At 38.9% G+C, this 72,089-nt stretch overlaps 2 protein-coding genes across 3 annotated transcripts in view; one reads left to right on the forward strand and one right to left on the reverse strand.

Moving 5' to 3' along the window:
* LOC114301553 (glycosyltransferase BC10) overlaps positions 1-1,744 on the forward strand; it is a 7,830-nt gene extending 6,086 nt beyond the window's left edge. The window contains exon 2 of the mRNA XM_082868717.1: positions 887-1,744. Coding sequence (XP_082724843.1) covers positions 887-1,528 — 642 coding nt within the window. The 3' untranslated portion in view covers positions 1,529-1,744. The remainder of the gene's footprint in view (positions 1-886) is intronic.
* Positions 1,745-26,246: 24,502 nt separating this feature from the next.
* Positions 26,247-32,895, reverse strand: GRP23 (glutamine-rich protein 23). 2 transcript variants are annotated; one of them, XM_082868719.1, is made up of 2 exons: positions 31,065-32,895; positions 26,247-26,661 (listed from the first exon to the last, which is right to left on the reverse strand). In XM_082868719.1, the coding sequence occupies exon 1, from the start codon at positions 32,811-32,813 to the stop codon at positions 31,071-31,073; it is 1,743 nt and encodes a 580-aa protein (XP_082724845.1). In that variant the 5' UTR covers positions 32,814-32,895; the 3' UTR covers positions 26,247-26,661; positions 31,065-31,070. The 2 variants fall into 2 exon arrangements, with proteins under 2 accessions (XP_082724845.1, XP_082724844.1); XM_082868718.1 differs by lacking the exon at positions 26,247-26,661 and adding an exon at positions 29,775-30,295.
* Between the last annotated feature and the right edge of the window lie 39,194 nt (positions 32,896-72,089).

Below are 72,089 nucleotides of genomic sequence, written 5' to 3' on the forward strand. Positions count from 1 at the left end.
TGGTCAAAAGTGTATTCTAAATTGCATGCTGTAACATTAGACAGTGGAAGACCCATCAACTAAAAACTATTCAACCACGTTGATTAGTTCATGAAACAATTTTTTTTGTTAAAAGAGATGGACAATGTTCTCCTATAGAACTAAAGCCACTATCATCTGTAGCTGTAGTACTACTCTCCAATATCCCTGAATAATCCCTTCAATGCTTCAGCTTTATCATACTTGTCGTGTTGTAGATGAATTTTGTACTTACATGATAAGAGTATTTATGCCAAATTGCTGAATTTACCAGTCTGCTTTTTTCTAAGCTATTTTTTCTTACTTTTTTTTTTTCTTTTTTTTTTTCCTCTCTCTCTAAAAACTATAGAAGAAATAACATGCTATTGTAACCTTTTGGGATCATATGCTATGAATTTGGGGCAGTGGAACTAGGCATGGCCCAATGTATATATATAGTTTTTATGTAGTATGTGTAATGTACACTAGCTTGCACCACTGACCTGCACCTTTTATTAAGTACTTAATTACAAAATGGTCAATGGGAAGAACTTTTTCATTTTATTTAATGCTACATCTTTCATTAGTTAAAAGGTGAAGCAATCTTATTTACATTATTTTGTTTTCTACAGTGACTTAAGCACGACTATAAAACTCCGCACCATTATAGACGCATGCTGTTCTCTAAATTCCTGATGCATTTTTCTTTGGTTTTTTTTTTTTTTTTGAATTCATTGCACAGTTCAATATATAGGGACTCCCATCAATTCCTTGTATCCAGCACAATTGCTTGTTTTGCCTCCTGATTTCTTTTTTACTTTGTAAATCATCTAATATTAGTTAGCTTTCATTATCTTTCGTCTTAAATCATTTGTTTTTACCATTTCAGAGCGTTGAATGGGGGTCAGCATCACTAGCGAATGCAGAGAGGCGGCTTCTGGCCAACGCTTTGCTTGATTTCTCAAACGAGCGGTTCATTCTTCTGTCCGAGAGCTGCATCCCTGTTTACAACTTCCCTACTGTCTACAAATACCTCATTGAATCAACCCACAGCTTTGTAGAGTCATACGACGATCCCTCCCGCTACGGCCGTGGCAGATACAGTCGTCGGATGCGACCCGATATTCGGCTTGTTGATTGGCGAAAAGGGTCCCAATGGTTTGAAGTCAACCGTACTCTCGCTATTATGATAGTCTCTGATACCAAGTACTACACCATCTTCAGAAAGTATTGTAGGCCTTCTTGTTACCCAGATGAGCATTACATTCCAACTTTCCTCAACATGTTCTACGGATCATTTAATGCAAATCGGACTGTGACTTGGGTTGATTGGTCACTCGGAGGTCCACACCCAGCGACTTATGGAGAAGTAAATATTACGGAAGGTTTCATACAGTCTATTAGGAATAATGGGACTCAATGTTCTTATAATTCAGAGCAAACATCTATTTGTTACCTATTTGCTAGAAAGTTTGCTCCGAGTGCGTTGGAGCCGTTACTCGCTCTCACGTCTACCGTATTGAAATTTTGAGACTTGAGATTCCGCAGAGTTTTGAGTTTTTATTTTTTATTTTTAAATTATTTTCTGTCTCTAATACATAGGTTTTGGTAGGCCATTTTTTCATATTTTTGTAAGTTTATGGTAGTTTTGGTTACTAGTTTGTCAACAAGAATGTTCAGTACTAATTTGCTTATGTTGACAGGAAATTTTGGGAGAGAGAGAAAGCTAACAAATTTTCAAAAGAAAGTTCTCTTCTAAGAGTGCATCTTCAATTTTCTTCCTTTTCTCTCTCTCTTGGAGTATATGTTTTTGCAGCAGTATATTTTAAATGGTTTCAAGGAAGGTCTTGATGATTAGAAAGGGGATCTTTAGCTTGTAGAAGATAAGCCCTATGATTCATGTATTTGCAGTCTTAAGGGATATATGTGTATCAAGGCTGTTTGTATATCATTCAGAGGGCAAAAGCCCATAAATACATATGCTACCCAATCAGAGCCATAGTTATTGAGAGTTGCAGGTGTTTGGAAGATCCTTGGACACAGGAGGCGGCAAAAGTTAAGGGGAAAATCTATCCTAGACACCATGTACAATCCATGGTAGACACCTCTATACCATAATAAAAGTTATGAGACTTTGTGATGATTTTAAGATCTCTTCACTCCCGCCGGCCATTGCCAGCAGCAATAACTTCTCCTTTTATCTCTCGCCGGTTGTGACTCCTCCCCTTAACTCCCGATGCATTCCATTCCGTCTTTGCCATCCTCTACCCCATCTCCTTCCTTGTCACCCGCTGCCCTCTTCCTTTCCTTCGTCGCTGCCCCTCCTCTCTCTCACAGGCCCCTCCCATTCCCTTGGTTGCTAAGGTAAGGCATCAGAGGAGGGGTTGGGGCTAGGTTGGAATCAAACGTTGAGTGGTGTTGGGGCTAGGTTGGTCGGAGATAAGGAACTAGTCGGAGCTGCAAGCCGAACTTGGGGTTTTGTTCCTTTTAGAAATTTAACTCAAGGGTAAAATGGTATTTAAAAAAAGGATAAACTACTAATAGGTCTTAATAGTTAGACTTAATTTTCATCAAGCCCTATTGAAAATAAGTCTTGATAAAATTATCGTTAAAAATAATTTTTTTATGACAATTTTTTACATACGTCGCTAAAAATTGATAACTAGTGATTTTTTTTGTCATGATTTTTATAAATTATCACTAAAATTTATAATTAGTGACTTTTTTTTATGACAATTTCTTTTTATACGACCTATTAGATAATAAATTCACTTATTAGGACCTATACGTAAATACCCCTTCAAAAAATTGAAAGATGGGATGTTCAACGATTATTTTGGGGCAAACTAGAGTATTTTATAATTTAGTGAGTTTTATAAATATGTTTGCATTTTCTTGTTTTTGAACTAACTTTTAAACCAGTACAAAATAGAGCCTTAGTTATTGAGAGTTAACAGCGTTTGGAATATGATTAAACACAAAAAGAGGCAAAAGCAAAGAGAGAATGTGATATTAGTCTTGAATTATTGTGATGTAATTACAAAATGGTATACATATAAAAATATCATAGTTATCAGCTTTAGTGGTGTCATTATGAAGATTATGATTTATTTTATTTTTTTTATATAAGATTTTGTGATGTGTTTTGTTACAATCTTTTGTGATATTGATTACGAAATTATATTCAAGGATGCACTAATAGCTCTCATACAATTTTTTTGGACTCCTCCCACCAAATTTTAAATTTCGTAAAGATTTTTTGGACACCCAACTTGATATAAAAAATAATCGTACTTTCAAACCTTGACGATCACCCACTAGGTGTAGTGATCAATTGCTCCAGTTGCCACATTCAATTCTAGCTAGTCCCTACCACAATAGCCAACCCTTCATTACCTTCTGAAGGCACCATTAGGCCTTTTTCATCTTCTAGCAGAGAGAGAGAGACAGAGAGAGAGACAGATATTGGTGATCACACCGTGATAGTGGAGATTGTCAAGATGTAGGGGGAGGAGGTTGTGGGGATGGGGGTCGTGGGGGGAGGAGGGCTTTGATGGTGGGGATCGCCAAAGGAGTGTGTGCATAAATAGTGGCGAAGTCAGGAAATTAAATCAGAAGGGTATTTTTTTATTACAACTTTAATTTTTTTTTTTCATAACTAATAATAAAAAGATAATAATAATTTTTGAATTAATATTAACTACAAAAAACTTAAATAAATTATTACAAAAGTATTTCACATAAAATTTTACAGTTAACTTCGACTAAAATCGAAAAAAAAAATTATTGCGTGTAACTAGTGTATCATGTACAATGTAAAAACAATCATATATTTAAGTCTTAAAATAAATTATATAACGGTGAGATAAATCAAATTTTTACAAAATTTGAGTAAAAATTTCATATAATAGTGATATCACGTCATTATTGACATATGATATCACCAACTAATAGTAAAGTAACATATGAAGGGTGAACTCTACATGCAAATATAACTAATACTCTTAATAATTTTTACATATATATAGTGAGATTAATTATATTTGCATATCAATAATGATGGATATTACCTTTATATTGAGATTTTTTCATCAAATTTTCATACATAAAAATATAATTTGTTATAGTCACTTCATTTTCAATAAAACAATCACTAGTGTTTTCATAAATTTAAAAATACCCTTGACATTTTATTCTAAATATCATTTTTTGTTTAAAATTTTATTTATATACATATGTAAAAAAATTAAAAATTCAAGGGGGACACGTAACCCCCCTAGGCCCTATGTGGCTCCGCCACTGTGCATAAGGGGTTGGGAAAGGGCTAGAGAGAGTCAAAGACGGGTAAGAGGTGACAGCTGGAGCTGAGGAAGGGTGGTCGAAATTGGCAATGGTGGTTGGAGTTGATGGTAGTGGATGGTTGGGGTAAGGTTAGGAACCATAATACAATTGATATTTTATTATAGGATAAAATTGTAATTAATTAATTAAAATTTTCTTTTTTTTGATGAATAATAGCAGATCCAAAGAAATTCTTGAGTTAGCGATGCCCATCTTCAATATGTAATTTTTACTAGGAGTAACAAAATAAGTACCTACAAAAAAATATTCCTTCATTTCCCTCTCCTTTCCCCTCTCTCCGATCTTTCTTTAGATCTAGTCCTCACCAATCTGATCATCACTGCCTTACCTTCTCCATCTTTGAGTTCAAAACTTTAAGATCTAACTTCTGATTTTCTCACAATTCGAAGACCGATGTTAGACAACGCGTTTATTTTACATTAGGCGATCATCTCAATATCAATATTCTATCTTGACCAGCAGAGGTAGAATTTTCAAATTCCAAGTTGAAGGCTGCAGAGTAGTGGAGTTTTGGATAAGTTTGGTGACGACATTTTTTTTCTATTTGGTTTTCTTATTTTTTAGTTTGTTGATATAATAATTTTTCCTATAAGAGGTTTGTTTTTCCTTTTTTGTGGGGATATTTTCTCCTCCTCTATGAAGGCTTGGACCCTTCTTTCAAAGTTGTTTTTTTCTTGTTGAGATCCCGTGATAAAGCAAAACCAGATTAATCCAATCTTTTATCAGTTTTACAATAAAGATTTTCTTCCTAAACTAGAGACACACACACACACCAAAAAAAGAAAAATAAAAATGCTTTGAAGCTCTAATTTTTTAGCTCTAACGAGTTAGCAGTAGGCTTCACCCACAGTAATGTGATGTTTTGGTCTTGATTTGTTTTATTTTATTTTTTTTGTTCATTACCATGCCATTAGTGCTCCATTAGAGCACCAAAATTAGTGATCTAAATCATTGTTGAAAAAAAAAAATTAATACCTACAAAAAAATATTCAATTTTTTTTTCATAAAAATGGATAGTGTAAACCACACTCATTTGAAGTGATTCATACCATATAAATTTAAATTTACACTAAAATATTAATTACTTAATTTTTTAGAAAGTACATATGATGATCTGTAGGTGCCAGACATACAATTAGGAATAAATAATAAATTTTATAGTTATTAGTAATTACAATTATAATTTTTTTGATAAATTTGTAATAAATTTATCTGGTTACTATTGAATGATATTTTCTATAATCAATCCAACTAAGATAAATTATAAATACACCTCTTTTGACGTCTAAGTACATTAAAATTTTATTAAATATATTAAATATTTTATTTATATAATTTTAAAATTATATTTTATATGTCTCAATTTAATTTTATATTTTAAGAGTTGTATTGTTATACTTAGTGATCGTATATAATGCTATGATTTGATTTATAATGTTTTATTTGATTTATTATTTTTGTATTTGTGTATAAAGGGAAGACAGATGTAAAGGCACAAGTATCCATCTTCTCAAAATTGAGAACCGTATAAATAAATATAAAAATCTTAATAACAAGCCGTTCACTTTTCCTTGGTTTCCTTGCAATTTTGCTGGCATGAAGTCTCCATTTTTAGGGGAAAAAAATTAAGAAAATTGAGTGAAACGGTTATATCGTTTTATTGATATTATCATTTGATAAGTTTTTATTATTTATCCTGCTATATATATGTTATCAAGTAGTTATTCTAGAGTTTACTAGGTTTATTGTTAGTTGGTAATACTCCACATCATCGGTATTATCGTAACACTGAAATTTTAGATGAAAAATCCATGGTAATGAATTTTTATTTTAAATTTAAAAACAGTTAAGAGAAGTTTTTAAAGGAAAAAAAAAATTTATAGTGGTGTAATAAATCAAATTATAGTTTCTTCTTTTGAAATATGTAATAATACACAAATTTTGATTCATCAACAATGTTTCGGACCTCCAGTACGGACGACTCCCAGCAACCCCCCCCCAGTGCCACGTGTCGGCCTGGGGTTGGCTGGAAAAAAAAATAATAATTTTTTTTGCCAAATCACGGACGACCCCCAGCTGGGGTCTAAGTCATTTTTGTTGATTCATTTAAAATAGTAGTTCTCATATTCAAAAGGTGTATTGGCTCGAATGAGGATCCTCTCCTTGCAGCTCCCATCCTTGCGCCCGTCCTTGCAGGCCTTCGGGTCTAGTTTTAGGCCCAATTTTGATAATCCGAACCGTTCATATTTTATGATTTATTCAGTATATCATACCTGTAAAAAATCAAGTTGATCGGATATCAGAAAACATGTGTTCGGAAAACTGTTTATTAAATTCTTTAAAAAATAGTTTTTAGTTCAATTTTTCGAACACATGCTTTCTGATATCCGATCAACTTGATTTTTTACAGGTATGATATACTGAATAAATTATAAAATATGAACGGTTCGGATTATCAAAATTTGGCCTAAAAGTAAACCCGAAGGCCTGCAAGGACGGACGCAAGTACGAGGCTGCAAAGAGAGAACCTTAGCTTGTATTGGCTGTGCCAAAAAGTGTGGATCTCATTATAATTACAAAGTGTGTAATATTCACACACTGCTTGAATATAAAAATAAAATCAAACATATACGGTTCCTAATCAATTAAGACACCCATACTTGATAGTGTAATCATTATAAATCTTTGGTTTTGAATTTTAGTTATATATATGTTACAACTATATCGAATAAAATGAAAATATTTATTCCATTTACAAAATATAGAAGATCAAAATCCTGTAATTTTAAAAGAAAAGCAAAATGTTCAAATTATGAGTTTGCTCTTCCCCACACCCTCCATACCAATGGAGTTTGGATTTTTACACATGATGGAGCATTTTGTAGCACCTAATATAGACGTCAAAAGAGTAATACTATATAAATTAATAAAGCTTTATAATAAATTTACTCATTATACAATATTTATTATATTATTAAAGTGGGTCATATTTTAGATTTTAAAATTTTTCTTATTATTATTAAATAATACATAATTAATAAAGAAAATTTTATATAATTTATTAATTTGTATAACATTTTTTTTTCTAATCTTTCTTTGAAAATTTCTTGATTTAGGTGTGAAAAATTAGAGGTTAAAGAAGTATGTGGGTCCAAAAACCAAGTAGTAAATTAAGTCTATATAACTATATAAAAAAAAATAGATTGTTTATTTTTTAAAATATATTGACCGTTAAATGAAAGTGCTATAAATATTGAATTAATTTAATTTTTTTTATAAATAATATATACACAAGATCTAATAAAATGAATAATTCAAATTATTAAAATTAAAATCGTAATGAATCCGATCCTGAACATTACCTTCTAGTTCAAATTTGGACTGGATGTACACGGACCCTTCAAAAAATGTGTAACTGTACGAGCAAAAAATAATCTTCTCGTATAATCCTGTTGATCAAGTCTGCACTCCTCCAAACGTCGTCACTTTACTCCCTGAAAACACAAACGTATGCTAGCCGGCTGGTGTGTGCCGAATACCTCTCCGATGCCTAAGTCAGCAAAATTGACAAATAGACAAAAGCTTTGTGTATTCGAGAATCAAGGTTGGGTTACCTCTTCATAGGTGATGTTATGAGCTTTTATATGTTCCGCGTGGCACAATCCTAGTAGGACTCTTATTCCTCCATGCAGAGTCCTCCTAGAAATCACACTCCTGAAAGATAATGCTTATCCCTTAACACCCCCCCTCACTGCTTAAACCAAGTGAGATGGTCCTAGCTCGGTGTCATATCAAAACGACCGAGCTAGCATTGTCATGGTACAATGACAATGTAACCGAGCTAACAATACTCATGTTACTTTTATCCCGGCGCGTTATGTGTAACATGTATCTCGGCTTTGCCTGTAGACCGCGCTAACCATAGCGTACTTGGACCGAGCTACTCAACAGCAAGGTCCTGAATAGGAGCCAAAAATACTTCGACTCAAGATGGTTTAACCGGGCTAACTATCACTACGCCGACCGTGGTGACTGAGCTAACCATCAAGCTCTTTCAGACCGAGCTATCTGCTAGGCCCTCTGGACCGGACTAATTACAAGGCCCTTTTACTCAGTCCTTCTTACTGTGGTCCACAGAATGGCCCATCATCCAGCTCGGCCCAATTTACATATAAATTACCCTCTCAATTGCTCTTTAATTCCATCTGCGCAGCATGATAGGGATTACCTATTACCAGCCGAGCTAAAATGCTTTAGCCTTCCAACCGAGCTAAAAAACTTTAGCCCTCCAACCGAGCTAAATTCACACCGTGCTACCAATCTGTCCGGTCAAAACGTCTCTTCAGTCTCTAGCTGAATCGATTTCCATTCCAAGGACACGTGGCAGACTCTGATCAGCCCAATGCAGTTGTCACGCCGTCTTCGTACTTCGCATTTTTTGAACAATCCTGCCTTTTTGTCCTTCCCTTCACTCAAAACAAACCCTCCGTTTTGAATCTATCACTTCACTATTCATTATTTCCTCTCTCTTTGAGCTTCTTCTCCCCTGTTCTCTTGCAACTTTGGAGCTCATATTTTTTGCTAAGATTGCTCCAATCTTCAGTCCCCCCATCTTGAACTGGTAAGTAACTCAAATCTGTTTCATGTTTGCTGATATCGTCCATGTTTATATAGCATGCTTAGTTGTATGTTTTTTCAAAACATATGCCATGTTTGCTTCCATTTTTCTGTGAAAAGCCATATAATAGAACCACTTGTACTCACGAATAATCTGAAGAACGATGTATTTGATCCAAAATGACACATCAACCGAACTAGGATACTGTTTGTATTAGATGCAAGCCTAGCCACAACCAACAACCGTAGTAAAACTTATGCCTTACTTGCAGTTTCCATAAGTTAGGGACCTTTTGTTTCTTTTAACTGAGCTATTGCACCGTACTAGTTTTGCGCAATACCTCGCTAGAAAGCCTCAACCACCGACCGAGCTAAATCTTGAGGCTAAACCAGTTCCCTTAGTTCAAACCGAACTAAGAATGTTGCCCCAATGGCTCAACCAGGCTAAAGCCCCTTGCTTAAACCGAGCTAAGACTGGATAGCATCCCATGTAACCGAGCTAGGAATTTATTTATCTTGCCTATATTTCTTGTAGCACGGTCCCACGATCTGTGCTTAACACCTTTATTTTTTACTTTACAGACTCTGACTAGGTTGCCCGGGCACTCCTTTTGAACGTTCGACTGAGATATCCAACATCTTCTCAGCGCCGAGCTAACACTTAGGCTAATTTATTCATAATTTAATAACAAATGGGTAAATATAGGTTTTTAGTAAACTCACCAGGGGCCATGGCTGAGTTCCGAAGGGACTACCATATCCCTGATGATGTCCATATTATCTTGGCCGACCTAGATACCATACCCTGGGGAAACCCTGGCTTCGTTCCTTTCACCTTCCTTTCTATTGTAGAAACCGGCCTAAGATTTCCCGTACAACCCCTTCTTTGTGAATTCCTCAGACAAACAAACCTTTGCCCTACCCAACTTTCCACCAATTCTTACAGCATAATAAACGGCATTGCCGAGCTAAACCGCCGGGCTGGCCTTAATCTCGGTCTAGTCGAGTTCTTCCACCAATACTTCATAGAATCGGTTGAAGATGGCTGGGTTTACTATCTAAGAGTAAGACGCCGTCGTGAAAAGATAATAAAAAATACCCTGGATAAAGATGTGAATGATGATGATTTCTTCTGGGTATCTGGGAACTTTGAGGACCATCAAGCCCAGATCCCGGGCGACAGAATAAATTGGAATAAGGGTGAAGCCGGTAGGATTACCTCGGCTCAATTCTATGCTTTTCTTTACTTCGATTTTCTTATCTTGAACCGTACTAACTTTAGTCTCCTTCCCTCATGCAGATTTGAACTTCCTTAAGTCTCAGTATAGCTACCCAAACTTAAACGTACTTCATGCCGCACTCCGATATCCAAACAGAGGCTGGGCCGAGCTACTGAATTTTGAACCGACCTACCGATATAGTAGCAGCAGGAAGACCAGAGTGATCGATTTCCTCCTTAAACGTTCGCCAGAACCTGATCCTTCTCTTCCACAAATCAACTTGATCCTATTGACTGCGGAGCAAGAGATGGCCAAGAAAAGAGCAATGAGGGCCCTTTTAACCGAAACAAACTAGGCCGAGGTACCGCCAGCAAGCCAACCTCAAGAGACTGTGGTAGCCTTACCAACTGCTCAGCCTTCTTCATCTCGGCCAAACAAGCGTGCCCGGACTTCCACGACCGAGCTGCGCCTCCTTGATGAAGAATACACCGTTCTCCCACAATCCACTCTACCAAGCCCACAACCGGAGCGCTCAGACCGAGCTAGCTCCTCCAAGTGGGTGCCAAAGGTTACCTACAAGAACCACGCTATCACTGACTCCGATTCAGTGGTCGCGGAAAAAGACCATATGCTGGCCTTTAATCTGGCCAAGAGCGTCTGCCTTTCAGCCGATATGGATCACCACGATCATCTTACCGAGCTGAAGGCCATTCGTTTGGCTTCCAAATCAATGGTTTTGGTGAGTTCTTCTTTTCCTTCTCCAAATTTCGACATCTTTTTGCTCAGTTTATCTCAAAATTTGTTTCTCTCTTTTTGCAGGCCTTGCAGAAGAACCACGTTGCACACAAGCGCGTGCTGGAGCTTCGAAAGACCACGAGGGAGGCCATGGCAGAGGCCAATGCTAAAACGGCCGAGCTACAGGCCGAAGTAGCTCGGCTTGCCGGCCTGGTCAATTCAGCTGAGGCAGATAAGAAAAAGGCTACAGCCGTGGTAAAAGACAAATATCTGTGCGAGCTGGCCAAGCTTGAAGGCAAGAAGAATGTAGAGATAGTTGAGCTAGAGAAGAAGGTTGAGGACACGGTAGACCGCGGTTTCAAGGAGGGGGAGGCCACGTACATCAAACAATGTGAAGCTGCAAAAGATCTCTTTTTCAAGTGTGGCTGGACGGCAGCTGTGGCACAGCTCAGTCATGGCCCAGAGACCGAGGTCTTCAACCCTCCTCCGTATTTCATACCAAGCTCTATGGCGGAGTACGCTGCTGCCATTCAGCAAAAATTTTTGAAAGAGAAGGACGAAGATGCTATTCCAGAAGACAACACCCAACCCGGTCGCTAGTCTATCTCCCCAACTCCAGTGGTCTCCCTCGCACCCTTGCCTACTGTGTCTGACAAGGTGCCTCCAATCGAGCTAAACCAAGAGGTGCTTGCAAAACCGAGCTACTCTAGGTGAAGACCGAGTTGTTCTAGATGCCGATCTAGACGACCTCTTAGCTTGATTTATGCACTTTGCTTTTCTTTTAGGTGCTAACTTTAGAAGTTTTTGTAACCGGGCTACGACCCTACCCATTGTACTTTGGCTTTGGATTATCAATGAAATCATCTTTGGTTTTCTTCAACTGTTATTTCGGTTAACTTCCATGCATGTACTTTACTCTGTAATCTGAATGAAGTAAATTCTCTGGCCGAGATATTTATCCTGGTCTAAACTTTGCAATCTAACTAGCCATACCTGCCAACCTCTTCAGCCTAGATCCTTATCTCGGTTGAAGAACAATAAGTGTTGGTTTTTCCAGCCAACCTCTTCAGCCTAGATCCTTATGTCGATTGAAGAACAATAAGTGTTGGTTTTTTCAGCCAACCTCTTCAGCCTAGATCCTTATCTCGGCTGAAGAACAATAAGTGTTAAGTGTTGGTTTTTTCAGCCAACCTCTTCAGCCTAGATCCTTATCTCGGCTGAAGAACAATAAGTGTTGATTTTTCCAGCCAACCTCTTCAGCCGAGATCCTTATCTCGGTTGAAGAACAATAAGTGTTGGTTTTTCCAGCCAACCTCTTCAGCCTAGATCCTAATCTTAGCTGAAGAGAGCTCAAAGTTGGTTTTTCCTGCCAACTCTGATCGAAGTGTTTGGTTATTCCTACCAAACGTCCTGCAGCCTAGATCCTTATCTTGGCCTCAGGAGGGATGTTGGTTTTTCCAGCCAATCTCAAGTTGGTTATTCCTGCCAACCTAGAGTAAAGTGTTTGGTTATTCCGACCAAACGTCCTGCAGCCTGGATCCTTATCCTGGGCTTAGGAGGGGTGTTCGTTTTTCCAGCCAACCTCTATGTTGGTTATTCCTGATAACCTAGAGTAAAGTGTTTGGTTATTCCGACCAAACGTCCTGCAGCATAGATCCTTATCCTAGGCTTAGGAGGGGTGTTGGTTATTCCAGCCAACTTCTTCAGCACTGATCCTAATCTTAGCTGAAGAGAGTGAAAAGTTGGTTATTCCAGCCAACTATGCTTTCAGTGCGCCTAACTCACTAAAACAATCTTTTACAGAAGGAAACAACTATACGGAAAAGAAATTACTTGTTTTATTGAGAAAGAAAAAATTACAAATACTTGAAAGAAAAGCTAAAAATAAAATAGTTTGAGATTGGCAGTGTTCCATGGCCTGGGAATGGCTTTGTTGTCTTCGTCTTCCAAGTGGTATGCCCATTTTCTTGCTAACCCAACCACTTTGTAAGGTCCTTCTCAAGTGGGCCCTAACTTGCCATCTCCGGGTACCAGGGTGTTTCCCATTACTTTGCGCAGTACCCAATCTCCGATTTTGAATTGTCTTGGATGTACTGTTTTGTTATATTTCCTGGATAACTTCTGTTGGTATGAAACGATGTGAACTAGTGCTTTTTCTCTTCTTTCTTTTGCAAGATCGAGCTCCAATGCTATGGCTTCTCTATTTAAGTCTGGGTCAAAATTTTCGCTTCTGATGGTGGGAGGCCAATTTCCAGTAGGATTACTGTTTCCATGTCGTAGGCTAAAGAGAATGGTGTTTCTCCAGTTGATCGTCCAGGTGTGGTACGGTAAGCCCATAAAACATGAAGATGCTCCTCAGCCCACTTTCATTTTTCTTTTTCTAACCTTTTCTTCAATCCATCCAAGACAAACTTTGTTTGATGCTTCTGCCTGGCCATTTGCTTGGGGATATGCCGCTGTAAAGTTGTAGAATTCTATCTTGTACTCCTCACAAAAGCCTCTAAAAATTTTGCTGTCGAACTGGGTGCCGTTGTCTGATATCAGCGCCGTGGGCATGCCGAACCGAGTGATGATATTCTGCCAGACGAACTTCTTCACATCTTTCTTCTTTATTGATGCTAGTGCTTTTGCTTCCACCCACTTTGTGAAGTAGTCTGTTGCTACCAGGAAGAACTTTCTGTTGTCGGGTGCTGTTGGAAGTGGTCCTACTATGTCCAAGCCCTACATTGCGAGGGGCCATGGACTAGTTAAAGGTAGAAGCTCTCTAGCTGGTTGATGTATTTGGTGTGCGAACTTCTGACATTTTTCGCACTTCTTGACATACTTCTCTGAATCTGCTTGTATGTAAGGCCACTAATATCCCTGCGAAATTGCTCTGTAAGCCAATGATCTCCCCTCTTGGTGGCTTCCGCAGACGCCTTTGTGAATCTCGAATAAGAATGCTTCGACCTTGCTGGGATGGACACATTTTTGGTAAGGTCCTGTGAAGGATTTTTTGCACAAGGCCATTAATGGGGAGAGCCAAAATTGTTGTGGCTTTGCTCTTATCTTGTTGGCCTCTTTCTTCTCTTCGGGTAAAATGCTGTCTTTTAGGAACACTATGATGGGGTCCATCCATGAAGGGCCTAGTTCGGCGCAACATACTTCTTCTACTTCAGGTACTTCAATGCTTGGTCTGGGTAGAAAGTCGATCAGTAGTGGATGTGGGATGGATGTATCTGCCATCGAGGCGAAGCCTGCTAGTTCGTCTGCTCTGCTGTTTTCTTCTCTGCCAATTTGCTCTATCCGCACTACTTCGAACTTCATGATGTCTTTTCTGACTAACTCTTGGCAATTAGCCATTCTTTCATCCTTTGCTTCGTAGTCGCCTGAAATTTGGTTTACCACCAACTGTGAGTCACTGTAAACCATTAGCTCGGTGGCCTTCATGTAAAGTGCTGATTTTAGTCCTGTTAGAAGCGCTTCATACTCTGCTTCGTTGTTTGATGCTGGGAAGCCAAGGCTGACTACCTGTTCTACTACTAGGCCATCCGGTGAGATGAGAACTATGCCGAGTCCTGCCCCGTATCTGTTAGATGCTCCATCCACAAAGAGCTTCCATATCTCTCTAATGAATAATTTCAAGCAGGTAGAGGGATTGGGTGATGCCTTGGGGTCGTGAGTGTTGCTAATGTGTTCTTCAAAGTCCACATTTACTGTTTGCCCCTCGCTGTCTGATTGTACCAAGTCTTTATTTGTTGATGGGTCTTTGCTTGGTGTAGCATGGTTTGCCTCTTCCAGCTCGTCATTACTCTGGTCTGTCCTGGGATGTGGCTGGGTATCTTGTATCAGGGGTTGCGCTATCCCGACGCTACTTTCCATCCTTATTTCGGTTGTACCCGTTAAGTCGACTGGGCAGATGTGATGACTCCCTGGTGTGAATTCTACGACAAAGTTTGCCAAAGCTTGGGCTTTTATCGCGGTTCTAGGCTGAAACTTGATGTCGAATTATCCCAACTCTACTGCCCACTTCAAGATTTGCCCAGAAAAGTTTACTCTCTCAAACAAAGTTTTTAATGGAAAAGCTGTGAGAACAATTATGGTGTGGGCGTCAAAGTAGTGTGACAACTTCCTCGAGGCCATTATCAAGGCTAAGACCAGTTTTTCCAATGGTAAGTACCTGGTTTCGGCGCCCAGCAATGTCTTGCTGACATAAAAGATGAACAGACGTTGGATTCCTTCCGCTCGCACCAACACTGCGCTAATTGCGTGCTGTGAAACTGCCAGGTACAAAAATAGTTCTTCTCCAGGTATTAGGGTCACTAGCAGCGGTGGAGAAGACATGTATTCTTTCAAACTTTCTAGGGCGCGGTCGCATTCTTCATCCTACTCAAACTTGGCCTTTAAAGCTTGAAAAAATGGTCAACATCTGTCTGACGACCGACTTATGAACCGGTTTAGTGCGGCTGCCATGCCGGTGAGATGTTGTACTTCTTTTACTGAGTTGGGCCTCTCTAGATCTTGAATTGTTTTGATCTGAGAAGGGTCTGCCTCTATACCTCGGTTGGTCACCAGGAAGCCTAGGAATTTGTCTGATCCTACGCCGAACGCACGCTTAAATGTATTAAGGCGCAACTTAGGCTTCTTTAGGATCTGAAACATCTCACCTAGGTCCCTGAGATGGTCATTCTTATCCTTGCTTTTGACTACCATATCATCGATGTAAGCCTCAATTGTTTTTCCTAACAATGGTTCGAACATCTTGGTGATCATCCGCTGGAATGTTGCCCTGCGTTTTTTAGGCCAAAGGGCATGACCTTGTAGCAATACAGTCCTCTTAGCGTTGTAAAAGATGTGACCTCCTGGTCTGGTTCATACATAGCGATCTAATGGTAGCCTTTGTACGCATCAAGAAAGCTAAGTCGGTTGTGTCCTGCCGTTAGGTCTACCAGTTGGTCTATCCGTGGTAAGGGAAAGTTGTCTTTTGGGCACGCCTTGTTGACTGTTTTGTAGTCCACGCAGACACGCCATTTTCCATTCTTCTTTGGCACCACTACCATATTGGATATCCACTTGGGATAGTGCACTTCTCTGATTGCTCCTGCCTCTAGAAGGTTTCCCACTTCTTCCGCCACTATCTCGGCGTGGTGGAGTGCTGATCTGCGAGTGAGCTGTATAATTGGTCTTGCAATTGGGTGGACATTCAATTGGTGACAGATGAAGTTTGGGTCAATGCCAGGCATGTCATACGTCGTCCAGGCAAACACTTCGATGTTAGAGGTCAAGAATTTCATGACCTCTATTCTCTCGGTGCTGGACATAGATGAGCCAAGCAAAAAAAACTTTTTCGGGTCCTTTTCATCTATTCTTACCTGTACCAAGTCTTCCACTGCCTTCTGTTCAGCGACTTTGCCAACATCCGCAAATAATTCATTGTTCTCAGGTTCTTCCACCATCTGAACAAACCCTTTGGCAACTCAGCTGCTATTTACTGTGACGAAGCACTGTTTGGACATAATTTGGTCTCCAAAGACCTCTTCAATTACTCCGGCTTCATTGGGAAACCGCATCACTTGATGGTACCGATCGCATGGGATGCAGCCATGTCCTTCCTAAGATTATGTTGTAAGTGGACGGGACTTTCAATACCCAGAATTCCACTTGTTTCGTCATGCTTCCTGCTCTGACTGGGAGGATTATCTTGCCAACTAGCCACTCTGGCATTAAGTTGAATCCGATTAGGGGAGATACGGCAGGTGCCAAGTCTTTGTCCTCCAGTTTCAACTATTTGAAGGTTTCGTAATACATTATCTCACATGAGCTCCCTTGGTCAATCCAACTTCGCTTGACGTCGTAATCCTTGATTCGGAGAGTGACAACCAGTGCATCGTTGTAAGGGCAATATAACCTTGCCAAGTCTCTGTCTGAAAAAGACATGACGTTCGTAGCCTCTGTTTTCTCCTTTTTAATGGTAGGCTGGGCACTTAATACCCCCCTTAAGTGCTTAACCTTCTTGATTATTCCCTTGAGCTCACATACTCGCTCAGGTTCGTATACCCCATGTATTACGTTTATCACGCCTTGAGGTGGGGCGTCGATTGGCGTTCTGTCAGGATGATCGTGGTTTTGGGGGGCTGGCTATGTCCCTCCTTCTATGTACTGGTCTAAGTGCCTAGTTGCCATTAACTCCTCCAGGTGCTGTCTCAACGACGTGCAATTTTCAGTGTGGTGCCCTTTTTCCTTATGGAAGGTGCACCGAGATCTTTCGTCATAGTCATTTTGTGCCTCTCCCAATTTAGCTGGCCATCTGACGAAAGGCTCATCACGTATCTCACTAAGAATCCGATTGATCGGTTTTTTGAACACCGTGGTAATGGCAGTGCGGACTCTCAACCACCTTTTATCTTAGTCCTCTCCGTTGTCCCGCTTGCCTCACCTATTTCTGCTTGGACGTTCTACCGCGTTGACTTTTGCCAAAGTCTTTTTATCTGGTATTGCGGTTGTACCAGATTTTGTTTTAGCACGAGCGCCATCCTCCTCTACCTGAATGTGCTGGTGTACCCTCTCCATTAAGGCTTCCATTGTGAGGGGGGGCGTCATTGTAATTGAGTCCCTCAGCCTGTTTCCGACTACAAGACCCCTTTTGTATTGCGCAATGGCGAGATTTGTGGAACAATCTCCTATCTGGTTAAAGGTCTCCCAATAACGACTGTTGTAGGATCTCAACGTCTCCTTGTCGCCTATGTCAATGGAGAGTAGCTGATTGATCTCTACTGGTGTCTTGGTGTTCGTTCTGAACCTTGTCACGAACACCTCCGCTAATTGCGCCTAGGAGGCTATGCTACCTTCTGGTAGCCTTTCGAACCAGGTTAAACCTAGGTCGCCAAGGCTAGATGGGAATAGGATGCACATCAAAGCCTCGTTCCGCAAGTATACTGCCATGACATGGCGAAAGTGGCTTAGGTGCATGTAAGGGTCTGTCTTCCCCTCGTACGTCGTAAATTTAGGCTGGATGAAGCCTGAAGGAAATGGTGCGTTCTCAATCGCCGGAATGAACGGCATTCCTACCTCGACGCTTCCATGCGTCCGAGGAGCCAACCGCTGAAGGGCTGAAACTCTGTGCGGGTCGCGTGCCTGGCATCCTCCTTCCGTCGTGCCCTTTCTTCAAGCACAGTCCGTAAGTCGGACGATCTAGGCAACTCCGTTTGCCTGGATGATGTCTGGTGCGTATGTGAGGGCCAATAGGTGCTTCCCTCAGTATAAGACCTCAATGATCTCGTTCTCTCAGACCTAGAGCAACGAGTTCTGGAAGTCCTTGATTGAGTGTCGCCTGTCCTGAGGCTCCTACTCTTTGCTTGTGATGGCGTGGTATGCCTACCACGATCTTTTGAGTGGCGAGAGGGCGTGTTGCTTTTGTGCCCCTCTCCTGTCGCCACCCCCTTCCCTTTTATCTGGCGCTTCATTAATTCCATGTTCACCGCCATCTTCCTGATTAACTCATCCTGTTCCTTTACCCGATCCTCCAAAACTTGAGGGTCGATCCTCCACCTCTACCTATCAGGACTTGATGAGCGACGGGGGCTGTTACCCCGCCTCCCTCTTGCATCTCTCCGGGGGTTCTGTCGCTAGGGCTCTAAATTTGCCATGGGAGGGATGGAAGAAAACCTTTGCGCCTCCCACCTCTCTCTGGGGTCTGTCCGTCAATGGCAGACGTAGCAAATCTTCATTGTGTGCCATTGCATCTAATCTAGCGAGAAAAACTTTGATCAAGAGGTTTGTTCTTTCTGTGATTCCCACAGACGGCGCCAATTGTATGAGGAAGAAATAATCTTCTCATATAATCCTATTGATCAAGTCTGCGCTCCTCCAAACGTCGTCGCTTTACTTCTTGAAAACACAAACGTGAGCCGGCGGGTGTGTGCCGGATACCTCTCCGATGCCTAAGTTAGCAAAATTGACAAATAGACAAAAGCTCTGTGTATTCAAAAATCAAAGTTGTGTTACTTCTCCATAGGTGATGTTATGAGCTTTTATAGGTTCCGCGTGGCACAACTCTAGTAGGACTCTTATTCCTCCATACAGAGTCTTCCTAGAAACCACACTCTTGAAAGATAATGCTTATCTCTCAACACCGCCCTCACTGCTTAAACCAAGTGAGATGGTCCTAGCTCGGTGTCATATCCAAACGACTGAGCTAGCATTGTCATGGCACAATGACAATGTAACCGAGCTAACAATACTCATGTTACTTTTATCCCGGCGTGTTATGTGTAACATGTATCTCGGCTTTGCCTGTAGACCGCGCTAACCATAGCGTACTTGGACCGAGCTACTCAACAGCAAGGTCCTGAATAAGAGCCAAAAATACTTCGGCTCAAGATGGTTTGACCGGGCTAACTATCACTGCGCCGACCGTGGTGACCGAGCTAACCACCAAGCTCTTTCGAACCGGGCTATCTGCAAGGCTCCTCTGGACCGGACTAATTATAAGGCCCTTTTACTCAGTCCTTCTTACTGTGGTCCATAGAATGAACCATCACCCAGCTCAACCCAATTTACATATAAATTACCCTCTCAGTAACCATAACCTTTCCCTTCGAAAGCGTGACCTGCTTCAGGTATCATGGCTATAATTGCATAGGGCTTTGTAGAGTAGTAGAAGAGATGGTAAAAGAAAGTTGGATTATTGAATTATTTTCCTTATTTTTGGCTTAATTACACAATGTCACTTCAAATTTTGAGAAAATATAACTAATTTTATGTACCAAAAAAAGAAAGAGAAAATATAACTAATTTTATAATTTTAATATAATTATATCAATTTTTCTTTTAATAAAATTAAAGGGATTAAAATTAATGATATGAAAACATAAAAAATAGATAAAGTAAAAGAGATGACATAAATATAACATAAATGTACATTTCAAAATAAAAATGTGCGAAAGGTGTATGAAATGTAATTATATTTTATTCATATTTTATATATATTTTTCCTTTTTAAAATATTTTCCTAAATTCATGAACTAAACACAACTTAAGAAAAACAATTTGTTTGTTTCCACTTTTCAAAAAACACTTTTCAGAAAATTTTACTATCTTATTTTTCGTGTTTTTTTGTTTTTATTGATTTTTTTTTTATATTTTAAGCAATTTTACTTTTTAGACACACTTAGCATAAATACACCTAAAAAGTAAAAAAATTGTACAAAAAATCTTTTAAAAATTCACTAAATACCAAAAAATATAAAAAAAAATACAAGAATTCAGTACATTTTTTATATTTTTATGTATTTATTAATTTTTTAAAATATTTTTTCACAAATTTTTTACTTTTTAGATACATCTAAGTAAGGTGTATCTAAAAAAGTAAAAAAAAATGTTTAAGATTTAAAAAATATTCACTAAAAACAAAAAAAAAAAAAACACGAAAACCAAAAAAGTCAGTTTTCAAAAAAATTAATTCAAAAAACTCAAACCAAACACGCTGAATATAATTATGTTAAAATTATAGAATTTACTATGTCTTCTTCAAACTTTTGGAGAGGTGAATGTCATTTACCATTAGGTTATATTTGGTTCAATGGAATGAAATAGTCAATTCTTAAGTTCCCTTATAGAATGATCACTCCCTTATAATAGTGTATGATGATTCTATTTGTAATATATTTTTTAGAGTAAATAACAGTTTGACCATCTGCAGTTTATCGAAGCTTCCTTGTAATTTCATTTGTAACATTTGAACCCCTTAGACTTCATAGCACATTATAATTTGTGACGGAATCATTTGTTTTAACAGAATGTATTGCATAACCATAAAACTAAAATTTTCCACCCTTAACCATACTGGATAATTCCTTAACTTCTTCTTCTTCCCAATTTTTTTGAAAGCCTGAGACATTAGTTCTCTTTCTAAAATGCTTCCCCCTCTCTCTAACTTATCTCCCTCATTTCTCTATCTTTCCCTTGCTTTTTTGTTTCATTATTCTTTTAAAATCTATATCTATCATTTCATAACTCAAATAAAGTTAACCTAGAAATTATCCTTCATCATTCATCCTTCATCTTCTCTTGATCACTATAGACACACATACATTATATACATAGGCATACCCAATTAACTAAGCCAAGACCCAAATTGTAGTTGTGGCTATCACTGTGGGTGTCGTGAGAGGGGAAGGTGGTGGGTGTCGGTTGAGTGGAGTATAGAGACGGGGGCTATGGTGGGGTTCTAGTAGAGTAGACAGTCTAGAAGGAGATGTTATAAGCTTGGTAGGTGTTTGCAGCAGTGGGCTGTTGGGTTTTCATCAAGGTGCTGGGTATGCTTACAGAAATAAGAAGAAGATAGAGAGGAGAGAAGTGGGTCGCTTGTCGTGTGTAACTGTGGGTAGCTATGGAAAAAGAAGAGTGGGAAAATATTTTATTTTCATAAATTTCATAACTGGAAAATATCATTTAGATACTCAAAATATGGACTTAGGAAAACTTGAGTTTGGAGTTCTTTATTGGTTTTTCTCTTTAGTGTGGGTTTTTTTAATTTTTTATTGCTATGGTCCGATTAATTGGGTTGCATCAGGTGAGATGAATGAGTGTTTGGAGCAGCTACAGACTGTTTGTTTGGGTCTAAATTCTAGAGAGAGGGAGAGAGAAATATGTGTTTGATGATGGTATGAGAGGTGTGCGGTTTGCCATGAGATAAGAAAGAAATGAGAGAAGAAGAAGAAGAGGAAAAGAATACATAAAAATTAAAGAAAAATTAGAGAGAATGCATTGGTTTGTAATGGCATTAAGAAGGAAATTAGATAAAAAAATAAGGGTAATTTAGACTTTTTACAACTTCTATTACATCCATTCGAAATTTCACTCTGGTATGAAATTCAGGGGTTAAAATATTACAAATGAAACTAAAGGGAGACTCCGTATTTTTTTGATAAACTATAGGGGGTTAAATTGTAATTTACCCTATTTTTTACTTTTTTTAGCCAAACAAACATAAAAATGAATATTTCAATAGAATGACAATTTCGTTCCACTTCATTTTAATGAACTAAACACTTTCTTAGTTCTTTTATTAGCAAGGTGAGTAGTAAGCTGTTTAAACTTAAATTAAAAAACTTAGCAAGCTTCAATCATAACAGCTCAGAATCACATTCAGCAATAGTCACCTTTCTGCTCATAATAAATCCTGGTTGGATAAACCTTTTGTTGATTCTGAGGTCACCAAGGCACTTTTCCAAATGGGCAAATTCAAAGCTCCTAGCCCCGATGGTTTTTTGCTGGATTTTATCAAAAATTTTGGAATATTGTGGGTAGCAAGGTGACTGCAGCAGTTCTTAATTTTTTAAATTCGGGATTTCTCTAAAGGGAATTTAATCAAACATTTTTATGTCTCATCCCAAAAAAGGAACAACCTTTAACAGTCAATAATTATCGCCCCATTAGTCTTTGTAATGTGAATGTGATCTACAAGATTGGGGCTAAGATTTTGGCTAAGAATAATGCTTGGGACCCCCTTTTGGGGGTCACCCCCTCACCTCCTTTGCCACGTGGTGGGTGGTGATTGGAGGAGTAGGAAAAAAAAAAAAAAAAGAGAAAATATAACCAATGAGAGAGAGAGGGGGTCAAAGGGGGTAGGAGGAAAATGAGGGATGAATCATTGTTGTTTAGCTGATAGACTGTGTGAGGTGTTGCCTGAATTAATTTCTTTACCTCAAAATACTTTTGTGAAAGGTGGCCTCATTGCTGATAATGTGTTTTTAGCCCATGAAATAATTGAATTTATTAGGAAGCGGAAAAGTGGCAAAAAGGTTTTTTGGGCCTAAAGCTGGACATGAACAAGGTGTATGATTGGGTTAATTGGGAATTTTTGGAACACATTCTTAGAAAATTGGGTTTTTTTGGATAAATGGGTCCTCTTTTAGGACGGAACAGGATTTTATTATCGGAGAGGTTAAAAGAAAAATAATTTTTTTCACCATATGCACAAAACACACATGTATGTATATATGATATATGAATTATATATACATAAAAAAAAATTAATATCATAGAAGCAATTTCTAATAAGATGAATAAGTTTTTTTGGATGTAAAATAGAAAGAGAATTCAAGATGAAAGAAAAATGATATATATATATATATATTTTTATATATTGAGGGGCCATTTTATATATAAAATGACATACATATTTTTAAAGTTCTATGACAAACAATAATGTTCACAAAAATAGGGGGGCTATGGGCCTCCATAGTCTTCTCCTAATTCCATCCCTAGTCCTCTTGATAAACCAATATGTGCGAACGGTTTCTTTTTGGGATTTTTTTTTTAGGGTTCTTGGTATTAAGACTTTATAGTATAAAAGACATCTAATATTTTCATAATGTCTAAGATCCCTCAACATTGATCCAGAAAAATTTCAGTCCAGAGAAATTCCAGTCTAGAGAAATTTTCGCCCAGAGAAATTTTTCCCAGAGAAATTTTATTCAGAGAAATTCTGGACTGCATAGAGCAAATCTCACATTTCTCTGGACTTTCCAGAGAAATTCACTTCAACCTAGAGAAATTTCCCTCTCTAACTCAGAGAAATTCACTGAAAACCAGAGAAATTCTCATCTCCAATCCAAAGAAATTCACTTAACCCAAAGAAATTCTCATTCTCCAACCCAAACCAGAGAAATTCTTCCTCTCCAATCCAGAGAAATTCCAATTTCTGTGATTGGGATGCCAGAGATGGAGGCAAATTTCTCTGCTTTAACATCATGGGCAACTTTGTATACATCAAGAAGATAAATACAGAAGGGGAAAAATGCAATGAAGCCTATTACAGATTCAAAAACCCTAATCTGATCCCAAACAAACAAAATCGCGATGAAACATATCGAAAACATACCAAAAAACTGATAATAAACCTGAGAGTATGCAGAATTCATAAAAAAAACAGACTGAACAAGAACAGAATCTAGATCAAACTGACCACAGAGAAGTACCTTATCGGGATGAAGATAGACTTTGTCTTTGAAGAGAAGAACATCACCAGACTCATCAAGAACCCCGTCGCATGATCCAACAAAACCTCCTTTCCAATCCTCGCCGTCGAGTGAATATCGACAGAGAAGACATCAGAGACCCAGGAATAGAGCGCGAGGGAAATGGGTTTTCGGTTCTGGATCCAGAGCTTGTGGGCGACCCGGTGGGCTTGGAGAGCGAGGAAGCCTTTGTAGTTGAGGAGGCAATGAGAGAAGGAGAGGCAGGCTGGGTTGCGGATCTGGGCGGCGCTGAAGTCTGAGACGGTGGTGGAGCGGAGGGAGGAGTCTGAGGAGAAGGTGTTGAGGAAGAGGTCGTAGAGGAGGGTGGAGGAGCAGAGCTTGTTGCCAAGGTGGACATTTCTCCATAACGTCAAGTAACTAATTTGAATGCCTTGGATCTCGAAGACTAGTGGGTGAGAGGAGAAGAGAGAGAGAGAGGAGAGACAAAGAGTCAAATTTCTCTGATATATGTTTAGGGACCTTAGACATCAAAAAATAATTTTGTGGATCTCTTCCATTACGAAAAGTGGGAGAGAGACCCTAGACTAATTTTCCCTTTCTTTTTCTGTTCTGGTAAATGGCCAACAGTCTCATTTTTTCCAACCCAAAGCTGGATTGCGGCAAGGTGACCCTCTATCCCTATGTTTATTTATTCTGGTCATGCAATTTGCTCATCTAGGTGATAATGCTATATGTCGAGGACTTTCAATCACTTGGAATTCACCTCCAGTGTCATCTTCTTTTTGCTGATGACATATTTATTTTTATGAATTTTTGCCCTGAAGAAGTTTGGTGTCTCCATTGGTTCTTAAACTCCTTTTGTGAGCAATCAGGGTTGAGAATAAACCATCACAAGTTTGAATTGTTTGTCAGTCCTATTACTTCTTCCCAATTACATTTGTTGGACCATTTTTTCAGATCCGTTGTGTAAGTAAACCGGGGGTGTACTTGGGGACAACATTAGACTTTACTTGTTCTAAAAAGGTTGAGGTATTCCTTGCTTTGATTGAGAAAATTCAAAGTAAATTCTAGAGTTAGAAGTGCAAATTAGTTAACAAGGCTGGCCATAGTAGTATGGTTAGACATGTCTTACAAACCATTCCCATCTACTCGTTTTCTTTTTTTAAGATTCCTCGTTATGTATTAGACAAACTATCTTCCATCTTCGGAATTTTTTTTGGAATCTTCCAACGGTAGAGGGTTTTGCTGGAAAAGCTGGGATAAGCTTTGTTTGCCACTTGCTTGGGGAGAGGTCTTGGTTTTAGGGATTTGGGCTGCCTTAACCAAGCCATGCTTGCTAAACAAGCTTGGAGATTATTGTCTCATCCGGAATCTCTTCTTTCTAGGGTTCTTCTAGGCAAATATGTAGTAAGGTGGGGTTTGGAAAGTGAATCCGAGTTCAAATGCTTCTTGGGGATGGCCAAGTATTCTTTAGGGTAGAGATTTACTTTTGAGTAATGCTAGAGACTCCAAATATTCTACCAAAAGTTTTACCAAATGTCTCACATGGATGTGGGACCCACACAATGTGGGTCCCATGTGGGTCCCACACCCATGTGAGACATTTGGTAAAATTTTTGGTAGAATTTTTGGGGTCTCTAGCATTTTTGTTTACTTTTTTCTGGTCTTAAATGAGTGGTTGGGAATGGGGAAAAAATTAATCCATTTGAAGATCAGTGGATTCCAGTTGTGAACAATCCACTAATTGGGCAAGGAATGGATCGAAATTTCTCTTCTTTCACTGTTTCGCAGTTTATTGATAAACAGAATTAAAGCTGGCGGTTGAATTTGTTAGGCTTGTTCCTTCCTCATTCCTGTATCCAACATATCCAACATCTTCATATTCCTGTCATGTCTTTACCCGACCAACAAATTTGGTGTCATACCAAGTCTGGTGATTATTCTATTAAATCGGGTTATTGGAAAGCATTGGAACATTCACTTGTCCAAAAAAGATTAGTTGTGGATCATGATAATCCAATTTGGGTATGGTTGTGGAAACTTAAAGTTCCCTTCAAATGGTCAATGTTTGTATGGCAGTGTCTACACAGTATTCTTCCAGTTAAATATTCCTTGAAATGTCGGAAAGTGATTAGCGATGCATTATGTCCACGATGTCTTGAGGACAAGGAAACAATAGAACATCTTTTTTTCCAATGTCTTGAATTGCAAAGAATTTGGGGGGGGCAGCAATTTGGGACTGGATTTCTCAATTGGAGAACCATTGCCTTTTCCTGCCTGGTTGGATAGTTGGAGACAACAATCCCTGGAGATAATTTATCAACTTATGGCAGTATTATGGGTCATATGGAAACAATGTAATAGTGTTGCTTTTAAAGGAACAATAGTGTCTTGTGTTCAAGCCATTGATTTAGTAAATGATTTGGTGGTATTAGTACATAAAAGAAAAAGCATTCAAGATATGGCTGATGGGTTCATCATTGGAATCTTCAATATTGGAAAAAAAATCTAACCCAGGAATAGACCATCACTCTTGTCTTTTAGCAAAATCTGACTTTACTGATGGTTGTATGCTTCATCATTGACGGTTCATGGAGGAAGGAAGATGGTAGTGCTGGTATCGCTTGGATATGCTACCGGGAGGACGGTGGACCGATGGCACAACACACTCAACAAATGCATCTTGACTCTCCATTTACAACGAAAATTGTGGCATGTAATCAAGCAATCCAATGGGCAAAAGAGTGTAATCTTCAGCAAATCCGCATCTGGACGGATTACAAGCTTTTAGTAGATGTTCTATGTAATAGGGTTAGTCCTGCTTGCTTGGTCTATTAGTACTGTTATAGCTGAAATAAAGATGGCTAACAGGTCTTTTGATTATCTGTGTATTTGTAAGGTCTAGCGACAGGATGTGACACACATGACCTAAACAGATCTGTAAACAATTTTCCTACTTAATATATTATATCATGGTTTGTTTGGTTCTCAAAAAAAATATTTGTTGAAGTTTGATTATTTTTATCTTTTGAGCCAATCTTGAACAAAGTTTACTTAATCTAAGCTGGAAAACTTTTTTTTTTTCATAGTACATGTAAGTTTATCAAGCTTAGTTGCGAAAATTAGCGAGTTTCAAAATATATTTAAGATTGACTTCCTAATATAATGAGCCAATATGAAAGGTATTTTGGTTCATTTTACAATGGTATTCAAATCTATCATGGTACACTTTCTCAAAAGAACAGAATCATGAGTAAAGCAAGTTTCTCCCATTAAACCTACATTATACATCAACCATAAAATCAGATGATCGTCCATTAACTTCCAAATTTTTAAAAATAGTAACATTACCAGCTTTTTGTTCTATCATTCAAAGAAAACAAAAACTTTTTTTTTTTTTTTTTTGTGTGTGGCAAAAACACAGAAATAACATGTTTGGTACATATATTTCCAAAACGAATATCAAAACAAAAACAAAAAAGCAGAAAAACATGTTCAACGAATTGTTGAAGGGAGGTGAGGGTGGCTGGAGGAGGGAAAAGGAGAAAGAGAAAGAAAACTAGTCACTCTGGTTCCAGTCAAACAGAAAAGCCATGCCAGGATGGGAAAAAATGAAAAAAATTGGAAATTTTGGATTCATTTCAGGGTGAACTACAACATAAAGAAATCGAATTAAATTTCAGGTGGAGCCACAAATAGTATGAATTGCATGTAAATTTTGCGTGACTGAGAGAAACGATGACAAAGCTGAGCATGACATGAAATTAACAATGCTTATGACTCCTAAAACATCATCCCTAAATTTACTCTTAATGGAGAGACTCACTCCAAAACCCTGAATCCCAGGTTGTGTTAATTAGCTGGTGATCTTGTCAAAACTTCAATTGGTGGTAAGCAATTGTTGGAGGTCTAGCGAGTCACTAGTAGTGGTAGAAGGAAAGGACAACTTATGTTTTTCAATCTTCAGGCCTTGCATGTGTGATTTGGGGCTACCATTATGTTTAAAAAGGGATTTATCCTCAACTCTTCCTCCGAAAAAGGGCGATTAATGTGGTTGCTTGATCCTTCATTGTTGGCTAGCCAAAAATGCTCCGAGGAAGAAAGGGAAAAGAATTGCAGCAAATTGGTCTGCAACAGGGATGTCTGACGTGGCACAAGACTCTTGGGAAGAATTGAACATCTGTTAGGATCCCATGAATGTCGAGTTAATTAAATCATCTACTGGAGTGCCATCATGGTTAGACACATGATTTCGAGCAGTGTTTTAAGGAAGTTGTTGAGGTAAATGAGAATGTTAATGAAATGCTTAACAATTTCCTGTCAGCATACAAGGAGATGGAGGCAACACCATACGTGGATGTAAGCTTTCATGCACACATGGACCCCGACGAACCACAGTTTGACCTGAGTGGGATGGAGTCAACTTTTAGTTTTGCTGAGGAGTATGAAGAGGACGGGGTGAGCGATATCAAAAGGTATGCATCAGGACACACCATCTCCCTTACCTAACACAAGCTCTGTTGAGGAGCATTCTTCTACTATTGGAGCATCTTTCTCATCTATTTCTGATCACAACAAAGGAATGAAATCTACTCAAAGGAGGTATCGTTCCAGACCAAGGCAAGTCTACATATGTAGGAAATCCCTTTTGATCAATCGAGATATATGTAATTGGTTTAAAGGTGGCAAAATTTTCAGTTCTTTCATAAACAAGGGATGCCCTTCCTTGGTAATAGTTAAAGTTCAGCAAAATGCTCCAGATTTTCAGGCAACAAGCAATAATGATTGTGATATGGAGGTTAATTTGTGCCCTACTGTTCAACCTTCTCTACCCCCTCCTCAGATACAAGTGATGGTTCGCTACGCGAGGTCAGTCAAGTCAAAAACCCCGAGGACAGTTTGGTTTTGGACATGAGCAATGAACATATCCAAGGGTCCACGCTACCACGGGACAAATCTGATCATGTGTATTGTAATGGAGTTAATGATGTGGGTTCTAAGAGGGCAGTGAAATACAATGGTCGCGGCATTCGGATGAAGGGATGACTTGTAAGTCATAATACTTTAGAAGCTGTTAATGGCACTCAGCCATTTGAGAACCATGCACAAAGGAAATGCAAGCGAGGACATGCCATTGACGATAATTACAGTGAGCCTAGTCTTTACAGAGCTAACTCTGGTCCTTTGCTCTGTTTTTGTTTTAGCTTTGTCTTTGCAGGTAAGCTCATTTGTTGAATTCCCCAAGCTTATGTTTTGACCGTCGGCAGAATCTGAAGCTTGCAGCGCCATATATTATGTAGGCGAGGTGGTCTTCATCAAAGTTCAATGGTTTTTTGATGCAACACAAGCATTGATACCTGGAATTCCTTTATTCCCTTTGCTGGTTATGTTATATCTTTATTTCCTTTGCTCAGTTTATATTTTCTATATCTATGGGTCTTGTTCCTAATAGTTAGATACTATGTTCTGTTAGGCGAGTGTAAGGCTCTCCAGGTATGTCTGCTCTTTTAGCTAAACTCTCTGTTGTACTACTTTTTATTGGAACCAAGTTCTTAATTTTGCCAAATAAAAAATTTAGATGATGTAAACTGTTAGACGTCAGTTGTTGATCGACCAACCAAAACCCAATTCCTAGCCGGAACAGTGTGGGGGTTAAGTTCATGGATGATAATTTAGGGGTGCAACCATGGTTGTGAAATTGGTGGAGGGTCTCACAGATCGAACGCGAATCCTATGATTTTTCATTTTATAATATAAAAAAATAAGGCAAAAAATACTTAAACGGATAATGTATATTAAAAAAAGATGGAAAAAACACCAATAATGATCATGTAAGTGAAATCCGACAAAAGAAAATCGCCTCTGCAAATCCGACAAAAGCTTTGGAAAATTATATAAATTTCAAATTTCTGAAAAGAGAGTTACCATTTTTTCTTAAAATTCCTCAACACTAAGAAAACATAATTTGGTACACTTTCATAATTTGAAAGTCCAAACAGAGGAAAAAGTCCAACGGTTAACTTTGTGAAATCTCCCTAGAGGAAATCAGTGTTCTGGAACTATTCTCACAACCACCACTACCAGCACCATGCACAGTTCCCAACTCCTAAATCAAAATGGCCATCATAAATATTTACATAGTTGTAACAGTAAAGACCAAATGGACCTCTGAAACTCAGAAAATATTTGAAAAATACCTATATCCTTCAAAAACCCAAATAAATTCTAAATGATATCGAAAATGAAATTCTAATTGAAAATAATATATGCTCTTTGGCAAATATTGCCATTTCCGAGAAAACCCTTTTGTAACAACCCAAGGACCCACCTAACATGTACTCAAGAAAGTTCAAATCATTCAAGAAATCTTGGAACATAGTATCAACTGGGATGATCCTTAATCTGCTATGACAAAAGAACATCAGGTATCCTTACATAATGGCAATTTCCCCCATGACTCAGCAAGAACGAACTTAGATATTTTTTTAATGTTCTTATTCCACACTACATTTGATGTTTTTATAAGAAAAAAATAACGCCTACAAAAAATAAGTAAACACTCCATGTTTTTATATGATAAAATAAAAGCCACACTTATAACCAACAACAGAATAGCAAACACCATTATAGGCACACAACATTTCAAATTTTCATCCATCAGCATTACATGCAAAAGCAAAACAACACAGCATCTCAAAACACTACACACGATTGTACTTCAAATAGCACGATAAATCTACCCCAGTGCTATCTTCCCTATGCCTGTTAGCCTATTTGTTTTGTACCAAAAATGCCTCACTTGTAGCACCAGAAACAAATTGTGCAATGTGCACATATACATACAACCAAAAGCAATATGGTCCTAATAATAATTTATCAATTAAAACATCTTCAATAAATATGGAGAGGTCCCAACAACAATAATTTAATCACCAGATTAGACAGGTGAAAAACATAAGCAAGAGACTCAGTGGCCACAACCAGACTTCAATAACATTAATTGACTCCCTGCCAAAAAAAACTACCTCAATATCACAGCTCAAGTGCAACTAAACACCTCATACTTGTGGCACAATGAGACACTCAGTATATATGAATAATTTAGAGTTTATCTTGCCCAAATCAAAGATCACAGACATAAGAGTAGGCACTTCAAATTGTGATATTGTACCTCAAATCATGGTCCTACAGGTCCTGGCATTCGAGGGGGTCCTGATGGCCCTGATGGTCGATAATAACCCTGCCCCCTCATTGCTAAAAGTCTGTCAATCTCCTCACCTCGGCCTACTTTCCCAAATTCTTCACTTAAAAACTCCTTCAGTACAGGAGTAACACCAACATTATACCTCAACATCTGACCCAGTAAATCAACACTCATGTCAAAATTACTTTCCTTGCAAAGCCCCCTAATCACAATATCATAGCTCATGGCATCAGGTTTTGGATCTCTTTCGCCCATTTTTGTCAGAATCGGCGCACACTCCAAGACTTTACCTTTCTCAATCAATGCGCCAAACCATCTGTTGGCATATTCTGGAATCACTCTTAAGCCAGCCTCTACCATCTTGGAATACTTCTGCAATGCATCATCAACCCTACCCACCTTAAAAAAAGCATCAATTAAGGTCTTGTAAGTATTAACATCCGGGGATAGCGACTTTGATGACAATTCCACATGCATTTTCTCTGCATCCTCCATCATCTCATGCTCGCAGTACCTCGTGATAATGTTATTGTAACCCGCCACATCCATGGCGAAAGGCTTTGACCCGGCTTTCTTACCCGCTTTCTTGAACACATCAAATGCCTCAGAAATTTTCCCCAACTTGAAACACTCATTAACCATTATATTGAAAGTATCCGAATTTACCCCTTGGAAAGTAGGCGGAGTGTGAGTATCCAACATGTTATCAAACAACGCCCAAGCCTCCGTTTTCTTCCCATGCTTAAGCAACACTTCCAATAGCACATTGCAAGTTGCTGGAATCATCTTGAATTGCCGATCAAGCAACGATTTATACGATTCCATCGCTTCCTTATCCCTTCCTCGATTGAAAAACCAATCCATAAAAGTCGCATTGACAACCCCATCATAAACCAAGCACCGTTCTTTGAGCTCATCGAAAAGCTCATTAGCCTTATCCAAATTGTCGAGGTTGAGAAAACCCAAAATCAAATTATTGTAAACGATCGAGTCAGCGCCGTGGCCCTTATTGAGCATTTCGCGGAGGAGATCGACAGCTTCACCAATACGACCGGCATCGATTAACCCTTTTGTGAGATGACGATAGGTTACATGAGAAGGGCTAAAAGGGGCATTAGCGAGAATGTGACGATAAACATCGAGAGCGACATCGACGCGACCGGAATCGCAATGTGTGTTGATCAATACATTGTAGGAGACAACATTGGGGACGATATTGGCTTGATTGTAGAAGAATTGGAAGAGAGCGACGGCGTCGTCGTAGCGCTTGGAGCGGTACATGGCGGCCATGATGGCGTTGCAGGTGAAGACGGTGGGGCGAGTGTTGGAGAACACGGACTGGCGGGCGACGACGGAGGCGTGGTGGAGATCGCCGGCGCGGATGAGGGATTGAACGCGGTTGTGGAGGTTGAGGCGGGGGCCGACGAGGGCGGAGGTGGAGTCGGGGAGGCGGGGGGCGTTGGGGTCGGGAGGAGGGCGGGGCGCGTTGGGGTCGCGGCGGAGGGCGTGGAGTGGGGGTTCGATGCGGAGGCGGCGTTTACGACGGCGGCGCTCGGCGGCGGCTTCTTCGGCGGAAGAGAAGGCGAACGATCGGATTGGGAGGAGGAAATTAGGGTTTTGAGGGTGGTTGATGTGGTGGTGGAGAGCGGTGGTTGTGGTGGTGGAGAGTGAAGATGAGCGGCGGAGTGATCGGAGAATGAGGCGATAGAGAGTCATTGGGTTTGATTGGTTGTGGAGAGAGAGAGAGGGATAAGAAACCCTAGGTTTGTAGAGAAAGAGGGAAAGAGAAATGAAATGAGAGAGAAGGGCGAACCAGAGAACCTAAAACCCTTTCTGATGAGAGAGTGAGTTGTGTGAGGTTTAGAGGGAGAGATTGTCTGTGGTCGACATTTATATCATACTGGGCACTTACTTTTCCTTGTTAATCAATCACCGTTGGCAGTGTAGTCGATCATGGATCCATTTGAAGCGGTCTGACTGAAGAACGAGGAACCCGATGAGCTGTAACATGAGAATCCTCATGTGAGTAAGTTATGGCAGGATCCTGTGGTGGTTTGATAAGAATTTTTTTTTTTGGAATCTTTTTTAACGATTCAAATAAAATTTGTTGGGTAAATTATTTATATAAGAAATTAAATTAATTAAATATTTTTAATTTCGTGACAAGAGCATATTTGTTTTTTCTTAAATAAATAGTTAGTATGATTTTAATAATTTTTTAAAATAATTAAAATTAAAGCATATGGTTATGAATTTTTAATTAACTTAATTTTTTATAAGAATGATATAGTTGACGAATGTTACGAAATAAACGAAAGAGGAGGAAGCAACGACATTAGCTATGGTGCTAATGATAATGAGAGTAGAGATAAATGGATAGTAGCTATGGTGAAGGTGGAAGGGTAATATTGTGGATATAACAAAGAGGTGATTGCGGTGGTGGTTATGGTAATAATGTCAATGGTTGTAGAGGTGAAGGGTTGTAGTTGTTCCTGTAGTGGTGGTCGTAATGTCAATGACGATTGTAATGGTAGTTTAGTGGTGGACGTAAAATGATGATAGTACTTATGACAACAATGACAATAATAATAAAATTAATAATGGTGGTAGTGGTGGTGGTGGTGGCGGCGGCGGCGGCAGCGACGATAGCAACAGTAGCGGTGGCATGGGGTGGTTGTGTTGGTAGTGGTGGTAACGATAGCGATAATTGTTATAGTAGTAGTGGTGGCATGTTGGTAGAGGTGGTTGTAGTGAATTTATAATAGTGTAGGGAACAACCTAAAAAAAATTATAATATTAAAATAATTATTTTTTAAGTATATTTTTAAGTTTTTTTTATTTTATATTTTTTAAGAACAATTCAAATAATATTGTGAGAAAGAATCATGAAAAAAATTAAATATCTATTTTTAATTTTAATAATTTTTGGTTTCCTCCTTATTATCTATAAATTATTTTTTATTTGCTTAATCAAATTTAAAACTATATTCGTACATAATTTCTTTACGTATCCTATCTTTTTTTTTCCTTCAATTTTAATATTTTTTGGAGTCCTCTTATTATCTACAATTAAATCGTTAATCAATAAATATATCTGTGGGGACATATTTTTTTGAATGACAACACGTGGCCGAGGTATCACCGAAGTGCCAGCCGAGGTGCCACGTGTCCTGGTCATGACGCCGAGATCATCTCGGCTAGGCCGAGGTTATCCGCGAAGATACCGGAATCCGAGATAAGCGGATAAGGGACAAGAGTCCTAGATGGGAGAAGACTTCAGTTTAGATAAAAATAAGACTCTTAGAGAGTTTTATCCTAATCCTACTGGGAGTCCATTAGAGCTAGGCTTCTATTGGGACTAGGATTGTGTTGGCTATAAAAGGGAAGGCACCCTCATGGATCTAAAGCATGCTTTTTTATGCTCTGAACAGTGAGTTATGCATTTTTGCTATCTTTGAGAGATAACTGACTTGATCGTCGGAGTGCCTCCGGGTGGACGAACAACCGCCGGAATCTCTTCTTTTTGTGACAGGTCGTTCGGGCTTAATCTATTCTGCCAGTATTCTCCAACTGAGTGCTTGATTGGCAGTGTAGTCGGAAATTGGCACACACAATTTGGCGCCATCTGTGGGAAAGAAAGAAGAATAGATGGCCAACGACAAACAGAAAGAGAAGGTTGAGGACGACACCCTTACTGAGAGTGGGAAACCTGTAGACCTTGACGTCGAAGGAGACAACTGCAACAGAGAGACACACGATGAAATTCACGAAAGAAAGGACGTCGGCTAGGAGGGCGACGTACCGAAGAAATCAAACTGAAATAAGTACTATAACGAGGATAACCTCCAGGTATGGAATTCTACAGAGGGATGAAGAGATGAAGGGGATGGCGAACAAATTGGCAGACATGCAATCGGTCATCAATTTCATGATGCAAAACAATGTCATGTAGCCACCGTTCTCGCTACAGGACACGCCGATTCCAGCGGCCAATGCCCAGAAGGGAGGGCAGAAAACAATCCCTATAGCCCCCCCAGCACACTAGGAGCGAAAAACACTCTCACCGGCCTTCAAGGGAGGTCGGGCGAGGAGAGTCGAGAAGGGAAGAATCTCGAAGGACACATCGCACCAAGGAAGCGGACCCCAAAGAACATTGGCATGTTCAAAGGCAGGAGCTGTGCTTCGACGCAACTAATGGAGAAAGGTCGAAAAGGGCTCACAATGAAGCTGAGAGTAGTGCACCAAAAAGACTAAAATCAGGAGATAGCCGAGCTCCTAGGCAGACCAAAAAGGACTTGAGAGATTACCTTAAGAGGAAGCAACAAAATGCCAAGGTAACTTCCACTGTTAAGCCGAGAACACCATTCTCGGTGGAGTTAGACAAATTTGAGGCCCCAAAAAGATTCAGTACGCCGAGGTTCCAGATCTACGACGGGAAGTCGGACCCCAACTTTCACGTTGGTTTGTACCTAAACTCGATGGCGTTATACACTGGGAACAAGCCGTTGCTTTGCAAGGCGTTCCCCTTATCTTTCAGAGAAATTGCATCGGACTGGTTTCACAAGTTGCCGAAAGGAATTGTGAAAACCTGGGAAGGCCTGGCCGAGATGTTTATGGCCAAGTTTGTGACAAACAAACTACAGCCATTAAGGGTAAACACCCTGATGGCTCTGAAAATTGACAATGACGAAAGCCTGAGAACCTATGCCTAAAGGTATTATGAGGTATTCAACCAAATACCCGAGTGAAACTAAGAGGTGGCGGTCGTGTCTTTCAAGAACGGCCTAAAAGATGATTGTCCACTACGAAAGTCATTGGCAAAGACATTGCCAAAAAGCATGGAAGAGCTCATTGCCAGAATTGAGAAATATGCCAGAGCCGAGGAAGACACGCCAGGGACTAAGGAGACAAAGCAAGAAAAAGGAAATGGCTCGCCGAAGCGAGGCCGAGGTAACAATGGATCCAACAAACAAGAGATAGGACTGAGGGCTACACAGGTAGCACAACTGTATTCCGAATTCCAATTCACAAAGTCCTGGATAAAATCTGAGCCCAGCCCTATTTCAGAGCACCAGCAAGGGTACCAGGTGAGTTCATGGGAAGAAGCCTTGGTAAGCATTGTGCTTACCACAATGAAAATAGGCATCTGACTCAGGGTTGCAGAGCCCTGAAAGCACACCTGGAAGACCTGGCAAGGCAAGGCCATTTAAGGGACCTTGTAGATGAAGCCAGGACAAGGGAAGAGCAGGCAAGACTGCCTTAGGCACCAGCAGCTCCACCTCTCCCAGCACAGCAATCGCAGGCAGGCGGACCTCGAGTAATTAATGTAATTCACTCGAAGGTCAACGAAAACGAAATACGAGGGGAGACCCAGAAGGTCAAGCACTTGCAGCATGTGTACCAGGTTCGGAAGAAAAGACCTCAAGATGAGGAGTGCCAGGGACCAGTGGTGTCTTTTACTGAAACCGACCTTGAGATGGTGCAGCATCCACATAACGATGCCTTGGTAGTATCCCTCTAGGTTGGGGAGCGCCAAGTGAAGCGCATCCTAATTGACCAAGGCAGCTCTTGTGACATCATGTATGTCAGGTGTTACAAGGAGCTTAGCCTTCACCCAGACAATATGGAGCAGTTCAACAGCCCAATAGTCGGGTTCAATTGAACGCCGATGTGGCCACTAGGAGCAGCAAGCTTAGAGGTGCAAGCTGGCACCAAAAAGATAAAAATAGAATTCACCATAATCGACACACCCTCCCCCCTACAATGTTATCTTGGGAAGGCCATGGCTGCATGCAATGGGGGTTGTTCCCTCAACGTTGCATTAGCTATTGCGGTTCCCAACAGAGCATGGGATAGAGGAGGTCAGAGAGGATCAATTGTAGGCAAAGAACTGCTCCACGGCAGTAATGAAATCTACCTGCAGCATACGAGAACCAGAGACAGTAGAGATCGAAGACAAAGACGTAGAAGTCCTAGATGACGCCGACAAGGAGCCAACCGAGAAAAGTGAGAAGCCCTAAAGAAAATCCTTGTCCAGTAAGGAGATGAGGAACGCTTCTTCCTTTTCGGCTCGGGCTTAGCCGAGGAAGAGGAAAAAGAATTGAAGGCTTTCTTGAGAGTAAACATTGAGGTATTTGCCTAGACGCCTTACGAGATGTATGGCATTGACCCTGAGGTCACTTGCCATAAACTGAACGTAGACAGGTCGGCCAAACCTGTAATCCAACGAGTAAGAAGACCGACGTTGATGCATGTTGAGGTAGTGGAAGAGGAAGTAGATAGACTTTTGGAGGCCAAAGCCATTCGAGAGGTAAATTACCTGACATGGCTATCAAATACCGTGGTGGTGAAGAAAAAGAATGGTGTGCGTGGACTTTACCAACCTAAACAAGGCCTATCCCAAAGATAGTTTCCCATTACCCAAGATTGACTAATTGATGGATGCCACTTCAGGATATGGAAGGATAAGCTTCCTGGATGCCTACAGGAGGTACCATCAGATGAGGAGAAGACTGCGTTTATCACCCCAAAAAGGCTGTATTGCTACAGAGTGATGCCTTTTGGGTTGAAAAATGCAAGAGCAACTTACCAGAGATTGGTAACTAAGATGTTCAGACACCTAATTGGCCGAACAGTGGAGGTATACATCGATGACATGGTCGTGAAGACCGGGGAACGTAAAGACCATCTGGAAGACTTAAAGGCAGTCTTTGATATCCTAAAAACATATCGGCTCCGACTCAATGCATCGAAGTGTGCATTTGGAGTTGGATCTAGTAAGTTCTTGGGATACTTGGTGACTAGAAGGGGCATTGAAGCCAGCCCAGATCAAATCAAGGCCATCCTAGAACTGAAAAGCCCAACATCGGCGAAGCAAGTACAGATGTTGACTGGAAGGGCTGCAGCCCTGAATAGGTTCATAAGTAGAAGTTCTGACAAATGCAAACTCTTATTCAGCTTAGTAAAGAAGGCCATAGACTTCTTATGGATAGAAGAGTGCGAAGTCGCCTTGGCCGACTTGAAGAAGTATTTGACAACGGCTCCAATTCTCTCAAATCCAGAACCTGGAGATGAGTTATTCCTGTACTTAGTAGTTTCGGAACATGCGGTAAGTGCAGTGGTAATCCGAGAACAAAAATGGGAACAAAGGGTTATTTACTACGTAAGCAAAACCCTGGTTGATGCAGAAACCAGTCCCTATTACAGTAGGGAGATCTCACAGGCAGAATAGCCAGATAGGCAGTGGCCTTGGGCCAGTATGACCTGGAATACAGACCCAGAACAGTAATTAAAGGCCAAGTTTTGGTCGACTTCGTGGCCGAGTTCACACTAGGAGCCATTGTACATTGGGCTCCATTGAGCCGAGGTGAACAATGTCCAAGCGAACAAAGAGGAGCCCAGCCGAGGGCAACGGAACAAAGGAAGGAAGAAAAACTCAGGCCCTGCAGCATTTACATCGGTGACTCCTTTCAATTGTTTGTAGATGGGAGTTCAAACCGACAAGGAGCGGTGGCAGGAGTAGTATTGGTATCTCCAGATGGACAGATACTAGAATAATCCATTCGTTTAGGGTTCAAAGCCTCAAACAATAAAACAGAGTATAAAGCACTGATTGCAAGACTGAAACTGGCGGTAGCAGTAGAAGCAGATGAAGTAATAGTCTTCTGTGACTCTCAGCTTATAGTCAACCAGACAACAGGCGAGTTCGCAGCCCGAGACGAAAGGATGTCGGCCTATGTAAAGGAGGTCGGCAAATTGGTGGCCTTGTTTCAGAATTGCTGACTACAGCAGGTTAGCCGAGATGATAACAGTCATGTTGATGCCCTGGCCAACCTGGCAAGTACAATACAACCTGGAAAGGCAAAGGCGATAATGGTTGACTACTTGCTCGGTCCAAGCATAGAACCACTGAACACAGAGCGCGAAGCAATGTGTGTGGAGATGAGACCAAGTTGGATAGATGCAATAATAGCATTCCTTAAAGACGGGAAGCTGCCCGATGATCGAAAAGAAGCGCACAAGATCAAACTGAAGTCGGCAAGATTCAGTTTGACCCCAGAAGGACACCTCTACAGAAGATCATTTACTGGACCCCTTCTGAGGTGTGTGCATCCTGCGCAGGTTGAAGATTTTCTGTACGAGATACATGAAGGAATATGTGGAAGCCACGCTGGGGGTAAGTCACTTGCCCACAGGGCCATTACTCAGGGGTACTGGTGGCCCTATATGTAGAAAGATACCGAAGCTTATGTGAAGAAGTGTGAGAAGTGCCAAAGGTTTGCACCTTTGATACATCAACCAATAGCCGACTTGAACCCAGTATCCAGTCCTTGGCCATTTGCCCGATGGGGCATGGATCTTGTCGGAAAACTACCTCAAGCAACTGGACAAAGAAAGTACTTACTAGTGGCAACAGATTATTTCACCAAGTGGATAGAAGCTGAACCCCTTGCCAAGATTCGAGATATTGATGTGAAAAACTTCATCTGGAAGAACATCATAACCAGGTTTGGGATTCCAAGAGTAATAGTTGCAGACAATGGAACACAATTTGACAGTAAGCTAATCAAAAGCTTCTGTGCAAAGTTCAAAATCAAGAATTACTTTTCGACCCCAAGTTTTCCTCAGAGTAATGGACATGCAGAAGCGTCCAACAAAGTTATCTTGGATAGGATAAAAAAGAGGCTGCAAGCAGCAAAGGGAAAGTGGGTAGATAAATTACCTAGTGTACTCTGGGCATATTGGACTACGCCGAGAAGATCAACGGGGAAATCCCGTTTGCCATGGCTTATGGCACAGAAGCAGTCATTCCGCTGGAGGTCGGCATCCCAGAGACCAGAACACAGGCAGTGGAGAATGGAACTAATGATGTATTTTTAGTCCGAGATCTAGATCTTCTAGAAGAGAGAAAATAGAAAGCAACAATTTAACGGGAGGCATACCAGCAGCAGCTTGCCAAGGCTTATAATAAGAAGGTGAACCCGCGAGAGTTCCAAGATGGAGACCTTGTCCTGAGAAAGGTTGTCGGCAACAAGAAGGATCCCAGAGAAGGCAAGCTTGGCCCAAATTGGAAAGGACCCTATAGAATCATCTCGGTCTTGGGCAACGGGGCATATCGGCTTAAGGATTGCGACTGCAAAGAGCTCCCAAGACCCTGGAATACTTGAAATCTGAAATTTTTTTATCATTAGACTTTATTGGTCTTTGTTATTAGCCGAAGTAATAATAAAGTTTTAGCTCGATTTTTTACACTTGTGACTGATAAGATACTTGACGATGTCTTTGGAATACATGCATAATGAGAACCCAAGTGGAACTTAAGTTCACATTAGGGGGCAGAGAGTTGGGAAATGGTTCCTGGAAAGGTAGAATTTACAAACTAAAATTAGTTTAACGCTTGTTGAAACTTAAGTTTACAAATTGAAGTTAAACTGAGGTCATGTTTAACGCTTGTTGAAACTTAAGTTTACAAGTTGAAGTTAAACCGAGGTTATGTTTAACGCTTGTTGAAATTTTAAGTTTACAAGTTAAAGTTAAACTGAGGTCATGTTTAACGCTTGTTGAAACTTAGGTTTACAAGTTGAAGTTAAACCGAGGTTATGTTTAACGCTTGTTGAAATTTTAAGTTTACAAGTTGAAGTTAAACTGAGGTCATGTTTAACGCTTGTTGAAATCTTAAGTTTACAAGTTAAATTTAAACTAAGGTCATGTTTAACACTTGTTGAAATTTAAGTTTACAAGTTGAAGTTAAAAACGAGGTCATGTTTCACACTTGTTGAAACTTGAGTTTACAAGTTGAAGTTAAACTAAGGTTGAGTTTACAAGTTGAAGTTAAACTAAGGTTGAAGTTACAAGTTGAAGTTAAACTAAGGTTGAAGTTACAAGTTGAAGTTAAACCGGGTTGTGACTAAAAGAAAATTGGTCTAAACACTTGTTGAAATTTTTTAGAAAAAATTACAAGTTAAAACCAAGGTTGCATTAAAAGAAGTACTTGTGTACTGCCGAGGTAAACCATTGGTTTATATAACCGAGGTATATCACCCCGAGGAAATTGCACAGATAAGGTGTATGCTTGAAAGCATGCAAAATTATTCTAAGTACAGAACCATACAAGAGTCATACAAAGGAAAATTTACTTGCATTCAGAAGAATCAGTTCAAAAAAAAAAGGGCACTTCGGCCTACCAAAAGAGTAGTTGTTTAGAAATTACAAAAGTGGCACTTCAGCCAAACCGAAGCTTACATTGATTCAAAAAGTAAGACAAAGTATTAAGTACAAAGCAAAAAACCAAGACTATTGGGCATCAGTAGTAGGATGGGGCTCCAAAGACATTTGAGAATTATTCTCGGCGTCCTTCTCAGCAGCGAGCTCGACATCGATCTCTTTGAGAGTCTAGTCGATGCTCTTGTCGGCAATGGGTACGTCCGATGTTTTCTTCTCAGGAGTAGCGTCTTTGGAGACCTCCTCACCCTCCTCATCTTAAGTCAAGTCCAAGACTTGCTCATTCAGAGTAGGGAACTTGGCCCCAGTAGTCTCAGCATCCTTCTTCTTCCTCACCAAAGCTTCATCCTCAGACTGAGAATCGTCTTCAGATTGGCTTGGAGTAGGGGGGAATGGAAGGGGGAGGACGTCAGCATTCTTGAAAGGGGAGTCCTTGGGGACATCAAGCTTTTTTAGGGCAGCCATCCAACCAAGGGTGAAACCCTCGTTGCATGCCTACTTCACTTATTTTTTGTAGTTCGCCATGACATTAACCACCCCCTTATTGTATGCCTTTTCATCTGCGGCCTTAATCTCGGCAGCTTTTGTGGCCAAGGCATCTTATAGTTCTTTTTTGGGCCTCGGCCATCTGTGTCTTGGCCTCTTTCTTTTCAGCTGTGAAGACCTTGGCAATGGCCTCGGCAGCATCAGCTTTCTCTTCGGCCTCATCTTTAGCCTTGATGGCTGTCTCGGCCTGATCTGACAAGGTCTTCATCTTTCCCTCGGTCTTTTTGAGGGTCTTCTACAAACCAGAGACCTCCCTGATCTTGTCGGCCAACTCCTTCCTCATCTCAAAAGATTGCATTGAGAAAGAGTGGGCGTGTTGGATCGCCTGAAGGAAAATGGACAAAGCAGAAGTTATTAGAAAATTCTCTAAGTATAGAAAGAAAAAGAAAGAAAAATACCAAGTGTAAAGAACTTACTTGAACGGAATGCTGCAGCATCAGAGCAAAATTTTCGTATTCGCTCATCTTAGCGTTACGATTAAGATCTTCGGGCAGAAGCAAGGCGGTAGAGAGGGCAACACCGACCTCAATGTCGTTGGCGCTATCACCAGCCTTAACTGGTTTGTCGTCGATTGTGATTGGTGAGGCCCAGGGGGAATCATGTTTTAATGGCCTCGAGGTGGTCGTAGAGGACAACCTCGGCCTCTTTGATCTAGTAGATTCGGATGGTTCGGCCTCAGCGGGCCTTTTCTTGGCGGCAGAAGGTGTCTTTTCACTCTCAGCCAATTTTGAAATTGGCAAGGTGTCCTCAGTATCAATCTGAGTCACCGTTGCCTTTGGCTGAGCCTTCTTCAATCTTTTTGGCTTTGACTTTGGTGGAGTCTGGGACTGCACTGGTTGGGAGTCGAAGGTGGATGGGATGTCGGCCAAGAGATCTTCAACGACTGCTTTCTTACGGCCTATCTTAGCAGCGAAAACAGTTCGATGTCGTTGACGGCGTTGAGATAGTGGGATCAGTTGTGGAGCCGAGGTAGAGGCTGCTCTGCTGGATCAAAGGTTGACCCCTGATCTGGCCGAAATGATGAAGTTGTGGGAGGAGTAGTGGCAGACGGAGGAGACTGACTCTTCTGTTTCTTTGGAACGTCGGGAAAAACCGACTTATAAGTCGGGATGAAGTTGAGCAAGAGGAGGGCTCTCCGCTTGTGAACTGGCAAGTCTAACAGCTTTTTTAAGCCTTTGCTCGTGAAAAAGGACTTGCGGAAATCCTTTGCCGGCTGAGGAAGAGCTGCAAGGAAAACAAACATTAGAACGTATAAAGAACGAAGTATTGAAGACTTTGAAGACAAGTATTAATACTGGGCTCTTACCATTATCCTCTACGAAAACTATTCGGGTAAGAGGGTAGTGGTGGAGGTCCTCGTCTAGAGCGAACTCCCAGTTCCCCGAGACAATGAAGTAATCGTCCCCAGCTCCCTTGTTGGAGTCTGGGAGGTCGGCAATAATTTTATACTCTGTGGACCTCGGTTTAAGATAATAAATGTAGCATTTCTCTAACTTGAGGCCACACATGGTGTAGCAGTATTGGATGTCGGCTAAAGTTACCTTAGCACTCTCTTGTTTGGCTAAGGTTATTATACCGTTGATAACTTGATAAGAGTTGATGGCGAGCTGCATTGGGTTCAACTTATAGTAATGAAGGATTTCTCGGAAGAGGATGTCGAGTGGGAGCCTAAGTCCGCACTCTATGAAAGCTACAACAGGGAAGGGCATGGAGTGATCCGTGGGCATAATAGAGTCATCCTCTGCTGCCAACTTGAGATGAACGTCGGCAGGAATGGAAAACTCCTGCCTGAAATATTCCAACTTGTTCAGGATGTCTACCCTATGCTTCCACATACCCATGACGTCGGCTTGATTAAAGGTGTTGGATTTTAAAAAGAAGTGTTTTAAAAGGGTTTGAGGGACCTCGACTAAAACCTAAAATTGTACTATGGTAAGAGTTTGTATGGATCTAAGGGGAATTTGTGTCAGTTCTTCCTAAGGTTCGTAAAGTTCTATAGGCAAAACCCAAACCTAAGTCTAGGCAAGAGAAAATTGAAGGCAAGAATTTGGGAAAAACACGGAAAATAGAAACAAGAATGTGATTTAGAATCATGAACAGTGATGAATTATCAAGAACACTGTGACAAAGTGTGCACAAGGGTGCGAGGCCAAGAACAGTGGCAAAAGTGAACAAATTTGTGAGAAGTGTGTGTGTATTCAAGACACAAATTGGGCAAAAGCAAAATTGTAAAATAAACATGCTCAGATACGTGATTCATAAATCAAGAACTTGAGCAAAACAACAATGGCAACGAATAATAAAGTAAAGCTTTTTGAAGAGGAACAAGGAATTGAAATAAAAAGGAACAGTGACTCACCCAAGAAAAATGAAGCCGACGTAAAGTTTGCTGGGATCAGACGGTAGCCGGAAGCAAAGAAGTGCAGCAGAAGCCTCGCCGGAGGAGAGAGTGAGACTGATTGCAGAAAGCTTCGCGAAAGCAGCAATGGAGGATTTAGAATAGTAAAGAGATAGAGAGTTTTTGCACGAAGACAATGATGTAAAGTGAAAAGATGAAGAGAGAGGGTGCTAGTTTTGTCAAAAAAGCAAAAGGCGACAAAATGAAATTGATGAGCCTAGAACGATGTATTTGTCAGACGGTGCACACAAGCGCAAGGCGACTTAATGGTGCATATCGGACACAGTCCAGTGGGGGACAGACACGTGGTAGAAACTGTTGAAATGTTGTGCGTGACAGCTCATACGCGTGATAAAACTCTTGGAGTTCTTGGTTTAATGAAGCAATGACCTCGACTGGTAGGAAGATCTCGACTAAATAACTAGAATAAACTAGGTTATTGGTTCTAAAAGCCTTGATGAGACAGACTACAGGACCTGGTCTTGTGAAACCGACGTATGATGACCTCGGTAATGGATGATAGAGCAAGATAGCCGACATGTTATACGATGAAATGATATAGGTTCCATCACCTCAGGATGCTGAGGTAATAGAACCTAGGGGGCAGTTGTGGGGACATAATTTTTTGAATGACAACACGTGGCCGAGGTGTCACCGAAGTGCCAGCCGAGGTGCCACATGTCCTGGTCATGACACCAAGATTATCTCGGCTAGGCCGAGGTTATCTGCGAAGATACCGGAATCCGAGATAAGCAGATAAGGGACAAGAGTTCTAGAATGAGAGAAGACTTCAGTTTGGGTAAAGATAAGACTCTTAGAGAGTTTTATCCTAATCCTAATGGGAGTCCAAGATTAGCAGTAATCCTAAGTCCATTAGAGCTAGGCTTCTATTAGGACTAAGATTGTGTTGGCTATAAAAGGGAAGGCACCCCCATGGCTCTAAGGTATGTTTTTTATGCTCTGAATAATGAGTTAAACACTTTTGATATCTTTGAGAGATAATTGACTTGATCGTTATAGCGATCCCGGGTTTGTTCCCTATATGAACAGTGCTCCGGTCGTAGGTTTCCGTGGAGTTGGTGGTTGTGTGTCTTGTTGCCATCCTTTTAGGTTCCGTATGTCTGAGTTTTAGGATGTCTTGGGCGTGTTTCAAACAGGCTGGTTGAGCCTTAGTCCCTTTCCTTGTTGCCTAGAGTTTTGGTGGTACGCTCGAGCGGGTACCCTTGCGCTCGAGCGAAGTTTTATTTTTAGTTGTACGCTCGAGCGGACCATATCACGCTCGAACGGAGTTTTCACACTTCCAGTATCTGTGCCTCTGCGAAACTTCTGCATATGTGTTTTTCACGCTCGAGCGGGTTTCATTACGCTCGAGCGGGTCACGCTCGAGCGGGTCTGTTGGCACTCGAGCAGGGTGTCCTTTGCCTGCGAAAGTTCTGAGAGGGGGTAATCTATGCTCGAGCGAACTGGTTTTCGCGCTCGAGCGGATATGTTTGGTTCTTGTGTCCTGGAGCTCGAGCGGGCCTTATTGCGCTCGAGCGGTTCCAGTTTTTGTGCTTGACGCTCGAGCGTTCTATTCTTCGCTCGAGCAAATCATGCGTATATCAGTTGGCAGTTGTGCATTTTTGAATCACATTTCAACATCCTTTCTCTCTCTTACTTTTCCGAAAAAGCCATTTGAGAGTTTCTCTCACTAAAACTCAACTTCTCTCTAAATATTGATCTAGTTAGAGTGTTCTTCTACCCTTTGTCCTTTACAAAAAGTGTGTTGATCGTCGAGGGCTACGTTTTGTTTCGAAAAGTTTGGAGTTTGGAGCACTTTGAGTTTGGTCCTCTCCTTCGTTTGAGCTCTAACTTCGAGGTAGGAATATCCTACTCCATCTTATAAGCTTTGTCTTTGAATTTTGGCATTTTGATATGTTTGGAGTCGTTGGGTAATTTTGAGGAAGTTTGGGTCTTTGTGTAATTTTAGAAAGTTGGGGTTTTATTTATTATTACCTATATGCATGTTGGGCATAGAGAAATGAGATGAATGTTGGATTGTTGATAGAAATAAAACTTTAGGGTTGTTTTGTTAATTATGGGAAATGCCCTAATTGCATTGTTAAATCAATTTGTGAAATAAATGTGAGAAATGAGAAATGGAATTGAAAATGTTGGAATTGGGAATGTATGGGATTAAAGGGTGCAGTTGGGTTATTCATCACTCACCAAATTGAAACGTCAATATTTTACCCATTTGGCGCATTTATTCTCTGTTTAGAAATAACTGCTTGGGGCTATCGGTGGAGGATAGTTTTGATTGTTGTTGACAATGCATGATGATTAGGCAAACTAAAACTAATCGATTAAGTGTACTATTGAATATAGCGATTGGAATAATACATTAACTTTATGTATTGATTGGTTGTATATGATAACTGTTTATATACATTGTTTGTGTGGGAGGAGAAAGGGGCTGTACTCCACGGTTTATTGGAAGAAAGGGGTTGGACCTCTAAACCGGACGATTTATTGGAAGAAAGGGGCTGGACCTCTAAACCGGAAGGTTTATTGGAAGAAAGGGGCTGGACCTTTAAACCGGAAATTGAAGTGCAGATACAGCTCATATGCTTATCTATTGAAGTGCAGATACAGCTAATATGCTTATTTGTTGATGTATTGATACAGCTTGTATGGTTATCTGTTGATGTATTGATATAGCTAGTATGCTTATCTATCGCGAAATGTAAATGCTTAATATGGGTGTTTGTCTCATATAGGTTGTTTGATCAGGCTCTGAGTCATAGTCATGAATTGAGAATTGGTTAAGAAACGGAAAGTGAATGTAACATGGACATGATTGTCGTTAAACTGTAACACAATATAAATTGGTATATAAGTGCGGACCACCCATTGAACGCTATTATCTTAGTCATTGTTTATAGTTGGTTTAGTGCATTTCTACTGGACTGTGGCTCACCCTATATGGGACACCATTTTCAGGTACAGGAAGCATGCCACTTCCAAGGGCGTAGTTTGGGAAGCAAGAGGCAGACAGACTGCTTTTGTTGTTTTGCTTTCTTTGATGTATTATATGTAAATTCAAGCCAAGGGCTTAAGATGTATTGAGTTAGTACTCTTCTCTTTTTGTAACCAAGTGTTAACTTGGAAAGCTGTAAGCCCGTAGGGCATTTGTTTGTTAGTAGCTTGTAATATTTCTGTAAGAGCTACTCTGATTGATAGAAAGATATTTATTTCTCGTACATCATGGCATGTCTAAAATGATGGGCTTTTCGTATTATTTTGAGGGCGTGACAATCGTCGGAGTGCCCCCGGGTGGACGAACCACCGCCAGAATCTCTTCTTTTTGTGATAGGTCGTTCGGGCTTAATCTATTCTGCTAGTATCCTCCAGCTGAGCGCTTAATTGGCAGTGTGGTCGGAAATTGACACACACAATATTTGATATAACAAACAAATTGAAAATTATATGTTACTCATATATAATCTTATAGCTATCCTATCTCTTTTCTATTGTTAATTTTAAAATATTTTTGAATCTCATTTTCTTGTAATATAACTTCTTATTATATATCATAATAACGATAATAAAAAAAAATGAGAGAAAACCGGGGAAAAAAGTTTAGTTAGTAATACACACCAAATACAAATAAATAAAAGGAAAAATCTTCGGTGTGCATGCATAAACACATCTCACAAAAATGTATAAATTTAAAACAAATTCGTGTAATCACATAAATTTTTATGAACTTAAGCAAATTTGTGTTCAATTCAAGTATTTTTGTATAATCACTTATGTAAATTCATAAAAACTTACGCAATTTTTTATAGGGTTGCATATGGTGTGCATTACATACTAGAGCATTGGAATATCATAAAAAAATAATAAATAAATAAAATAAAAAGAAATTGAGAGAGAAAATAGTTTCAGTAAAAAAAATATTAGAATTAATTGGGAAAAACAATAGAAAATTGATTCATCACAATTGATACATCAAAATAAAAAAAATACAATAAATAAATAAAATAAAAAGAATTTGAGAAAGAAAAAAAGTTTCAGTCACAAAAAATTAAGAGAGAGAATTATGGAAAATAGTGGAGAATTGATTTATCGCAATTGATATATCATAATAAAGAACTAAAACAAATAAATAACATAAAAAGAAATTGAGAAAAAAAAAAGTTTCAGTTAAAAAAACTGAGAGAAAAAACTGTTTCAATTATAAATAAAAAAAAAAAAAAAACAACTCTAGAACCCAAATAACAAATAAAGACTTTAAGAGAGATTGAGAGAAATTGAGAGAGAAACTTGGGTGAAAATAAATTGTTCTCAACCCTATATCGGAGAGACAAAAAAAAAAAAAACACTACAGTAATGCATCAATAAAATGAAAACAAATTGAGAAAGAGAAAAAGTTTTAGTATAAAAAAAATTTGAGATAAAGAACTGGAAAAAAATCATGGAGAATTGATTCATCAAAATTGATTTATCATAATAAGAAATAAAATAAAAATAAAAAATTGGGAGGAAAAAAAAAGTTTTAGTTAAAAAAATTGAGAGAGAAAAAGGGAAAAAACTATTTCATTTAAAAATAAAAAAAAAACAACTCCAGTACCCAAACAATCAATAATATAAAAAGAAATTGAGAAAAGAAAAAGGTTTTATTTAAAAAAAATTGAGAGATAGAACTGGGAAAAATCATGGAGAATTAATTCATCACAATTGATATATTATAATAAATAAATTTAATATGAAGAAATTGAAAGAAAAAAAAAAGTTTCAATGAAAAAATTGAAAGAAAACTGGAAAAATAAGTTTCAGTTAAAAAAAAGAAAAAGAAAAACTAACTCTAAGACTCAAATAACGAAATAAAAGTTTTAATAGAGAGAATTGATTCATCTATAAGAAAAAAAAAATAAAAAGAGAAATTGAAAGAGAAACTTGGGTGAATAAATGGTACACAGTGCTCAAAAAAAAAATGGTACACAATCTTTTATTGAAAAAAACACTTTACACTAATCCATTAATGTTATACATACTTAAAATAAATACATAGGTAAATATTTTGAAAGAGAGATATATCATAATATAGGAGAAAAAAATTTGAAAACGAGAGAAAGAACTGGAGAAAAGAGTTTCATTTAAAAAGAAATTGAGATCACAATTGATACATCATAATAAAATAAATAAAATAAAATAAAATGCATGAGAGAATTGTAGAAAAGGATTTTTTTTGTTTTTTTGTTTTTTGATAGATAGAGAAAATAATTTCAATTAATTTTTTTTATAAAGAACTTGAAGAAAAAAAATCTAAAATATTGGGGTGTTTTGAGAAGTTGGTAAAAAGTTAATTTTTTGTCTTTTGGCTTTTTTGGTGACTTTTTAGGCAAAAAGTTGGGTTATTTTTGATTAAAAAAAAACTGACTTTTTTGACTAAAAAATTTAAAAAGTCAAAAAGTTAGCTTTTTACCGTTGTTGCCAAAATGCCCCTCAATCTGTATTCTACATAAAGAAATTGTATAATAAAAACATATATGGCAATTCTTATCTTTGTACTTTTACTTTAATAATGGTTGGAAAAGAAAAAAAAAATTGTTAAACAGAAAAAAGTGACACCATAGAGGAAAGAGGAGAGAAAGAATGTCATTGAATCAAAACACTTCTGTACTTTTTTTTTCTTTTTTTTAAAGAGGAAACTATTGTAGGAAGGAAAATGATTTTCCCCCCGAATTTCATCCCCCGAATTTCCTGACTGTCCAAAACGACGTTGTTTTAGGTAGTTTTTTTTTTCTTTTTCTTTATGCAGTCTGAAAATGTAACGCCCTCAAAATAACAACATTAAACCCATCGGATAAGACATGCATTTACATACAAACTAACCACATTCTTTTATTCATTAGAGTTCCAGTACATAAGTATTACATGTTAACATCAAAACAAAATGCCCTACGGGCTTACAGCTTTCCAAGTTAAAACTTGGTTACAACAAAAGAGTACTAACTCGTTTACACATTAAGCCCTTGGCTTGAAGTTACATGTAATACATCAAAAGTTAGGCGACAAAAGTATGTCCGCCTCTAGCCTCCAGCTATGTCCTTGGAGGTGGCATGCTTCCTGCACCTGAAAATGATATTCCCATATAGGGTGAGCCACAACCCAGTAGAAATATACTAAACCAACCATGAACAATGACTAAAAGATTAGCAATTGATAGATGGCCAACACTGATACAATCACATAAATCATATATTTATGTCAAACGACTTACAAGTCCCAATTACTTTTTATTTCCCCTTTTTCAACAGATAGGCATATAAGCACTACCCACATGCTCAACAGATATGTATAACAACATTATCCACATTCTCAGATAAGCAAATAAGCTATATCCACATTCTACAACAGATATGTATAACAACAATATCCACAGAGAAGCATAAAGCTATATCCACACATCACAAAGATAAGCATATAAGCTCTATCTTCACTTCTTTAGACAAGCATATGAGCTGTATCTACGGAGTTCATCCCCTATCTTCTCTCAACACTATCCGGTTTAGAGGTACATCCCCTATCTTCCCCTAAACCGCGAAGTACATCCCCTATCTCCTCCTCTACACATAACGTATATAAACACATTGGTTCTATATACAATCACCCAATACATACAGTTAATGTATTCTATCAATTGTCAAGTTCCATGACACATTTCATTGATTAGTTTCAGTTTGCCTAATCATCATGCATTGTCTACAACAATCACGACTATCCTCCACCGATAGCCCAAAGCAGTTATTTCTAAACAGAAAATAAATGCACAATGGATATTCAATCAACATTTCATTTCCTCATTTCTCACAATTAATTATCCCAATTAATTAAACAATGTAATTAGGTCGTCATCCATAATTACCATTTCAACCCTTAGGTCCCATTTTCATCAATGCTTCAACATTTATTCCATTTCTCTATGCCAAACATGCATCTAGGTTTATTATGAATAAAACCCCAACTTTTGTAAAATTGCACAAAAGCCCCAAACTTTCATAAAATTACCAAGCCAAGCCCAACATCTCAAAATACCAAAATTTAAAGACAAAATCCATAGAGAGGAGTAGGGTATCCCTACCTTGAAGTTTTAGCCAAAAAGGAGATGAAGACTCGAAGATCAACTTGCTCCAAATCCAAACTTTTTCAGATTAAATCGAAGCTCTCAACACCCTCTATCTTTTTAACAAATGCCCTAGGCTAGATTCACACTCTAGGGAGATCAAATCTTAGAGAGAGTGCAAGTGGAGAGAGAGAGAGGCTCGGATTAAGGGTTTTGAATAAAAAAGAAAGTGAAAAAGTGATGTTTAAAACGCTACTGTCCGCTGATATAAAACACGCTCGCTCGAGCGAAGGCTTGGTCGCTCGAGCGACCAGACACAGAAAACTCTCGCTCGAGCCAAGAAGTTCTCGATCGAGCGAAGAAAAACCCAGACCGCTCGAGCGAAGGAAGCTCGCTCGAGCCAAGAAAGGCAACTCTCAGGTCCAGAACCAGGTGCAACCGCTCGCTCGAGCGAGCCACTCTGGCTCGACCCACCAAACACGAACCCCACTCTCGCTCGAGCGACAAACTCCTCGCTCGAGCGAAGGTCCAAAATTCTGGGCAGCAACACTAGGCTCCCGAACACAACCAACCTGTAACAAACCTGCCTAACACATCCTATAACTCAAATATGAAGAAAAAGGAATGTAAACACGATAATAACCAACTACCAACATCCACGGACATATGTCCGGATCACTGTACAACAAGGGTAAACCCGGGATCGCTATAGAAAATGGAGGGGAAGCGAGAGAGAAGAGAGAAGAAGAGACGAGAAGAGAAAGAGGAGGGGGAGAGGGAATGGAGGAGAAGAGGGAATGGAGAGAGAGAGAGAGGGCCCCTCCAATCGCAGATCGCCTGGCCGATCGTCGCAACTCGTCGCTCATCGCAGCTCGTTGGCCAATCGTCTCCGCCCCGCCTCCGCCTCCGCCTCTGCCCCCTGCCCAGCCTGGTTGATGTTGGCCCCTCCAGTTCTTCTGCTTCTTCTTCTTCTTCTTCCTTCTCTTCTTCTTTCTTCTTCTTCCTTTTTCTTTTCAAATTCGGGCGATTCGGGAGGGGGGGCTTTTCGAGCTACATATCACTTCTCTTGTAGAAAAAGGGAAAAAATCACAAAGTAAAAAAAAAAATGAAATTAACTGATTGGTTGTAGAAGAGAAGAAGTGTATAATAGGTTAGATTGGCAAACGTATAGGTTGAGATAGGAGAACATGGAGGAAGCGGGTCCTTGCGGTGCTCAATTTTCTGCCATGCTTGTTGTGTCAATAAAACAGCACCGTTTTACTCTCTTTTTGTTTTTTGGGTAAGGGTTTCAATATTATGCTGCTTTACATCTTCTCGGTCCACTCTCAAGGAAAGGTCTCTGCTTTACATAGAGTTCTAGCAAAAAATTAGTGCTGAATTCTTTTTATTCTTTAAATAGAAAATATAATAAAATAAAAATAATTCATCAAAAAAATCAATTTATCAAATTAAATTATATATTTTTTAAAAAGATTAATTTTGAAATTAAAATCAAACAAACTATACATGTTTTGACTCTTTCAAAACTGGCTTAAATGCATCAAAAGTGAAATTGAAAGGGAAAAAAATTGTAATTGAACAAATCAATTTATCAAATCATAAGCAAAAAAAATGTAACTTCATAAAAAAATTAAAAAAAAAAAACTTAAGGCCAAAATATATTCAATTCACATCCAATATCTGTATTAAAAAAAAAAAAAACAAAATTATGAGACATCCAAATTTCAAAATCTCCTACCAAATATTCCAAAACCCATATCAACCATTCTAAATCATCCAAACAAAATTCTAAAAACCTTCAATTTCAATTCTCAAAACAAAAACTAGAAAGTGGATCCAACGTCAATTTTGTGGAGGCAGCTGGGAATAAATAGAAAAATCAAAAGAACTCTCATTTCTAAATTCGGTCTCCATTGGATTGTGTCTCGCTAGATTAAATGATATTCCCTATATAAAAAAAAAGAAAAAAGAAAAAACAATTCATTAGAATAAATTTTATGGACTCAATTACATTACAAACATATATATATATATATATATATATTTGAGAATTTTGTGGACTATGTGATGCTTGGAAAGACAGAGGTTGTGATTGTGGATACCTTGGTGAGTATGAATTAGTATCACGTGTGAGAAGATTATACCCATAATTTATTTATTGTGGCCAGTAGAGACTCCCAACATCCTACTCCATAAAGCACCGTGAAAAATAAATACACTAGTACAACGTAGTCTAAAAAATAAACAAATAACATAAAACAAGAGCTAACTTGTGGTTGGCTTAAAGATGAATTTTGAATATTTGTGATATTGCTTAATTGACCAATAGTCTAAATAAGTTGTAAAATTTATCAATACATTACACAATCTATAAAAAAAATAATAATAATAAATAAATAACATAAAACAATAGCTAACCTATGGTTGGCTTGAAGATGAATTTTGAACATTTGTAGTGTTGCTTGATTGACCAATGGTCTAAAGAAGTTCAAAAAGTTATCAATACTTTACACAATTTATAAAAATAAATGCTTGTCATTTGAAATTTCAACAGTACGTAGGTAATACCATACTAAGGCGGGTAGGTTGTGAAATAACTTTTGTCTTCTTATTCATCATCTCATGCCAAGGTTTTAATCTACCTCTCCGTTTGTGTCCAACATCTTTCTTCTTTATGCCCTTAACTTGTGCAAAGTTGGGGTCATCCATATCTAATTCTTTGGTACCAAAATTTCCAATTCCCTTCATCATATTATTCACTTTTACACACAATTCCTTAATCCCTTCATCAACCAATTGATAGGTAGGTTTGTGTACGGATGCTTGAGTTGCTAGTATCACCATTCTTGGACAAAAATCTCTATAACGTGCTAATATTAACAACTTTGGACCATCCTCATCTATTATAACATTTTCCTCTTCAACTTCACAATCTTTTGCATCCAATCTCCATCGGCCTAATATATACCTTTCGGGAATTTCCATAACATTCATTCTATAAAGTGCTTTGATTGCATAACTACATAAAATTCCAAAGTTCTCAAATTTCTTACAAGTACAATGTATTTTTCGATAGCTTTTTTCTCCTCTTAGCCCAATAACTTCCACCCTACCCTCCACAATATACTTTTCATCATTACCATACAAGCCAATCACGCACTTAACTTCTCATTCTAACTCTTGGAATTGCTTCACTTGACAACAAAGGGACGTATCCAACTCATAATGAAATAAGTCAAAGATAGAGAGGTGTACAAACTCGCAACCTGGATTAAAATGGGAGACTTTTTCAATTTCATTCTTGGCAACTTTTGTCTATAATCATATATTGCAGAAATTTCCTCATACCGCTTATCTACAACAATCCGATTGAAGTGAGTAAAGAATTGAACAATGTTATGATCACCTTTCAAACATCTCCTTAATGTTCCATTTAGACTTTCACTAAGTTCGCATTCCTCTAGTAAATACCCACTTCATATACACATGCGCCCACTGCTCTTTTTTTCTTCAAGTTCTTTTCATCCACTCATTCTCTTGCAAGTTGTATTTATTAATCAAAGAATTTCAAGCTTCAATTAATTCATGCTCATTCTTGTAGTCATAAATGCAAGCTTTTAAATTGCTACTAAATTTTGAACCACTCTTGAACAAGTAACCTAAATGCTTCAAAGCATTTTGCATTAGGTGAAAAGTGCACAACCGATGAAAAACCTCAGGCATGATTTGTGAAATTGCCTTAGCCATTGTTTGATCTTGGTCTGTGAAAAAACTAATAGGCTTTTTTCCCAACATTACATCTAAAAAAGTTTCAAATAACCATTCAAATGACTCTGTAGTTTCATTATACAATAATGCTGCGCCAAAAATCACTGTCATTCTAAAGTGGTTAAAGTCAGAAAATAAAGCAAGTGGACGGTACTCCTTATTTATTAAAAAGTTGTGTCGAATGACACAGCATCACCGAAAAGTCCATAATCTGTTATCATCTGATGATCAGCCCAAAAAATATTAGTAATCATCTTATCTACATCCAACTAAATGGCATAGTAAAAATATGAATTTTCTACCACTTGTTGCTGGAAATATCTTAAGAAACTCCCTGCTTCACCATACTACAAGTTTCGCTGTCTTTTTGCACGTAAGTAGGTTTTTTGATCCTTCTGCGCGAACTCTACAAATTCCTTCCCTCTTACTATAGCACTAATAAGATCATGTGAAGCCTTAAGGGATATTTCAGTCTCATCAGCTATATCAATATTTATACCCTGAACATCATATACCTTTCTCTGAGATGGCATCAAATGAGTACATTGAGGAAGATGCAACAGATGGTTGTGGCTGTTATCAAACTTTGACACAATCCACTTCGACAAGTTCCGCTTAAAAGATATATGCATGAATGCATTACAATTTGTTCTTGTCTCACTTCGAGGATTTTTTATCACCGTGTACCGTTTATCTTTTTCCCTCTCTCCCTCCTTACAACAAACAAACTTTCTACTAGTCATAACACCATCTTTCTTACTTTTGTTACAATAATTTCTTCTAATACTAAACCCCACAATTATTTCGAATTCATTATAAAACTCATATGCAACTTCTTCTGATGAAAACTACATACCAAGATATTGTGATTTATCCTTGGCCAACTTTCCCATTTCTTCGATGCATCCCTCAAGTCCACCATCATCCATTATACCATCCTCCATTTCAATACTACCAAATATAGGGGAAAAAAAATTAAACGAAACAAGAATCTGAGTAAAAAAGTTATTAATTAATTTCAAATGCTAAGTAATTATAAACAATTCAACTAAATCTGATAAATCAATTAATAATGTAAATTAATTAAAAGGATAGGGGAGAGGAAAAAAAAGATGTGTAATTTGTACAGTAACATTGGAAATTTATTATGTCTAAATAGATTATAATATACAATGGAAAAATTATATTAGAATTACTATATTATATATAATATAAGGAATCTTTTGGTAGACACGCTTAAAGGTGTGAACCATATGCCTTCTTATTATATAATTTTTTGAAATATGTTTTGTATTTTTATCACAAATGTTATGTCATTTTTTATCGAGTTATGACATTTTATAATTAAAAAAATAAATTTATATTTTATAGTAAGGTTATACTTTTTTGTATTAAAACTTTTTTTAGACCATAAAATGACATTATTACAAAAATACATAACATTGTTATAAAAAAAAAATTATGAATTACAAATTATCGTAACTCTTTAAAAAAATTATATAATATTGATACAAAAATACATAACATGTACAAAACAAATTACATAATAAAGAAATTTTCTTATAATATACAATTGTGTTTCTCAATCCATTCACAAAAAACAAACCAAACCATTATACTTGTTGCACCATTATACTAACACACTGTACAAAATAAAATATAAACATATATACATATATATATACACATACAAGTTTATTGATCAATAATGGTCTGTAAATCCGGAAGAAGGATAGTGAAGCAAAGACAGAGAACACTGTTCAATCCGTTTGAGAGGAGACAAAAATGTATAAAAAAAATAATAATAAATAACTTAGTTTTCTACTCCATGTAAAGCAAACAGAGACCTTTGCTCGGGACAGAGAAGATGTAAAACAGAGACTTGGCATGACGGCGACAGTTAGATGTTCTAATAAAATAAGAATTATTGAAACCCTTACCCAAAAAAAAAGGGAAGCAAAACGGTGCCATTTTATTGGCACAGCAGGCATGACAGGAAAATGAGCATCGCAGGGACCTCGCGTCCGAACACGGATGCATTTTTTCATTATTATTATTATTATTATCTAAATTTCACTTGGTAGAAATTTCAGGATATCAAAATATTAGCTCGCTTAATATAATAGTATAGATATTGATGCTTATGTTTAATAATTATAAATTTAGTTGACTTGAAAAAAATTTAAATTTTAGCTTATATTTTAAGAGACACTTAAATTTTTAAGTGATATCAATTGTGATTATTAAACAGACTTAATTGATTATCACGTAATACATTCAGTTTTAAGTATTGAATCATGTTATCAAACAATCCCTAAGATTGATTGATAAAATTATTAATATAATAGTATTATGTTGGAGATGTAAAATAATGAGTGTTTGTTTATATACCATCAACTTTGTAACACGGTGGTAATAATTATTTTTTGTTTTGTTATCTTTCGATGATAATATATGAAATCTCATAATTGCCCTTCTTTTATTGGCAAAGTTGAAAAGTTTTGTGACAAGAAAGTTAATTTTCTCATTAATAATGTGAGGTATAAATACAGATTTACAAGAGAGAGCCTTATATGGCTGGATCTCTATCTATGGAAAAAAGATCTCTTTTTATGGAATAACAATAAAATAATTCCTAATTATCTGCTATCTATTTACAAGAGAATATTCATCAAATATAGAAAATCCATTTATGGCTAGTCGATCTGTAATACACCTCCTCAAGTTGGAGCATGTATGTCAATAATGCTCAACTTGGTGACTAAATGGTGAAATTGAGCTGCACCGAGAGCCTTGGTAAAAATGTCTGCTGGTTGATCGGCAGTAGAAATACGCTATAAACAGAATAGGCATTGCTGCAATTTATCTCTTACCAAATGACAATCTATCTCGATGTGTTTAGTGCATTTATGAAATACTGGATTGTTTGCGATATGTATTGCAGTCTTATTGTCACAATACATCATTGTCTGCGGAGGGCTAGAAATAGTTAGATCCTTTAGTAAATAATGAAGCCAGGTAATTTCACAACAAGTGGTAACCATGGATCGGTACTCGGCTTCTACAGATGAACATGAAACAGTTGTTTGTTTCTGGGATTTCCATAAGATGAGTTAGTCACCCAAGAATATGCAATAACCTGTAATGGACCATCTAGTGTCTTTGCAATGTGCCCAATCAGAATCACAAAATGCCCTCAACTGAAGACAGCTGGTTGTGGGAAAAAATAAACCTTGACAAGGAGCCTGCTTGACATATAAGTATACAATGGGCTGCAAGAAAATAAGATTGAGTAGGCTTGTCAAGAAATTGACTGAGTGTTGACTGCATATGTAATATCCGGCCTTGTAACAGTTAAGTATATCAAACGTCCAATCAATCGGCGATATGGTGTAGCATCGACAAGAAGAATACCATCAGAAGAACCGAGTGTGTGATTCTGTTCCATTGGAAAATTTGCTGGTTTAGTGCCAGTTAAACTTGTATCACTAAGAATGTCCAAAGCATATTTTCGTTGAGAGAGAAAAATTCCTTTCCTTGAGCGAGCAACTTCAATGCCCAGGAAGTATTTTAGTGGGCCTAGATCCTTGAGTTTAAAATGGGAATGCAAGTAGTCCTTTAGGAGTTGAATAGCAGACAAGTCATTTCCAGCAATAATAACATCATCAACATAGATAAGTATGGTTGTGAAAGAAGTGCCCTCGGTTTTGACGAACAAAAACTGATCAGCTTTGGATTGAGTGAAGCCAATTTCAAAGAGAGTTTCAGAGAACTTCATAAATGTATACTTGTTGAACCATTATACTAACACATTGTACAAAAATATATATATATATATAAACATATATACATATATATATACACACATACCAGTTTGTTGAACAATAATGGTCTGTAAATCCGTTTGAGAGAAGACAAAAATGTATAAAAAAAATTAATAACTAATTTTTCTACTACATGTAAAACAAGCAGAGACCTTTGCTTGGAACAGAAAAGATGTAAAGCAGAGACTTTGCTTGACGGCGGATGCTAGATGTCATAATAAAATAAGAATTATTGAAACCCTTACCAAAAAAAAAAGGTAGGAAAACGGTGTCGTTTTATTGGCACAGCAGGCACGGCAGGAAAATGAGCACCGCAAGGACCCCGCGTCCGAACATGGATGTTTTTTTCAATTATTATTGTTATTATTATTATTATCTAAATTTCACTTGGCAAAAATTTCTGGATATCAGAATAGGAGCTCGCTTAATATAATAGTATAGATATTAATGCTTATGTTTAATATTTATAAATTTAGTCAGAATTAAGTAAATTTTATATGACTTGAAAAAAAATTTAAATTTTAGCTTATATTTGAAGAGACACTTAAATTTTTAAGTGATATCAATTGTGATTATTAAACAGACTTAATTGATTACCACTTAATACATTCAATTTGAAGTGTTCAATCATGTTATCAAATAATCCCTAAGATTGATTGATAAAATTATTAATATAATAGTATTATGTTGGAGATGTAAAATAATGGGTGTTTGTTTATAGACCACCAAATTAGTAACACTGTGGTAATAATTATTTTTTATTTTGTTATCTTTTGATGATTATATATGAAATCTCATAATTGCCCTTCTTTTATTGGCAAAGTTGAAAAGTTTTGTAACCAGAAAGTTAATTTTCTCATTAACAATGTGAGGTATAAATACAGATTTACAAGAGAGAGGCTTATATGACTAGATCTCTATCTATGGAAAAAAAAATCTCTTTCTATGGAATAACAATAAAATATTCCTAATTATCTGTTATCTATTTACAAGAGAATATTCATCAAATATAGAAAATCCATATATGGCTAGAGGATCCGTAATACACCTCCACAAGTTGGAGCACGTATGTCAATAATGCTCAACTTGGTGACTAAATGGTGAAATTGAGTTACACCGAGAGCCTTGGTAAAAATGTCTGTTGGTTGATCGGCGGTAGAAATACGCTATAAACAGAATAGGCATTGCTGCAATTTATCTCTTACCAAATGGAAATCTATCTCGATGTGTTTAGTGTGTTCATGAAATACTAGATTGTTTGCGATATGTATCGTCGCCTTATTGTCACAATATATCATTGTCTGTAGAGGGCTATAAATAGTTAGATCCTTTGGTAAATAATGGAGCTAGGTAATTTCAGAAAAGTGGTAGCCATGGATCGGTGCTCGGCTTCTGCAGATGAACATGAAACATTTGTTTGTTTCTTGGATTTCCATGAGATGAGTGAGTCACCCAAGAATATGCAATAACTTGTAATAGACCGTCTGGTGTCTTTGCAATATGCCTAATTAGAATCACAAAAGGCGCTTAATTAAAGATAGCTAGTTGCAGGGAAAAATAAACCTTGACCAGGAGCCTGCTTGGCATACCTAAGTATATGATGGGCTGTAAGAAAATGTGATTGAGTAGGCTTGTCAAGAAATTGACTGAGAGTGTTGACTGCATATGTAATATTCGGCCTTGTAATAATTAAGTATATCAAACGTCCAATCAATTGCCGACATGGTGTAGCGTTGACAAGAAGAATACCATCAGAAAAACTGAGTGTGTGATTCTGTTCCATTGGAAAATATGTTGGCTGCCGATTAAACCTGTATCACTAAGAATGTCCAAGGCATATTTTCGTTGAGAGAGGGAAATTCCTTTCTTTGAGTGAGCAACTTCAATGCCCAAGAAGTATTTTAGTGGGCCCAGATCCTTGAGTTTAAAATGGGAATGCAAGTAGTCCTTCAGGAGTTGAATAGCAGATAAGTCATTTCCAGCAATAATTGCATCATCGGCATAGTATGGCTGTGAAAGAAGTGCCCTCGATTTTGTCGAACAAAGAGTAATTTGCTTTGGATTGAGTGAAGCTGTAGACACCCATTTTTGACCATTTTCAAGACTTGGTTGTTCTTGCAGGTACATCCAACAACAAGTTTGGTTGTCCGCCGAGCATTCGAACTTCACAGCGGAACGTCACAGGTTTGAGCTTTCCAAACCCTATTTCATTTATGCCCCATCTTTAGACCATGCTTTGGTCCCTCCCTATTGCTAGTTTTAGTGCACTGCCGGCCATGATCAAGGGTTGCCGACCATGGTCTAAGCCCTGCCGGCCATCAATGAGGCACTACCGGCCACCATGTTTCAACAGATAGTATTTTAGATATTTTAAGCCAGCTATGGCTCACTGAGCCATTCTCCATACACGTGTATGGATAGATGAAGGCAAGTTTAAGCTTGTCAAGCAAGCTTTTGCTTGCATTGCCTATATAAGGGGATGTGGCTCCCCATTCTCAAGGGTTCAAAAAAATTTAGAGACAAAATCTCTCTCTCTCTATATATATATATATATATATATATATTGAGCCTTAAAGTGTTGTTTCTTCACACTTTTGCACACAAACACCTACTCAAACACCTTCATTTTGGAGCTGAAGTCCATTGGAGCTTGTTTTGAGGTCTTGGCATTGGTTTTGGTCCAAGTTTGTTGCTGAAGTTGCTGTCTTGCCTTAGGCTTTGTTTTGCTTAAGCATTTGGCCACCTTTGTATGTTGTTTTAGGCCAAGCTTTCAACTACAAAAACTTTTCTTTTTAAGTGTTTAAGATGGTTTTTTGAGGCCTTGTTTGAGTTGGGGGTGGTCTACCCCCTTTGTGGCTTGTTTTGCTTTGTTTTGTGCTCTCTTTTAAAGCCTTTCAAACCATCTTGTTTTGGCCTTTTAACCACTGAATTCCAAAGGAATTTCAGTGGTGGAAAGTGGGTTTTGAGACCCAAAATAGGTGGGGGTGGTCCCCCCCTTTTGTATCTTGCTAGCTTGTGTTGATTGACCTATCAAATGAGCATATGTTTCTACCTTTTTGAGGCTTAGTTTGAGCATGTTTTTTGTGACTTTTTGGACCTGCCATAACTTTGTTTTGGCATGGTTTGGTCACCACTTGCATGCTTTTGGTACTTGTAGTGCAATCATGCTTGTTGGCCTAACATGCTTCATGCTTATAGTTCATCATTCTAGCATGTGTTAGCTTTGCTCCAGCACATTTTTGCCACTGATTTAACATGCTTGAAGTCTATTTTAAGTGGTCTTGGTCATATATGCTTAGATTTGTATAGCTATAGTGTAGTTGGGCTTCACTAGAGACTAACCTCTTCTACTCTTTCAATGCTTTTAAGAGATGTGACTTAAGTCTTGTTTATAAGCTAATACGTATGCATGCTTGTCTAAGCTTGTGGGCTACCATTTTAGCATGTTTTGGCCTTTGTTTTGGCATGGTTGAGGTCTATCCATAATTGGTCTGGTCATTTGTGCTATGTATTTCATGCCTCTTGTGTAGAGCCATTTGCTAGCCTTATGCTTTAAGCCCTCTAGCATGCCTTATTTGCGATGTTTATGTGATATGACATCATTTAACATGTTATTTTAGAGCATATAGCCTTGCTATACTCTCATGTATATCACTCTTCAATTGTGTTTGAGAGTTGTGTTTAATGCCTAACTTGCGAGCCAATGCATGAGCATGTTGTTGTAGCTTTTGGTGCTTCATTTTCAGCGTGATTATGTCACCGTTTTGGCATGATGTAGGTCTGTCCATAGTCGGTTTGACCATTTGGGATTGATAATGCATGCCTCATATGTAATACACTTCACTAGTTTTGATGCCTTAGCCTTTAAACATGCCATGCACGCATTGCTTGCATGATAGAGCCTTGTGCATGCCACTTTAGCATTGCAAGATTAGCATGTTGTTTGAATGGCATGTTGTTTGTGTGCATTGCATTGTGTTCAACCGGACGTTATGTTGAACGTAAGGTGGATTGGTCCACTTCATACTTGAAGTGATGAAAGTGAGCCAATCCCCTTTGTCTCCGTTGTCTGTGATCATCCATGATGAGGTAACAGATTTAGAGTCTTGTTCATTTATTGAATTTGTGCTTGGATCTTTGGCCATCATGCATTGAGATGCTTGATTGATGGTCTTGGATCCAATGGTGCCTCTCCCTTGATGTTTTAAGGTGATATGGAGTGGCATAGTACGTACATACCCTTGGGAGACCATCCCTTTTTCTATAGTTTATGTTCTGTTGCAGAATGGTGTCACAGCACACCAGTGGCCAGCAGTGCCACATTGATGGCCGGCACTGCTTCATCATTGGCAGACATTGTACACCCTTGGCCGGCAGGTGGCCGGTAGCAACTCCTCATGGCCGGCAGGCCACTGGTGCATTCCCCAGCATGGATTTGGTAAGATCCTGCAGCAAGTTCTTAAGGACACCCTGCAGACAGAGCCTCAAGAGAGCAAACCGGAAGGCTTTTCGGGCCGAGAAACCGAATGCGAGCATGCCTGTTCAACTTCTTGAAACAAAGCTGAGGCAGCATAGTTTGATGTTTTATTTGTTAGTTAACATCTCAATTTTTAATTTAATTAATTTGTTAATTAGTTAAATGTTGTAATAATTAAGTAGCTTAGTTTAGCTATTTCTTTATTGGTTTGTAATAATTAGTCTAATCAAATTAATTAGATTAGTTACTTAGCTTAGCTTAGATTAGCTTAGCTTATTCATTCAGACCCTCCTTCGTGAGGGTACATTGTTGTAATAAGGGTGCTTGTGTATGTGCATGCCTTCCAACCTCACTTCTTTATCCCTTTTACTTATCAGCTTTTGATGGTTAGTTTAGGGCATATTTCGATTAGCATACCTTATGCTCTGCATGCGTGCATCATTCACCTATCTTGCATGCACTAGGCTTGGCGCATCATTCAAACTGCATTGTATTTCAATATACTTACTTGAATACGTGTTTCAAAGCATGTTGTCAAGTGTTGCATTCATATGCCATCTTAGATAGCCGAGCCTACTTAGTTGCATTTTTGCATGTGTTGCATTAAGCATCTAACATAGTTAGGATCATGCATTGATTTCTAATTAGCTTCTGTTTTGGCTCAGAGTACACTGTAAGTGTTTACGATTTAGCATCCTTGCATGAGTGTGAGTGTTGCCATGATAGCATGCTTGCCATGAGGCTATGTGCTTAAGTGATTAACTGCATGAATGCATATGGATTAAGGCTTCATTGTTTGAATTGGAACAATTCGTCAAAATGTGCGTTTTAAGCCCACTTGTTTGTGGCAAATCATGTTTTAAGCCCACCTGAGGGTGGCAAATCCGCATTTTAGCCTACTTGAGGGTAGCAACTTTAAACCATTTTTGAAAAACAAACATGAGATGTTTTGTTCCAAATTGAGTGATTTAGTCTATACTTGTATGCTGTGCGCATCACATAGTAATTCTAGATTAATAACCAGAATAAGAACACATGTGTTTTCAAAAACAACATATCATGTTTAGTAGAGGCCGATCTTTGATCGAGCGAGCGGGGGTACTCATTTTAGGACCTTCCCCTCTCATACCCAAGTTCCCGAGCCGAAGTAACTTTGGTGATGACGGACACGTGGCCTTCAGCACGAGTCAGGGTTTCCTAAATTTCCCAAAATAAAATATGTTGGTGGCAACTCTGAAATCTGGCAAAGCAGTCCATGTTTGGCGCTTTTTGATTAAAATCGATTTTCCAAAATGATTTTTCAGATTTGGACTCTTTGGTGATTTATCAGTTTTACATTGCACTTTGTGAGATTAGATTCAGAACCGTGATAGGAGTCTGAACTATAGTAGCTAGAACACAATTTGCGCCCTCTCCGAAAGAGGTGGCGCGCGGAGCGAGTTCGGGCAATCTACAGAAGCTAGTTTCAAAGTGAGCTTTAGAGAACTTCAGAAACCATTTACGAGATGCCTGTTTTAACCCATAAAGAGATTTGTTGAGGTGACAGACTTGAGTATCCCTCGTTTGACCAAAACCAGGAGGTAAGGATATGTAGACCTCTTTAACAAGATCACCATGTAAAAATGCGTTATTCACATCAAGCTGATGAAAATGCCAATTACTGATGAAGGCAAGACTAAGTAGGAGACGAATAGTAACCAACTTTGCAATTGGGGTAAAAGTATCAGTGTAGTCAATTGCTTATTGTAACCTTTTGCATAGGAATGGCAACGGGTCGGGGCTAGGCCGGGCCAGGGATCGCCCTCTCCGTCCCCAATTCCCGAAGCTACAAAACTCCTCGTCCCTGTCCCCGATCCCCAGGATGAACCCATCACCCCCTACCCCTGCCCCCTAACAGGGATCGGGTTTTCCAGACCCCGAAAAATCACCGCAGCTCTCTCTCTGTATTTAGCTTTCTCTCTCAATAATAAATCACTAACAACATCATCAACAACAACATCATCAACGACAACCAAAAAAAAAAAGAAGAAATGGAGACAGACATAGACACATACATGTATACATACACACAGTAACACATAGACATACATGTAACACACATATTTGAGATATGAGATGTAAGAACAAGGAAGTCGACGGTGGCGGGATTTGCTCAGATCTGCCAAGATCTGCCATAGCGGAAATCAAAGCTGGAGTACGAAGGCTCGACAGTGACCCAGATGAGGAGAAGGTGACGGAGAAGGAGGAAGAGGAGGCGATGGTGTGCGTACTACCGCGGAGGAGGAGACGGCGTCGTTGCCATTGCGGAGAGAAAAGTGAATGAGAGAGAGCCGTCGCCACTATAGAGAGAAGAGTGAGTGAGAGAGAGCTGTCACCGACTGCAGAGAGCAGAGTGAGTGAGAGAGAGTAGAGGGAGAGACTCTCTGAGTCAGAAGAATGAGAGACTGAAAGAGAGAAAGTCGATTGAGAGAGAGAAAATAAGAGAGTCAGACAGAGAGAGATATTTATTTATATAATACAACTAAACTAAACATAATAGGTGTAATACAACTAAACTAAACATATAGGCGGAGATGCTTTCGGGGAAATTTCAAGGCGGGGCCGAGCCAGGGCCAAGGAATCTATCCCCGTCCCCAACCCGAAAATCATCGGGGATGTATTTTTTAATACCAGCCCTGGCCCTATGGGGAATAATATTCGGGGAAAACCCTATTTATCTGGGCGGGATGGTCCGAGTCCCCGTCGGGCCGAGTTCATATTGTCATCCCTACTTTTGCAACGAGACGGGCTTTATAGCATTCAATGGAGCTATCTGGCTGGTATTTGATGCGATAAACCCATTTGCATCCAATAGGCTTTTTTTCAGGTGGAAGGGCAATGATAGTCCAAGTGTTGTTAGTTTCAAGTGCCAATATTTCAGCTTGCATGGCCTCCCGCTACTAAGGATCATATACAGCTTGATGATAAAACTGGGGCTCAGTGGAAGTTGTTAGAGAACTAACAAAAGTTGTATGGAAAGCAGATAAATGAGCATATGATAAAGAATGTGTAAAAGGATAAGGAGTGTGTACCTTCGTGACCATAACTAAATTTGAAAAATCTAGAAATCCGCTAGATATTGATTTGTGATTATGTATCAATTTAAAGCAATAAAACAATCCCAATCAAATAATCAAGACAAATCGACACAACGATTTTAACGTGGAAAAACCACAATTGGAGCACCTCCAATTGTGATAAAAAAAACCACGGGCAACAGCCACAAAACAATCCATTAAGAAGATATAAAGGAATTACACAGGTATACTCTCAATTACCTTACGAATCCACGCCCAAATTGAACCAAACCCTATGTGTCTGTTCCAGCCCCGTCTTCACCTCGGAATTATCTTGACAATGAGCCACTCCAGAATCCATCAAAGCTTCAGGCTCAAATTCTTCAGAATCCACCGAAGAACAACTCTCTCTTTTGTATAGAATGAACAAACAAACTTTTGATGTATTCTTTTTAACCCATGAGTTGAATACTCAATTAAACATCAAAGAAAACTAGCAAAATATCCCCAGATATAAACCTTAATATCTGAAAAGAAGATCTGGAGAAGTAATCCTAAAATCTGACAGAAACACGTACTTATATAAATCTAGGACTGCAAAGCTCGCTCGAGCGAAGACTCTCTCGCTCGAGCGAGGAACCAAAAACGCGTGTTTTCCATAAATGGCTTTGCTCGAGCCAAACAACCTACGCTCGAGCATAAAATCATCCTTCTCAGGATTTTTTACAGGCGCAGCCTTCGCTCGAGCGAGGACTCCTTCGCTCGAGCGAGCAAGGACGGATAAGAAACTTCGAATGCAATTTTGCATTTTGCTTCGGGGGCGCTGCCCCTCGACCCCGCCTGGGCGCTGCTCCGGACCGGCCAAGGGGCGCTGCCCCCTTGACCCCCGCGAGCTGACTGGGCAGCTCGATCCCCGACATAGTCAGCGAAGTGGCAATCTTGAAAGAATTAACATCACAAACTTCTCTGCACGGCATAATTCGGGTTGGATTTGCATCTAAGAAACTCATAGCCTCACTGAAATAAAAGTGCGAAAACAAGTACAACTGAAAGGAGTTTTGTCAAACGGGATTGCCAAAAATAAAAACCCAACAAAATCAGAAGATGAGGATTATGTGAGACATAAATACTGATTTACAAGAGAGAGCCGTATATGGCTGTATCTCTATCTATGGAAAAAGGACCTCTTTCTATGGAATAACAATAAAATAATTCCTAATTATCTGCTATCTATTTACAAGAGAATATTCATCAAATATAGAAAATCCATACATGGCTAGAGGATCAGTAATGTAGAGCTTGGGACAAAATTATTTGAAGCATTAATCCCAATCCCAAGTCCTCTCCCAACTGAGATAGTCCAGCTAGACTGTTGAATTGTTAATCCTTATAGTGGAGGAGTTCAATTTGTTCACACACACATTTTGAATATAAGGTATATATATATATATATATATATATATATATATATATATGTCACAAGAAAGATCAAAATCTCAAAAGAACTACAAAGAAGAAAGAGGATGGGAGCTAAGCCTCGGAACATCCTTAGCTAATAGAGGCTGCACGGAATTCGGCCGCATTCGAAGAACAAGAGATGAGGCAACTCAACATCAAGCATCCTTGGGCAATGAATTTGCATATTCATTAGCTCCACAACGAATAGCTTGGAGATGACATTGTCAGTTTCTTGACATAATATTTAGTTCAACCACGTTTTCTATATTGTTCACATACTAAAAAAGTATGTAAACAAATATGTTAATATAATTGTTAAATTGTTAATTGAATCTTTAGCTTTAGTATAATTATTAATTGTATAGGTTTATGCTTTCCTTTTTGCTTTCGGTGATAGTGGAGCACTTTGGTATCCAATGTAACCATTCTTCTCTCTATAAAGAGAGAGTTCATTCCTCTTTGAATGTATCACATACAATACAGAAACACATCAATCTTGTATCATCAACAAATCAATCAATAATATACTTCATTTTATTTTACATGGTATCAGAGCTATAGGTTAGCTCTTGGTGATCTTCACCTTCCGGCGGGCGGCGACCTTGCCTTCACCGCCTGCCGGACCCCGACCTTACCAGTTCAATCATCAACCCAAAATGAACCGTGTTTAATATTCCACACGGTCTTTAACAGAAGATATTGGTTGTGTACTTGTTATTGTCATTAATTTTTCTGTATATGATTTACCTGAAGGGTTTGTCTCCAGTGTGTTTAATGGCACCGGCAGCATCCCGGTAGAGCACGTGGCTCAACATCCCTGATCTTTCTATGCCCAACAAGTTGGCCAGATTTCTGTAAAGCTCTTCGTATGATCCAAGGGCTGAGAGGTCAAGGGTCCGACCCACATCCTCTGATTCCATAAACACCTTACAGTGACCAGTCTCCAATCCAAACTCAGATTTTTGGTGATCTTTGTACCAGGGCGATCCATCATCAGACGAGCTCTCCGGTGGACCATTCTGGAGAACCGCTGGACAAACCCTTCTCTGGTCCCTCGCCCTCATCCGTTTCCCCACCGCCGCTGCCCTACCTCACCGTCGACGACATCGCAATCGGAGGCTTCAACCCGACGTTCCTCTCCCTGATATCAAAGGAATTTGTGCTCTCTGTCGCCGCCGATGGTCGCCGTCCCTCCATCGTCGCCGATGTCGTCTTCGCTCTTCCTCCTCCGCCACCGACTCCACATCGTCGGCAATCTCCTCCTCTCTCCTCTATTGTTGGTTCTCGAGTGAAATTACCACACTGCATTACAGAGGCAGTCTCACAGCACCAAATGGACATCTTCACAGACCCACCACAAAGAAGAACACTTTGATTCCAAGACAGAAACCTCCCCTCTCTCTCTCTCTTCTTATAAAATATTATCCCCACTCATCCACGCCCCACTTTCCTTTTCTTTCTTTTATTTTATTTTTCGTAATATAAAAAAAAAAAAAAAAAAAAAACAATCAAAAACACCTGCCGACCTCCACACGCAGCATGGAGCCTCCCCATCTCTCTAGCACCTTTTTATTTATTTTATACTAATAATCATAATTATTACACACAGCAGCACATAGCACATAGTCCAAACCCATTTTCTTTTTTTTTCTTTTCTTTCTTTATTTATTTCTTTTAATCATCTTTTGCACCCCACTCACTGCCTCCCTCACCACAAACATAGCATACCTTTATTTATTTATCTTCTCTTTCTTGTGTTCCATTTTTCACCAAAAAAAAAAAAAAAAAAAAAAAAAACAACAACAACAACAAACAAAACTAAAACCAAAAATACAGCGCACAACAACTTTGTTTTATTTATCTTAGGGGCTCAACCCCGATCACAAAAAAAAAAAAAAAAAAAAGCAACAAATCAACCACATCCACCGGCAGGATTTTCTTCTCTACTCTGCCGCCGGTCTTTTCTTCTTGCCTCTGTCCTGGCCGGCCCTAGCCGGTGTTGCCTCCGTGTTTCCCACTCCACTGGGCACGATCACTCCACCCTGCTCCTCCACTACAGCATATGGCGGCCCTCCAAATCGGAACATCACGGTGGTCTTCCGCTTCAACTCCTTGTTTTCTGCCCTTAGCACGCTTATCTCTGCTCGCGCATCCTTATACATGCGTTGGAGCAGAGCCAGCTGGGAGTTTAATTGCTGCACCTCATTTGTCCTACTCTGCAGCCGGTGCGACAAGTTTGTGACCGCCGTCATGGACTCCACACATGCCTTCAACGTATACTGATTGGCCTCCACATCCGTCTGCACCGCCATTTTTTGCTCCACAGACCGCATCGGAAAGTTCAGCGGAGCAAACCCAGCGGTGTTTGGTTGAGGTTCACTGGCCACCGCACCAGTTCTCTCTCCTGTGGACTCGTTGAGGTCAGGAAAGAGGGTAAGCAGCCCGCGGGAAGACGATGAAGCCATTTTCTAGGCAACAGAGTGTTACACAGTATCTCTCTCAGAAATCTCTCTCAGAATATCTCTCGCAGTTTTTTTTTTTTCTGCCTCAGCCTCAGGTTCAGTCTTGGTTATATAGCCGAGGCAGCCACGCGCATCGCGCGCCTCTTGACGCCGACAACCTGGCACGCCTTTTCATGGCACGCCTTTTGATGACACGCCTTTTGAGGGTGCGGGCACACCTTTTGAGGGCACGACTTTTGAGGGCTCGATATCTACATCCATGTATATCTTTTGGGCAGCCTATCTACACACTCATCCAGTGTCTTCTACACCAGTCAGCTTTATCAATCCCTTTGTTTCAACCTCAAATAGGTTTCTATCTTCACACCTATTTGAGTTTGAGGGGGGGTTATACACAGTATCATGTTCAAGCCCCCTCATGGTGCACTCCCTAAGTCGCCCCCTTGGTGCACCACCACAATCTTCTACAACGGTCCGACATGACCCCGTAAACTGTCTGCTACAACGGTCCGACATGACCCCATAAACTGTCTTCTACATCGGTCTGACACGACCACACAGTGTCTGCTACAACGGTCCGACATGACCCCGTAAACTGTCTGCTACAACGGTCCGACACGACCATACAGTGTCTCCTATCCCATTTTTAATTGTCAGCTTATTTTTCTGTTTTGTTACTCTCTCCAAACTCAAGTTGGCTAGTACCTATCCTCCTTGAGTTTGAGGGGGGCTGTTAATATAATTGTTAAATTGTTAATTGAATCTTTAGCTTTAGTGTAATTATTAATTGTATAGGTTTATGCTTTCCTTTTTGCTTTCGGTGATAGTGGAGCACTTTGGTATCCAATGTAACCATTCTTCTCTCTATAAAGAGAGAGTTCATTCCTCTTTGAATGTATCACATACAATACAGAAACACATCAATCTTGTATCATCAACAAATCAATCAATAATATACTTCATTTTATTTTACAAAATACATTCTCCCAATCAAAATGCTAATTTACCAGTACATTTTCTAATCAAACATACCAGGGAAGGGTCTCACCTCACAAACAATCCAATTCTATCACTCACATGGCCTAACAAACAGGCCCATAAATTCGAACTTGGTAGTCAAATAATATATAGGATAAATTACAAATACATCCTTTGAGGTTTGCTTAAAATACAGATTACCCCTTGTGACTTGAAAAATTACAAATACTCCCTTATTAGAATTTTTTATTTAACAGAATTAACCAAAAAAATGAAATTTATAATTGCTCTACTATACAATAATAAAATTACCTAAATTATTAATTGAAACATATTTTTAACATCATTAAAAATTGTTTATTGACTTGATGTAAATGTAGACGCCAATTTTTATTAAAATTAGTATTTTTAAAATTCTCTCATCAAGATCTATTAAATAAGATCCACATTGACTATGAAATTCTTAATATATATATATATATATATATATATTACCGTCAAAATTGATGTAAACATTAACGGTAATGCGTTACTCTGTCTCACAGTAACATGTTATTCTATTTGACAATTACTCTGTTTGACAGTAACATGTTATTTTGGTAATATTATCCAAAAAAAAAAACAAAAAAATATATTTTACTTTGTCCTTACTTAATTATGTGTTTTCCCCTTAGGAAGTTTATGAAGCAAAAT

This window comes from Camellia sinensis, chromosome 5 (assembly GCF_055761805.1).
Source record: "Camellia sinensis isolate YWXY chromosome 5, ASM5576180v1, whole genome shotgun sequence".
Lineage (NCBI taxonomy): Eukaryota > Viridiplantae > Streptophyta > Magnoliopsida > Ericales > Theaceae > Camellia > Camellia sinensis.

Coding starts and splice junctions, on each gene's coding strand:
- GRP23 (XM_082868719.1), bottom strand. CDS start 32,813: ATGACTCTCTATCGCCTCATTCTCCGATCACTCCGCCGCTCATCTTCA.